The 72,089-nt window shown below is 42.3% G+C and overlaps 2 protein-coding genes across 5 annotated transcripts in view; both read left to right on the top strand.

Moving 5' to 3' along the window:
• fndc3a (fibronectin type III domain containing 3A) overlaps nucleotides 1-3,386 on the top strand; it is a 202,931-nt gene extending 199,545 nt beyond the window's left edge. For all 4 annotated transcript variants that reach the window (XM_078232183.1, XM_078232186.1, XM_078232188.1 and 1 more), the window contains one exon: nucleotides 577-3,386. In XM_078232183.1, the coding sequence (XP_078088309.1) occupies nucleotides 577-891 (315 nt within the window). In that variant the 3' untranslated portion in view covers nucleotides 892-3,386. The remainder of the gene's footprint in view (nucleotides 1-576) is intronic.
• Nucleotides 3,387-18,567: 15,181 nt separating this feature from the next.
• Nucleotides 18,568-71,414, top strand: mlnr (motilin receptor). The gene is made up of 2 exons (XM_078232104.1): nucleotides 18,568-19,312; nucleotides 71,119-71,414. The coding sequence occupies exons 1-2, from the start codon at nucleotides 18,568-18,570 to the stop codon at nucleotides 71,412-71,414; spliced, it is 1,041 nt and encodes a 346-aa protein (XP_078088230.1).
• Nucleotides 71,415-72,089: the final 675 nt, after the last annotated feature.

Below are 72,089 nucleotides of genomic sequence, written 5' to 3'. Positions count from 1 at the left end.
TTGGAAAAGTGTAGCTAACATTAAATATTCCAGTGATTCATTGTGTCAGGTGGAAGGTTATCACAGACCACTGCGAACATTTTCACAGAATTGCTGTCAAGCAAATCCATAACCTAGATGGCAGGAATCCTGCCTCCCAGTTTCATGGCTCTAAGTTTGAATCCCAGATCATCCTGTCACCCTGGATTGCCTGGCAACAAATATGAGTTCTAACAATTCTCAGGCCTGTGTGCAGCACCTTTATGATGAATTGGCATTCCAACTTTGTGCAACAGAACAGTGACATGGCTGATCAGAATGGACAAATAGCTCAAATCATCCATTTATACAGATAACCAAAGATCCTGCCTGTTTCCTGTTGATGGGTAAAGGAAAGTTACATGGAGAAAACATTCTCTCCCAGCTCAGGGTAGGTTTGGGAGTGTATATTTCATGGCAACGCAAATAAGTGCAAAAGATCTGTGGGTCTTTTCTGTTCTGCTGGTTTCATCTGTATGTTTTGAAATTCCTTAATTCCATTGATAAGGCAGTAATAGTTTGATCATTTTACTTAGGTGTATGTGTTTATTTTTTCAGATTTATAAAGGTCCAGAAACAACATTCCAAGTTTCAAACCTCCAGTTAAACTGTGAATATCGATTTCGAGTGTGTGCCATTCGCCAGTGCCAAGGCACTCAAGGGTTTCACGATCTGATGGGCCCTTATAGTGCTACTGTAATATTATACTCTCAGAGGAATGAAACACCAGCCAGCAACAGCAAAAACACTACAGAAGTCACAAAGACCACACAGACATTTAGTGATGAGCAGTGTGCTGCACTCATCCTTGCATTGTTTGCTATAGTCTCCATTTTGATTGCTTTCATTGTTCAATACTTTGTCATCAAGTAAGAAAAGTTTAGTATTTCAATATCTCTCTGCCATGTATTACTTGTGTTGTAATATCAAATTATTGTGGTTAATTATGCTTTTAAACTGATGGTGATATCCAGTCGTGCATAGAGGCTCTTTGCCAACATCTCAGCTATTGTTGCTTCCCATAATTCATGCTTGTTGCTGAAAGGCTGACTATGTAGAGAAAGCATTCCATCAGAGCTGTGTTGATGTACCAACAGTCATACTAGAAGTGACTACTGGTTTAAGTCCAGCGGCACTTTACAAAAGACCCCTTTAAGCAGCTTTCTTGAGTGTTGACATGGCATGTGTAAAGTTAAAGCATTGTACCAGAGCTTTGTTTTTTTTAAAAAAATAAGCTTTACAATGATGGATCATGGAAGGAAGAGAAAATAGGTGCACTTTAGTGCAGTTTATTAAATATACTGCAATAATAGAAATTGGGGGTATTAAATTCTGTGTAGCAAGTCAGGTAAAATGCGTAACAGTTGAAAGTAGTGAACCCAAACTGTGAAACTTTGAATCTTTAGTAGTTGTGCAATTCCTACCTCTTCTAAAAATGTAGCCTAAAAATTGAAGAGGGCCACTTTGTACTAAATTGCCAGTAAGCATGACAGAATATGATTGTGTGGATAAAAATGTGAGAGTTGAATATTCCAGTGCCAGGGTCTTTGCAGCACTGAAACAAACTAAAATTATCACATTTTTCAAATTTCCATAATGAATGCAATGCTGTCCTACACACAAGTTGTTATGGATCTTTTTATTCACTGCTTCACAGATTATATCTCAGGCACTTTAATTTTAGCAGCTTTTTATAAGCAAAGAAATGCTTCACATTTGAAAATCACTATTAAGAATTCAGCTTAAAGGCATGTCAAATTTAACAATTACTTCACAGGCCTACATGAGGTAAAGCCTAATCCATAAGTGTGCAACACTGATGCATTTAAAAAAAGAACACTTAATAGCACCGCATATCTCAAGAACAGCAAAGTTTTGTTTTGCAAGTGTCCCCAGAAAGAAAATAGTGGCTGTGCTGCATTGTTGATTTATATTTTAAATAATTCCATCTCAACAGTGCTTTGTAGTTGTTGTGAGCCACAGTTGTCATCTGGAGCAGTGCACCATTGGATGGGGGCCTGTTGTTGATCTTACAGTTATGCTTGTTAGAACTTTATAAACTTTCTCCTTAATTGCACATAATAGATTTTGTTGAAGAAAACCTGGATATGTTAGAATATCATTTATCCATCAATTGTTGTTTTATTCATTCACTTAGTGCAGTTCATTCCATTTTATTTTGTTGAAGTTGGTCTCCTATTTATTACAATTATAGTCATAAAATGCTAGTTTACTAACACTTTTCATGGTTTATGTTGTCAGTTACATTGGGCTGCAAATCACTTTGGGTTTTTTTAAGTGCCACTTTATTTGAAGGAGGGAGTGGGGAATGTGAAAGTTTGATAATTACATACAAGCCCTGTTCAATTTGCATTGTAAAGTATGTTTACATTTCCCTTATGATTTTTAATTTGAGCAATGTGTTGCACTTCAATGTTGGCGAATATCACCCAAAGAAAGTGTACTGTGCATCCCAGTTTGGATGATTGCAAACACTGAGTGTTTTCTGACTGATTCTTTCCCCTGGCCCCCACCTGCTGAAATATGTATGGATTTTGTTTTTTAAAAAAACAGATCTGTTGGCAACCAGAGAAAATCTTCAGCAAATTGGGAGAGGCACCATTTGTCTTTCTAAGCTTCCCTTGGCTGTATTTTAGTCAGAAATCAAATGTCCTTAACATATAATCCCTTTAAAGCTACAGCCTTAATTGCATATATGTACTTTGCTGAAATTATTTGCTTCAGTGGGATGTCTTTTCCATACACCCACACACAGATAGGTGGTTTCTATCGTACACTATCTTTTTTAAATATGAAGCATATTGGTCAGCTGGATTCTGTAAGAGGATGTATAATTCTTTGATTTTTGATGGCTCTATTTCATTGCCAGTGTGGGCCCCTGAATTTGTTGTTGTTGAAAAGCTGGAAGAATTTATTTTGACAGTCAAAATTCAAATCCATTCCTATTTTTGATAGTTGCATATGATCAGTCATTTATAAACGTAATTGTATTTTCCATAATCTCTCATTGCAGTTTACTGTATTGAGGGTCGGTGGTTTTTAAATGTAACTAAGCTTCACGGTTACCTCATTGATTGTACATTCCAAAAACTATTGAAACTTTTGGAACCATTCCAAATATACAACATATCACTTGTATTATGTCAGACTGAGTACTGATGATGTAAAGTTGACATAACATGTTTAAGCTCTTAAATATGTATCTAAATCCAAACTTTAACTCAATAGGTAAAACATAAAGCAAAATCCATGCACAATAAACAATGTATGATTCTTTGCACTGTCTACTGTTTCCTTGATAATCTGACCATTGACCTAGGAATTAAAGGCTTCAGCTTGATTTCATTAAAATGCTCTTGCTTAATTTTATGCTGTTCACTTGCAGGAATTGAGCTGGATGTTCACCATTGGTCACGCCTCTCTAGCTCGCCCTGAAGAAGGGGTTAGGCTTTCAAAATAATTTTTTACCAATGGTTGCAAGAATAATCAAAAGTGTAAAAATGTGAGGACAGTTTCAGTTTTCTAGATGACACTAAGGCCTTTCAGATCATGCTAATTGCATTATTTGATCCAAAAATTTAATGAACCAAAGTATGAATAGCAATTACAAGGTGTAGTCTGTTTTTCCTTAAGGGTCTGAAGAAGGAAATAGCCAGGAAAAAAATATGCACTGCTGCCCCATTCACTACTTCTAATGTGAGCAATCAGAATACTAATCCTGAAGCTGCAGAAGTATTGATTAAAGTGCGAGAAAAGTTTTGGTCTAAAACAAATCTGCCCCGTTCCCGTGTTCAAATACACAATTCTATTTTTACATTCAATACTTGTTTATCTTAATTTTAAAGGGAATATCTCCATATAAAAAGTGGATCTTTTCCTGATCAATTGGAAAGTTCTAATGTGAATGCATTTTTAGATTAGATACCTTATTGCGTTGACAAACTAAAGAACGGATTGCTTTGGATGAAGCGATGAAAGGATTTCATTCCATTTATTTTGTGCTCCCTAAATAAATGAGATAATTCAACTTCACTCTGGATTTAACAAATTGAACAAGCTTGTTGTGAAAGGGCAAGTTCAAGATGACAACACTTCCAGATGCTAACAACCACAGACATCTTGAATCTGTCTGTTAACCGAACCTGAAAAGGCTACAATGAAAGTACTTACGGTTCAGGTTCAAACAAGAGTTGCAATTGAAATTTTCTTCTCTTAAACTCTCATGGTGTTTGTCAAATGTTTAATTGCATGGTTTATATGGCTGTGAAGTATTTTGGTGTCTGCGATTGTAAAGTTTCTGGGTCACAAGTCTTGTTCGTTAGTGCACCCCTCTACAGTCTTGACAAATCCTGGCCTCTCGAGAAATTTAGGATTCTGGTATATTTGATAGGGATCTAATCAAACTTTACAATATCAATCCAAGATTAAAAATAACAATTCCATTTCTACACAGTCTCATCAAAAATGAAATCCATACATTTGGGTCCACGATGAATGCAGTTTTTATATGCTCTGCTCAGCATAATAGCAGTATGGGTGTATCTACACCCATAGATACCCACTGCATCGGTTCAAGAACAGTAAGAAGTCTCACACCACCAGGTTAAAGTCCAACAGGTTTATTTGGCACAAGCTTTCAGAGTCTCGCTTCTTCATCAGGTAAGTGAGGACTTGTGTTCACAAACAGGGCATATACAGACACAAGATAATGGTTGGAATGTGAGTATAGGTAATCAAGTCTTAAAGGTACAGACAATGTGAGTGGAGAGAGGGCCAAGAAGGCAGCTCACCACCACCACCTTGCCGAGGACAATTGGGGATGGGCAAATAATGCTTAAGGTTCAAACAATAGAGTTGCAATCAAAACTTTCTTCTCAAGCTCACAGGGTGATTGACCTCCAACAATCGCAACCATCTTCCTTTGTGCTGGATATGACTCCAACCAATGGAACGCTTTTCCTCTGATTCCCATTTGTTAGGAAAACAAAGGTAGTTTTAAGGGATTTATATTTGTATTGGTAATCTTTAGAAATAGGGTATAGTTTTCAAGTGATTTTAATTTAATGTTTCTGTGGAAAGAAGGGTAAAACTAATAGATTCATGCTGGACAAAGGTGTTTATATGTGTGGGAATTGGTTTCAATTCCAACTGTGGTCTAGAAAGATTAGACACTTTGACTATATCAAACTCTTACAAGATGAACCAAAGGACAAGACTCGGTTCATGGTTCACCCCAATTTTATGAACAAGTTCAATAAATATTAACACAGTTACTTTTTCCAAATTATCTTAAATCTATTTGCCTAAGATTCTAATTCTACCCATGTCAATGAACTTGACTGAGCTGGGGTCCAATTCTCTGAGCCTCTGCCATCTCAGGCTTCTCGTCTGCGAAGGTGATTCTCATATGTCCTCTTCCGTTTGTCACTGGGTTGCCGCTGAGTCTTATCTGTAATCTTCTTCGCTGTGGGTCAGGCCAAGTCTTTGCTGGGGATGAACTCCAGGTGTCTCTTATCCCTCTCCACGCCATTCCAGAAGGTTCTCTGGCTTCCAGCCATTGAGATTACCAGGCAAAGGTTACAGCACCCAATGAGGTTGCAAATTCCTTATTTGGAGGACGCACCCTAGGTGTCCAATACCAGGTATGCATATTCCATGTAAGGTTGTGGCGGGAACTCCAGGCATCAGAGTCCAGCTGAAAGCAGGGAATGCATAATTATCTGCCAGATATGGTCAGGATCAAGTCCTTCCGATTTCTGCTGCTGGGGCATTCCCTGGCTTGACCTGACCTGTATTGTTTTTGGCCTTTGCCTGTCTGGGTTCACAGCAAACTTTACTGTTTGCTGCAGCAGTTTAATGTGTCCAATTGTCTGTTGAGCCTATGATCCAGGCCATTAGCCATCTGGCCGCACAATGTGATTCTCTTGTGCTTGTTATGGTGTAAAGAGTAAATCAAAGTTGCAGTGGTTGCTTAGCAATTGAAGGCCCTTTTAGGGGAGGAAGACTTTCTGTTCTTAGTTTAGCTGAATTTGTTGGCAGTTGAAGAAAGACACCAGCGAGTGAACATCTCCCAACTCTGCCAGAAGAAAGACTGGGCAGAATGGGAACTGCAAAGAGGCAAGCATCCCAAAGAACTAGTTACTGTCCAGATAACCAGGGAATTGGGACAGGAAGAATGTCTTAAGATGACTGAAGAGACCAAGGTATGGTTCAGAAGAATTCAAGGAAGAGTAAACAAAAAGTGATCTGAGTTAGAAACAATTGCAGTAACCAGATTAAAAGTGTGAAAGCAGACTTCAGAGGTAAATCAAAAGTTTGATGCCATTTTAATAGAGTCTGGGAATCGAGCAAATTGACTGGGAATAAAGCTATTGTGGATAGTTTGTGCAGCAATCAAGAAAAATAAATGTTAAAGGATGGTGTTACAAACCTGGATACTAGATCCACTTTTTAAAATGTAGCAGATCTAGGTTTCAGGGAATCATTTGGAAAATCTGGGCTGGATTTCAGAATGCAAACCTCTAATAGGAAGCAAAGAAGATTTTAAAGCATGTTTTGGTTTTGGGAGTGGAGTTTGAAAACTCTCATGTGCCAATCATTTGAGAAATCCTGAGGAGAAATCCATAGTCACTAACTTGGGTTCAGAACAGGGAGTGAGTATTTGACCACAACAAATCTGTGTGCTTAAAGGGATTTTATGTTAATGAGCCCTTTGCAGTTTAAGATATACTTTGTAATTGGTGTGTAAATTTTAAATCAAGGGGGGAAATAAAGGACTATTGTAATGACCGAAGCCCAATCCATCACACAAACCAGCCTTCCATCATTAACTCCATCTGCACTTCCCACTGCCTCGACAAAGCAGCCAGCCTAATCAAACGTCCACACCCCGGGCATTCTCTCTTCCACCTTCTGTCGGGGAAAAAGATACAAAAGTCTGAGGTCACGTACCAACCAACTCATGAACAGCTTCTTCCCTTTAGTCAGACTTTTGAATGGACCTACCTTATATTAAGTTGATCTTTCTCTACACGCTAGCTATGACTGTAACACTGCAGTCTGCACTCTCTCCTTCTCTGTGAACGGTATGCTTTGTCTATATAGTGTGCAAGAAACAATGTTTTTCATTGTATACATGTGACAAATCAAATCATCGATTTTGTTTAGCATTTTGAACAAAAACAATGCATACTAGTAGGCAAAGATTTGCATTAGGATGACATGATTGGCAGATTAATCTAATTTCTCAAAGATTTATAAAGTATGTAATCCGGTTCAGTTAGTTTTGTCAAATGGTTGTTGTTTACACATCTCCCTATTGTCCAGATTTATAAGAGCACCTAGTTAAATGAGACCTCTCATTACAAACAAAAGTAGTAAGTACACATAGCAAATCAATCAACAATTTAAAGAGAAATGTGACATTAAAATTTCATGGAGATTGTACTAAACATGTCTTTTTACAATGTTGGCCATGTACATAAAATATATTTACATCCAAGATTCATAATTCTTTTTCTTTTTATTTGTGACATTTATCACAATGTTGGCCCTTGCAATTTATTAATTTTGGGACTATAATTTACAAGGTTTTTAATATGGAAAACAACTACTCTTTCACATTAGAGCCAAAGACTCAATAGTGTCCTTTCATCATTAATCAGCCAGTTACATCCAGCATAGCAACAGAACAGGGTTGTCCTTTAGTTCAATGTATTTACTTGAGGTTGATACCAGTTGAGGTAAAAATCTGCGAATATGCTTAGATACAATGATTGAATATAGGTTTGCATCCTAGAATGGAAATATTCTCATTGCATTCCTGAAAATCATGTTTATTGTATTTAATAAATACAAATAGATTGAAGATTAAGCTACAGTAATTCTAAAATCCTGAAACATACTGCTATTTGTAGAGCAGTATTTATGTCGTGGATGTGGTGTCTGTCTCTTTAAGACAGTAAGAAGTCTCACAACACCAGGTTAAAGTCCAACAGGTTTATTTGGTAGCAAATACCATAAGCTTTCGGAGCGCTGCTCCTTCGTCAGATGGAGTGGAAATGTGCTCTCCATTTCCACTCCATCTGACAAAGGAGCAGCGCTCCGAAAGCTTATGGTATTTGCTACCAAATAAACCTGTTGGACTTTAACCTGGTGTTGTGAGACTTCTTACTGTGTTCACCCTAGTCCAACGCCGGCATCTCCACATCTTTAAGACAGCACAGCAGAAGAGAGTCACCTGACTTGAGGGACCAATGAGAACTGAGTGTGAGTGATCACCCCAAAGGGTAAGATCCTCTCTTGGGCAGAATCATATAGCACCCATGTACATCATAAAAACTGGAACCCAATTCCAAGGAGGGCTGCAAATTCCTGTACCAAGTTTCTCTTTATTAACAAACTCCTTCTTGCTCCTAAAAATAAAAGTCTGAAGTTTCTTGACAATGCCAGTTGTGCCACTACATAACAGTTTACTATTCCCCAACTTAAACATTTCCCTAGTGGATGAACAAAAGGATGGTCCTGAAAAATAGAATAGAAACTTTTTCAGGAAAAGCAAATAACTATTGTTTCCTGTTTTTAGGTCAACCTCACCATTGGCTTCTGATTGTATCCCACAATCACTTCTCCATAAAAGAGACCCATGAAGTTGCTTCTTGAATCCCTTCACGTTTTTCCTTTTGGTATTCTGCAACTCTACCATCCTTTGGGTGAAGAATTAACCCTCTTTATTCCTAACTTCCTATTTTTAATTGGATGGGACGATATTAAATATTGCAACAGAGCCACCCTGATGCTATCTTGTTTATAATGTAATCATCACCACAGCCCTTTGTCTTTCCTCACAGTTCAGGTGTACAATGACAACACTGTTGTCCAGGACTTCACGCTGTAGTACAATCCCAGAACTGTACACCGAAGGAGTTCGAAGCTGTACCTTCTCTCTGGTCTTTTCATCACTGCTGCACATGGTGTTGATAGATTGAAGGTTTTTGCACCAAGTTTAATATGCTTGTATTAGCATTTGGCTTTGGAAATGGTTCAACCATGGTGTACAAATACAACTATTTTCTTAACATTATTTTATTGACTTTCTTTTGCTTACCACCAGCACCATTCAAAAAGCATGAGTAAAGGTCAATGCCAATTCCCTTCACTTGGCCCCAACCTCAGAAAGTGCACTGTTCTAGTTCTGATGCCTGTCTGATTAAGATTGCCAATTAGTTTTGTCCTGGAGATCTATGCTACCAGCATATGCTTACCAGAAATCGAATTGAGATTGTCCAAATTCATTAAATGTAGACCCTTGTAGGCAGCTGGTAGAGACTTCCTCATTGTCACTCTGGGCTGGATTTGAACTTGGACCATAGAGATGAAAGGCCAGTGTTTGCTCTACTATACAACCCAGTTCCTCTATGCTATTGTTTAAAGCTAACAATTTTGCTTTCAAAATAACTTGTATTCATAACAAACTTCTACATGATCATTCTTTGAATTGAGCAGTCATACTGATGAAAACATTATTCGCAGTTTTTTGTATTGACTAATCTGACTTAGTTTAGTTGCTGTAATGAATGCACAATTCACTTTATGAGCCATAAATATCCCATGTTTTAAAAAAAAGTTCTGAACTTTTCAAGAATTGAATGCGGGTTGTTAAGTCTGATCCAGATAGATAAACTGAATCTGAGAATATTAACCCAAGCTCTGAGCCACGTGGATTCAAGTTAAGATAAGAAAATGTTATAAAATAATGTTTTTGTGCTGAGAATTCCAAAGTAGGAAAACAATGAATGTGAAGATACTATAATCTTTCAGAGATAATGGATATTTTCTTGGCAGAGAGAACATGTTGAGTGTTACAAGAGAATTTGATTTGATTTATTATTGTCACATGTATTAGCATACAGTGAAAAGTATTGTTTCTTGCGCGCTATACAGACAAAGCATACCATACATAGAGAAGGAAAGGAGAGAGTGCAGAATGTGGTGTTACAGTCATAGTTAGGGTGGAGAGAAAGATCAACTTAATGCGAGGTGGACCCATTCAAAAGTCTGATGGCAGCAGGGAAGGAGCTGTTCTTGAGTCGGTTGGTGCGTGTCCTCAGACTTTTGTATCTTTTTCTCAATGGAGCAAGGCGGAAGAGAGAATGTCCATGGTGTGTGGGGTCCTTAATTATGCTGGCGCTTTTCCGAGACAGCGGGAAGTGACAGAGTCAATGGGTGGGAGGCTGGTTTGAGTGATAGACTGGGCTTCATTCACAACCCTTTGTAATTTCATGCGGCCTTGGGCAGAGCAGGAGTCATACTAAGCTGTGATACAACCAGAAAGAATGCTTCCTATGTGCATCTGTAAATGTTGGTGAAAGTCATAGTGAATATATTAAATTTCCTTAGTCTTCTGAGAAAGCAGAGGCGTTGGTCGACTTTCTTAATTATAGTGTCGGCATGGGGGGGACCAGGACTGGTTGTTGGTGATCTGGACACCTAAAAACCTGAAGCTCTTGACCATTTCTTCATCCCCATTGATGTAGACAGGGGCATGTCCTTCACTATGCTTCCTGAAGTCAATGACTAAGACATTCATTTTGTTGACATTGAGGGAGAGATTATTGTTGCCGCACCAGTTCACTAGATTCTCTATCTCATTCCTGTACTCCGTATCGTCATTGTTTGAGATCAGACCCACTACAGTGGTGTCGTCAGCAAACTTGAAAATCAAGTTGGAGGGGAATTTGGCCACACAGTCATAGGTGTATAATGAGTATAGTAAAGGGCTGAGGACGCAGCTTTGTGGGACACCAGTGTTGAGGATGATCGTGGAGGAGGTGTTGTTGCCTATCGTGAAGATCGTGATGTAGGAAATCTGCAACCTTTGGTACTGGCAAAATGGATGGAGATGGTCATTTCTGATTCTTGTTCATTTTAGGAAACTGGGAGACCATTTGTTTCAGTACGTTTGAAGGTGCATTGTGGTTCCCAAGATTGAAATTCCCAGAATGTTTCCTGAAATTGGCCATAAGTTCTTTGCCTTTTCTTTTTGTTTTATCTACCCTGGCATTGTAACGGTAATTGGGGAGGGTGGGGCATCTGATCATGTGAATAATGATGAGTCTGTTCACAGACTTTTTAATCTAATATTCATAGCAATGACTGTATGTGAAGCATTCTTAATATAACTTTTGCAGAGAACTAGCTACCATAACCAAATCAAAGTTAGACACATTATAAACTATCTTGGTTCATAAAATAAAAATGAATCTGATTTCAATTGGTGCAGTATAATTGTATCATCGCAATGGGAAATCAATACTTTGATATTAAAACTGGGAAGAGACATCTATTGAAAACATGCGTATATCTTCATTAATATCTTCAAAAGTAAAATATTTAGGCTGTAAATTGAATAAAACAATATTTATTTTAGCCCATTGGTTTCAACCTTCATTTACAAATCAATTTATAAAGGTAGAGTTGGTGACCAAGTTTCTCTGCAGTTTATTAGTGATATTCGCAGATGTTATGGTCTCAGTAGAGACCAGTAAATTTAAAATCAATCTAAAATCCCAGTTACTTACCAAAAGACTGAAGTCACAAGATTCCACAGTTTAAAACAGAAAATAAATTACTATGCAAAAGTCTAACAAAGCAAAACACTAAATACTGTATTAGCTCAGATAACCTCCTATACTCTTAACATCCAGAATCAACGTAAGTCAAAGATGAACAAGTAAGTTGTGGTTAATTATAAACTATATGAATTACACATTAAATGACCAATACAACTAATACAGATCTTGTGCATTAATTCAGCAGTCCACATACCACATCAAACTCTGTCACAAAGTCCTCCAAAACGCTGCCTTCCTCACAAAGAATCTCAGCTCTTCTCTTTCTAGGATGTATTCTGACCCCGAGCCATTGCACAACCAAACCAAGTTCCATGAGTATGGACGGTCTTCACCACAAATGGCACATATCTGGAGAACTTCCTCAACTCAGTTGGATGGCATAGATCGATCAATGTTATCTTCAAGTATCAGAAACAACTTATCCTCAGTTTCTGGATCTGGATGTTGTTTTCTTCAGCTTGCCTGTACTGCACCATTGTACTCATCAACTGCTACTACCCAGCTTGGGCGGCTCTGCATCACTTCATATAACCGCAGCCAGTTTCAGTCTGCCCTGAAGCTTTGGTTTCCAAATCTGTTTCAATATTGGTTTCCTCAGAAGCTGGGAGAGTCAATTCCTTTCTTCCCTTTTTGTTTTGGCTTCCCTTTGCAGTTTCTGTTTTCAATTTCTGTTTTCAGATCTACCTCAAAAAACATAAGCTTTGGCAGCCACAGATACCATGACACAGATCAGTTACTATCAGAACGCTCCTGTTACATTTGTCTAATTATTGGTTATGTTCAACTGGGAACATTGAAATTTAGCTGAGAATGTTTCTATCTGACATACTGAAATAAACCCAGGCAAAGAAACATAAATTAGGCTGTTAACTCATTCCCATCAGTGTTTGCAATATTACTGCAGGGCCTGGGTGGGATTGTGGTTGGTGCAGACTTGATGGACTGAACGGCCTCCTTCTGCACTTTAGGGATTCTATGATATGATTCTATGAAAAGTGACCCTGCCTGTCAATACTTTTGTGATGTGTATACCCACTTATGTCTGTTAAATTTCCTCTGCACCCTCTCCAATGACTCTATATGGGCGGCACGGTGACACAGTGGTTAGCACTGCTGCCTCATAGCGCCAGGGACCCGGGTTCAATTCTAGCCTCGGGTCACTGTCTGTGTGGAGTTTGTACATTCTTCCCTGCATGAGTTTCCTCCCACAGTCCAAAGATGTGTGGATTAGGTGGATTGGCCATGCTAAATTGACCCTAGTCTCAGGGGGATGAGCAGGGTAAATATGTGGGGTTATGGGGATAAAGCCTGTGTGGGATTGTGGTCTGAAGTGGGGAAAAACATAAAGATGGGTACATAACACATAAAATGGCTGCCTGGCACATAAACAGTCACCTGGGAAAGAGACATTAAACAGGCACTGACTTTTAGTGCAGACAGCTACTTGAAATTAAAACATGAAGGACAGACAGTTATTTAAAGTTAAACATGCAGGAATCAGATACTGCAGGAAGCCAGCCAGGGTTTGGGGCACTTTAGGATAAGGACAATAGGGTCGGATAAAGATAGGAACGAGAATACATAAATGCAGGAAAACCAATTACTGTATGTATAGACCGAAACTAAAGTCATTGATAAATCACTGAAAGAGAAAATGTAGGCATTCTATGAAACAATGCGATGTTAAAAGCCAATGTCTGTATATGTCTGGCTGTAACGATATGTTAAACTATCGATCCTACTCAGCTATAACGATGTGTTAAATGGCTAATGTCCGGACTATCTATTGTCTGAAAAGTATAAAAATGAACCACTCCCATTGTATCATTGAGAGAAGGTAGCTGCCTAAAGTACTGCGGAGTGCCAGTGCCTTTTCTCCACGAAGCTTCATCAAATAAAACTGTATTGTTGAACCTCCAGTCTGACTCCAGTGGTTTTCCCACAACATGGGTGGTGCAGACTCAATGGGGCAAATGGCCTCCTCCTGCACTGTAGGGAGTCTATGTCTATGTAACTATGTACTGGTGTGTGATATTACTTGGCATCTCCATCCAACAAAAATCCAAGGCAGCTGTAGCCACTCAAACTCCAGTAATTGAAGAGTTCACAATGTGCTGTAAGTGCACTTTAACATGTTCTACCCGTCCTTGCTCACCCAGCCAGCCTCATTGTTCTTTTAAATAAAATATGAAATCTATAAACTGTCCATTTGTGGAATCATTTAAGGCTGTACATATATTGAGATCCACTACAGGACGCCAATGTAATGAAGATTGAACCAGAGCAACTGAGGTGAGCACAACAGCCTATGGAGCCTATTAACAGATGTTGAAGGGGGAGGGGGAGAACTATGTAACATGCCAAATGTTAAGTAGTCGGAGTACTTTGGGTAAAGCTATACCTAAGTAATCACAAATTAAATTATATGTAGGAATGATCCCGATGAAACAGTTATACAATAATATTTACCACATTTTCAAGGATTTGGTACTGTGTGGCAGTTGTCCAGATGCTGCTGGAGTTATGCTGATCAGAGATGGCATCTCCCAGACTGCTGTAGCGTATATTGTAGTGATAATTGAAAGTTATTGCATGCTCCTTATAACTCCATCCATCATATTAAACCTCAGCAAATTTCCATCAAAACTTTTTGATTATAATGTCACATTTAATATGCTTTGAAAGTAAGTTCTGGATTGTAATGAGATACTTCCTTGCATGAGATAAATACATTATAATGAGAAAAAAATCATGAAAAATCAATTCATGCTAAAACTGGCAAGCCCCTCTTTAGATCAATTCCACCAAGTCATTATTGATTTTAAATAGCTGCATAAAATTGAAAAGCACACTTTGTACCTTGGGCACATTTTTTAAAAATTCATTCATAGGATGTGACCGTCACTGATAAAGCCAGCATCATCCCTAACTGCCTTTGTCAATAACAGATTTTGTCATGCCTGAATGTTCCTGGCATTTAAATAGTTTTTTTTAAGAAAAGATCAAAATAACGCCATCCATTTTTCAACAATCAAACCAATTGGTTAGCCTTTTTACCTAATCTTTCAATAACTTCTCCCAGAAATGTATCTATTTGCCTTCTGAATCCAGTCTACTTTCTGATTTAATTACCTTCCTCTGTAAATTTTCCCAGGGAAATCTTTGGATTCCTTTCCTATTCCTAACTTCTTCATTTTTAACTTATGTTCCCTGGTATGTGACTCTGTGTGACAAAGGTGAACTCTTCCTCCTTGTGTTATGACCATGTGAGGTGGGTGAAATGACTCCCCCATTCTCCCAATCTAGGTCTGATTATATTAGGTTTTTTGTGAATTTCAAACGGATGTGTTTTGCCAGTGCTGCAGGAGCCCACTATTTATGCTTTGGTATTGTAAAGAATTAGTCAGACAGGGTGGTTCGGTGGCACAGTGGTTAGCACTGCTGCCTCACAACCCCAGGGACCCGGGCCCAATTCTGGCCTGGGTCACTGTCTGTGTGGAGTTTACACGTTCTTCCCGTGTCTGCATCAGTTTCCTCCAGGTGCTCCAGTTTCCTCTCACAGCCCAAAGATGTGCAGATTAGATAGATTGGTCACACTAAATTGTCCCAAAATGTGTAGATTATGTGGATTAGCCAGAGTAAATGTGTGGGGTTACAGGGATAGGGCAGAGAAGAGGGCCTGGGTAAAATACACTGTCACAGAATTGATGCAGACTTGACAGGCTGAATGGCCTCTTCTGCGCTGTAGGGATTCTATGATTTTATGATTCTAGGTTTTTTTAGGTTAAACTTTGTTGAAACTATTTGCTAAATCTTAAATAAAACCTAGGTAAATCACAACCACCATTTATACATCACACACACTCATGCGGTCCACATACAGACAACAGTACAAATGGCAGAATAAAACATAGGCTTAGGTTTTTTTCCAGTTCAGGAAGAAGATGAAACAAAGGCTTATACAGTTAGCTGTCCTATGGCTGGTCTCTATGTGGTGATTCCAAGTTGCAGCCTTTTTGTTCAGTTGCCTTCCTGAGTGTACGTAATTGTACTGAACAGATTAGCAGATTTCTGCATTTTATTCCCAAAAGATCTTAGCTTGAGATAGATTTCTTTTCTCAGGGTGGTTACTGTAATGACTTTAACAACACCCACGATGTGGACCTCATAGACTACGAGCTCCCAGATTAAGGCAGTAATGACTTGTCCAATCAGGGAGCCCTGCCTGTGTTTATAATGTGGCGTCTCGGGATTACAGGCACTTTGCGTTTATACTCTGCATGAGGAGCTATCTGGCAGAGTATGGCTGACTATGTAAATAAATCTAAGTTTGGTGAAAGGACACTGGCCTCAGAGAAGTTATTTCAGTGGCGACGAGCCTGAAGGAACTTGCTCGCGACAGTTGGCCTAAGTTGGGGTAAGCCATTCTTATGCATCATGCCTTTGTTTGGCAAGCTAGACTCATTCGACCCTGCCATCAAGGACTGAGCCCAATATGTGGAATGCATGTGTTACTTTTTTCGGAAAAACAGCATTATGGCAGATGAAAAACAATGGGTAATTCTCCTGACTGCCTGTGGCACTTCAGAATTTGCAGTCATTCAGAGTTTAATTTTCCCTCAGGCACCAGATACTGAAACCTTCACTGAACTAGTTAGAGAATGCTACGACCCCAAGCCACCTTTAATTCTGAGACATGATCATTTTTACTTGGCAATCCGAGAGCGAGGGAAATTTGTTGCGGGTTTTCTAATTAGGTTAAGATGACTGATGGAAGCATGTGATTTGCTTGGAGGCCGTCTGGTACATGAGATTAATAATGTAACTACTCAGAAATGCCTGTTGGCTGAAGCCTAACTGGACTTTAAACAGGTGCTACAGCTGGCCTTATCGTTGGAAAATGCTGCCGGTGGAGTATATGAGTTGCAAGGTATCCCAATGGAAACGGACGCCCATGTCAGTTCGACTGAGTTCGGGGACCACCACTTGAGCACAGGTGATTACATAGCCTCCCTTAGGAAGTATCCGGATAAAAGTAAACCCAGATCTGCCCACAGTACAAACCCAAACCCAAGCTTCCAGCAAACAGTTACAAGTCCATTCTGAATCATGCCCAGTAGTGCATGGTTGGTGTGCGGAGTCAAACAGCAAAGGACTCTTACAAGACCTAGATTTAGAAAACCAACTCGTAGGCCGGTATCCAAGAGCATTCTGGAAGGTCCACCTATATCTGATTTAGAACAATTTAACTGCATATCAATGTCCAAATCAGACTCAATCAAGTTAAACGTATGGTTAAATGGACATCCAGTACTAATGGAGGTTAATACCTGTGTGGCCATATTAGTGGTCGGAGAATCACTCTTCCATAAAATTTGCTCTGGACTCCAGCCCTTAACTTTACTTAAAACCTCAGCGAGACTGAGAACCTACACAGGGTTTAAGAGGAATTTTCCATGGTGACCCTCTGGGGCGTTCTCTGTGTGGGTTTCCTCCAGGTGCTCTGGTTTTCTGAAAGATGTGCTGGTTAGATGCATTGACCTGAAAGGCACTGGAATGTGGGGACTAGGGGATTTTCACAGTAATTTCGTTGCAGTATTATTGTAAACCTTACTTGTGATTAATAAATAAACTTTTACTTTATTGTTGGAGCTCCTCTCATCCAGATAAGTGAGGAGTATTCCATCACACTCCTGACTTGAGCCTTGTAGATGGTGGACAGGCTTTGAGGAGTCAGGAGCGGTCTAACTGGCCGCAAAGTTCCTGGCTTCTGACCTGCTCTTGTAGCCAGAGGTCCAGTTCAGTTCCTGGTCAATGGTAACCCCCCAAGATGTTGATAATGGGGGGGTTCAGCGATAGAAATGTTGTTGACTGTGCAGGGAGATGGTTGGATTCTCTCTTGTTGGAGTTGCCCGGTACACGTGCCGTTCAAATGTTACTGTGTGTTTTCAGCATGTTGTATTTTTATTTCGGATTCACAGCATCTACATTTTTTTTGCGTTCGTGTCAGATTAAAGCACTTTGAATTTATTCGGTATTTTTCAATTGAACTGCCACCTTTAAATCGCGGGTTTGGGAAAGAGCTGCTGGGAATTTCAGGGAAATTGTTAAGTCTGCAGTTATGTTTCGGCAAACTATAGCACTCGGCAACTCTCCCTGGAGGAAGGAACATTCCTCTCGCTTTTGATTCATGTTTGATGTATCCCTGAGTTCAAACTCTGGACTTTCTATATCGAAACTTCCAGTATTTTATTTCAAAGTCTCTGTCAGAATCCTTGCAATTTGCCCTCAATAGACAACCAGTTACACAAAGTGATGCTCCCAATTGTATTTTTATTATTCTCCCAGTTTCATCCAGTGCTGAGGCTGGACAAATCTGACAATTAGAGGGGAAAATGCACCTTGAGAAGTGAGAGACGGAGTCAGTTTGGAATTGCAACCAAGTAACTGTTCAGAGAGTTCCACCTCCCCCTTCATGTGTCTTTTCAGGCGGCCTCTGATGTATTCAGTGTACTATCAGGGGGATGCTCACTGTGCCGTGGTCCCTCCCTCTCCATAACCCAGGTCACAAGTGAGTGGAGCTTTGCAGGTGCAGCATCTTCGGGCTCTGCTTTCAGCTCCGAGTCAGATGGGAACAGTGTGAAACTTTGCATCGGCTTCAATGCAGGGCGAGTCAGGAATTGGATCGCCTCTGTCCCGGCGGGGGACCAGCTACCTCGCTAGGGAGTGTGCACAGCTTCACTTCAATCCCAGCAACTCCTCAGTGTTACCCCAGGGACTTCAGGAAGTAGCTGCACCCCACCACCGTTAATCTGGGGCATTGCTGTAAGATAGTGAAATTCTCCAGGCAATCCATACGGTTTAACTATCTGAATGGACCGATTTCCCTTGCAGGATGCAGAATATTACCGATGATGATATATATGATAATAATGATACTTTGCCACTGTTTCTTCACTGTGACAACGAGTCATGTCCTCTCTTCCCCATTTCCATCTTGATCCCAGTGACAATTGTCTGTATTGTCCTGTTCGTCACTGGACTCATTGGCAACATCTTAACTATCCTGATTATAAGGAGGTACAAGGATATGAAGACCACCACCAATCTGTACCTGTCCAGCATGGCGGTGTCCGATCTGCTGATCTTCCTCTGTTTGCCTTTTGACCTGTATCGCCTGTGGAAGTACAAACCCTGGCTCTTTGGGGACTTTCTGTGCAGGTTTTACCAGTACATCAACGAAGGATGCACCTACGCTACCATCCTGCATATCACAGCCCTTAGCATCGAGAGGTACCTTGCCATCTGTTTCCCTCTCAAAGCCAAGGTCTTTATCACCAAGGGGAAGGTAAGGTCGGTCATTGCCTTGCTGTGGACTATAGCCCTGTTGTCTGCTGCACCCTTCTTGTTTCTGCTTGGAGTGGAACGTGATATGTGCAAACACTCCGAATACGCCGTCAGCTCGGGTATCCTGAACATCATGATTTGGTTTTCCACCCTCTATTTCTTCTTCCCCATGTTCTGCCTCACTTTCCTCTATGGGTTCATTGGAAGGAAACTGTGGAAGAGCAAGGACGAGATCAAGGGTCCGAATGCTGCAAACCGGCAGAAATATCACAAGCAGACAGTGAAGATCTTGGGTAAGTTCAGTTCTGCCCAATGTTGAGTTCAGAAGTGATAACATGTTTAGAGTTTACCCACAGTATGGATTCAGGTGAAAAGAATGTTTATTATTCCATCTCCCCTTCAAATTAGGCATCACCTAGCTCAGTACAATCTGATTCGTACTGTCTGATTCAGTACACTCTGGTTCAGAACAGTCTGCTTCAGTACAGTGGTTCAATACAGTCTGATTCAGTACAATCTGATTCAGTGCAGTCTGACACAGTACTGTCTGAGTACAGTCTAATTCAGTACAATTTGATTCAGTACAACCTGGTTCAGTACAGTTTAGTTCAGTACAGTCTGATTTAGTATAGTCTGGTTGAGTGCAGGCTGGTTCAATACAGTCTGATTCAGTACAGTCTGATTCAGTATTACCTGATTCAGTACAGTCTGATTCAGTACAGTCTGATTCAGTACTACCTGATTCAGTACAATCTGATTCCGTACAATCTGATTCAGTGCAGTCTGACACAGTACTGTCTGAGTACAGTCTAATTCAGTACAGTTTGATTCAGTACAATCTGATTCAGTGCAGTCTGACACAGTACTGTCTGAGTACAGTCTAATTCAGTACAGTTTGATTCAGTACAACCTGGTTCAATACAGTTTAGTTCAGTACAGTCTGATTTAGTATTGTCTGGTTGAGTGCAGGCTGGTTCAGTACAGTCTGATTCAGTAAAGTAGGGTTCAGAACAGTCTGGTTCAGTAGATTCTGATTCAGTACAGTCTGATTCAGTACAGTCTGGTTCAGTACAGATTGGTTCAGTACAGCTTGATTCAGAACGGTCAGGTTCAGTAGGGTCTGGTTCAGTACAGTCTGGTTCAGTGCAGTCTGATTCAGTACAGTCTGGTTCAGTACAGTTTACTTCAGTACAGTCTGATTTGGTACAGTGTGATTCAGTACACTCTGGTTCAGTACAGGCTGATTCAGTACAGTCTGATTCAGTACACTGTGGTTCAGTACAGGCTGATTCAGTACATAGAACATAGAACATTACAGCGCAGTACAGGCCCTTCGGCCCTCGATGTTGCGCCGGCCAGTGGTACCAATCTAAAGCCCCTCTAATCTACACTATTCCAATATCATCCATATGTTTATCCAATAACCATTTGAATGCTCTTAATGTTGACGAGTCCACTACTGCTGCAGGCAGGGCATTCCACGCCCTTACTACTCTCTGAGTAAAGAACCTACCTCTAACATCTGTCCTATATCTCTCACCCCTCAATTTAAAGCTATGTCCCCTCATGCTAGCCAACACCATCCGAGGAAAAAGGCTCTCACTATCCACCCTATCTAATCCTCTGATCATCTTGTATGCCTCTATTAAGTCATCTCTTAACCTTCTTCTCTCTAACGAAAACAACCTCAAGCCCCTCAGTCTTTCCTCATACGATTTTCCCACCATACCAGGCAACATCCTGGTAAATCTCCTCTGCACCCTTTCCAACACTTCCACATTTTTCCGATAATACGACGACCAGAACTGTACGCAATACTCCAAATGCGGTCGCACCAGAGTTTTGTACAGTTGCAGCATTACCTCCTGGCTCCGAAACTCAATCCCTCCACCAATAAAAGCTAACACACCATACGCCTTCTTAACAACCCTATCAACCTGGGTGCCAACTTCAGGGATCTATGCACATGGACACCCAGATCCCTCTGTTCATCCACACAACCGAGTATCTTACCATTAGCCCAGTACTCTGTATTCCTGTTACTCCTTCCAAAGTGAATCACCTCACACTTTTCCGCATTAAACTCCATCTGCCACCTCTCAGCCCAGCTCTGCAGCTTATCTATGTCCCTCTGTAACCTGCCACTTCCCTCCACACTGTCTACAACTCCACCGACTTTAGTGTCATCCGCAAATTTACTAATCCATCCTTCCACGCCCTCATCCAGGTCATTAATAAAAATGACAAACAGCAGTGGCCCCAAAACAGATCCTTGCGGTACACCACTAGTAACTGAACTCCAGGATGAATATTTCCCATCAACCACCACCCTTTGTTTTCTTACAGCTAGCCAATTCCTGATCCAAACCACTAAATCACCCTCAATCCCATGTGTCCGTATTTTCTGCAAAAGCTTACCATGAGGAACCTTATCAAACACTTTGCTGAAATCCATATACACCACATCAACCGCTTTACCCTCATCCACCCCTTTGGTCACCTTCTCAAAGAACTCAATAAGGTTTGTGAGGCACGACCTACCCTTCACAAAACCGTGCTGACTATCCCTAATCAAATTATTCTTTTCTAGGTGATTATAAATCCTATCTCTTATAATCCTTTCCAAAACTTTGCCCACAACAGAAGTAAGGCTCACTGGTCTATAATTACCAGGGTTGTCCCTACTCCCCTTCTTGAACAAGGGGACAACATTTGCTATCCTCCAGTCTTCTGGCACTGTTCCTGTAGACAATGACGACACAAAGATCAAAGCCAAAGGCTCTGCAATCTCCTCTCTAGCCTCCCAGAGAATCCTAGGATAAATCCCATCCGGCCCAGGGGACTTATCTATTTTTACCCTTTCCAGAATTGCTAACACCTCCTCCTTATGAACATCAATCCCATCCAGTCCAACAGCCTGCATCTCAGTACTCCCCTCAACAACACTGTCCCTCTTCAGTGTGAATACCGACAAAAAATATTCATTTAGTGCCTCTCCTATCTCTTCAGACTCCACGCACAACTTCCCACTCCTGTCCTTGACTGGCCCTAATCTTACCCTAGTCATTCTTTTACACCTGACATACCTATAGAAAGCTTTAGGGTTTTCCTTGATCCTACCTGCCAAAGACTTCTCATGTCCCCTCCTGGCTCTTCTTAACTCTTTCTTTAGGTCCTTCCTGGCTAACTTGTAACTCTCAAGCGCCCTAACTGAGCCTTCACGTCTCATCTTAACATAAGTCTCCTTCTTCCTCTTCACAAGAGATTCAACCTCCTTAGTAAACCACGGTTCCCTCACACGTCTGCTTCCTCCCTGCCTGACAGGTACATATTTATCAAGGACGCGTAGTAGCTGTTCCTTGAACAAGTTCCACATTACAATTGTGCCCATCCCCTGCAGTTTCCTTGCCCAACCTATGCCAGCTAAATCTCGCCTAATCGCATCATAATTTCCTTTCCCCCAGCTATAACTCTTGCCCTTTGGTATATACCTATCCTTTTCCATTGCTAAAGTAAACGTAATTGAATTGTGGTTACTGTCACCAAAGTGCTCACCTACCTCCAAATCTAACACCTGGCCTGGTTCATTACCCAGTACCAAATCCAATGTGGCCTCACCTCTTGTTGGTCTATCTACATACTGCGTCAGGAAGCCTTCCTGCACACACTGGACAAAAACCGACCCCTCTAAAGTACTCGAACTGTAGCTTTTCCAGTCAATATTTGTAAAGTTAAAGTCCCCCAGTACAACTACCCTGTTACTTTCGCTCCTATCCAGAATCATCTTTGCAATCTTTTCCTCTACATCTCTGGAACTTTTCGGAGGTCTATAAAAAACTCCCAACAGGGTGACCTCTCCTTTCCTGTTTCTAACCTCAGCCCAAACTACCTCAGTAGACGAGTCCTCATCAAATGTCTTTTCTGCCACCGTAATACTGTCCTTGACTAACAATGCCACACCTCCCCCTCTTTTACCACCTTCCCCGCACTTACTGAAACATCTGAACCCCGGAACCTGCAACAACCATTCCTGTCCCTGCTCTATCCATGTCTCCGAGATGGCCACAACATCGAAATCCCAGGTACCAACCCATGCTGCAAGCTCACCCACCTTATTCCGGATGCTCCTGGCATTGAAGTATACACACTTCAAACCGCCTTCCTGCCTGCCAGTACACTCCTGCGACTCTGAAACCTCATCCATGACCTCACTACTCTCAACCTCCTGTACACTGGAGCTACAATTCAGGTACCAACCCCCTGCTGAATTGGTTTAGTCTCAGTACAATCTGGTTCAGTACAGTCTGATTCAGTACAGTCTGATTCAGTATAGTCTGGTTCAATACAGTAAAGTCTGGCTCAATACAGTCTGATTCAGTACAGTCTGATTTGGTACAGTGTGATTCAGTACAGTCTGATTCAGTACAGTCAGATTCAGTACACTCTGGTTCAGTTCAGGCTGATTCAGTACCGTCTGGTTCAGCATAGTCTGATTCAGTACAGTCTGATTCAGTACACTCTGGTTCAGTACAGTCTGGTTCAGTACAGTCTGATACAGTCCAGTCTGGTTCAGTACAGTTTGGTTCAGTACAGCTTGATTCAGTATGGTCAGATTCAGTACAGTCTGATTCAGTACAGTCTGGTTCAGTACAGCCTGGTTCAGTACAGTCTGGTTCAGTACAGTCTGATACAGTCCAGTCTGGTTCAGTACAGTTTGGTTCAGTACAGCTTGATTCAGTAGGGTCTGGTTCAGTACAGCCTGGTTCAGTACAGTCTGGTTCAGTACAGTCTGATACAGTCCAGTCTGGTTCAGTGCAGTTTGGTTCAGTACAGCTTGATTCAGTATGGTCAGATTCAGTACAGTCTGATTCAGTACAGTCTGGTTCAGTACAGCCTGGTTCAGTACAGTCTGGTTCAGTACAGTCTGATACAGTCCAGTCTGGTTCAGTACAGTTTGGTTCAGTACAGCTTGATTCAGTAGGGTCTGGTTCAGTACAGCCTGGTTCAGTACAGTCTGGTTCAGTACAGTCTGATACAGTCCAGTCTGGTTCAGTACAGTTTGGTTCAGTACAGCTTGATTCAGTATGGTCAGATTCAGTATGGTCTGATTCAGTACAGTCTGGTTCAGTACAGTCTGGTTCAGTACAGTCTGATTCAGTACAGTCTGGTTCAGTACAGTCTGGTTCAGTACAGTCTGATTCAGTACAGTCTGGTTCAGGACAGTCTGATTCAGCACAGTTTGGTTCAGTACAGTCTGATTCAGTACAGTCTGGTTCAGTACAGTCTGATTCAGTACAGTGTGATTCAATACAGTCTGATTCAGTACAGTCTTATTCAGTACAGCCTGGTTCAGTACAGTCTGCTTCAGTACAGTTTGGTTCAGTACAGTCTGATTCAGTACAGTGTGATTCAATACAGTCTGATTCAGTACAGTCTTATTCAGTATAGCCTGGTTCAGTACAGTCTGCTTCAGTACAGTTTGGTTCAGTACAGTCTGATTCAGTACAGTGTGATTCAATACAGTCTGATTCAGTACAGTCTTATTCAGTACAGCCTGGTTCAGTACAGTCTGCTTCAGTATAGTCATGTTCAGTATAGACTGATTCAGTACAGTCTGATTCAATACAGTATGATTCAGTATAGTCTGGTTCAGTACAGTCTGATTCAGTACAGTCTGATTTAGTACAGTCTGGTTCAGTACAGTCTGATTCAGTACAGTGTGATTCAATACAGTCTGGTTCAGGACAGTCTGATTCAGTACAGTTTGGTTCAGTACAGTCTGCTTCAGTACAGTTTGGTTCAGTACTGTCTGATTCAGTACAGTGTGATTCAATACAGTCTGATTCAGTACAGTCTTATTCAGTACAGTTTGGTTCAGTACAGTCTGATTCAGTACAGTGTGATTCAATACAGTCTGATTCAGTACAGTCTGATTCAGTACAGTCTTATTCAGTACAACCTGGTTCAGTATAGTCATGTTCAGTATAGACTGATTCAGTGCAGTCTGATTCAATACAGTATGATTCAGTATAGTCTGGTTCAGTACAGTCTGATGCAGTACAGTCTGGTTCAGTACAGTATGATTCAGTACAGTCTGATTCAGTACAGTCTGATTCAGTACACTCTGGTTCAATACAGTGTGTTTCAGCACAGTCTGGCTCAATAGAGTCTGGTTCAGTACAGTGTGATTCAGTACAGTCTGATTCAGTACAGTCTGATTCAGTACAGTCTGATTCAGTACAGTCTGATTCAGTACAGTCTGATTCAGTACACTCTGGTTCAGTACACTCTGATTCAGTACAGTCTGGTTCAGTACACTCTGATTCAGTACAGTCTGGTTCGGTACAGTTTGATTCACTACAGTCTGGTTCGGTACAGTTTGATTCAGTACAGTCTGATTCAGTACAGTCTGGTTCAGTACAGTCTGATTCACTACAGTCTGATTCACTACAGTCTGATTCAGTACAGTCTGATTCAGTACAGTCTGATTCAGTACAGTCTGATTCAGTACACTCTGGTTCAGTACACTCTGATTCAGTACAGTCTGATTCAGTACAGTCTGATTCAGTACACTCTGGTTCAGTACACTCTGATTCAGTACAGTCTGGTTCGGTACAGTTTGATTCACTACAGTCTGGTTCGGTACAGTTTGATTCACTACAGTCTGGTTCAGTACAGTTTGATTCAGTACAGTCTGATTCAGTACAGTCCGGTTCAGTACAGTCTGATTCACTACAGTCTGGTTCAGTACAGTCTGATTCAGTACAGTCTGGTTCAGGACAGTCTGATTCAGCACAGTTTGGTTCAGTACAGTCTGATTCAGTACAGTCTGGTTCAGTACAGTCTGATTCAGTACAGTGTGATTCAATACAGTCTGATTCAGTACAGTCTTATTCAGTACAGCCTGGTTCAGTACAGTCTGCTTCAGTACAGTTTGGTTCAGTACAGTCTGATTCAGTACAGTGTGATTCAATACAGTCTGATTCAGTACAGTCTTATTCAGTACAGCCTGGTTCAGTACAGTCTGCTTCAGTACAGTTTGGTTCAGTACAGTCTGATTCAGTACAGTGTGATTCAATACAGTCTGATTCAGTACAGTCTTATTCAGTACAGCCTGGTTCAGTACAGTCTGCTTCAGTATAGTCATGTTCAGTATAGACTGATTCGGGAAAGTCTGATTCAATACAGTATGATTCAGTATAGTCTGGTTCAGTACAGTCTGATTCAGTACTGTCTGATTTAGTACAGTCTGGTTCAGTACAGTCTGATTCAGTACAGTGTGATTCAATACAGTCTGGTTCAGGACAGTCTGATTCAGTACAGTTTGGTTCAGTACAGTCTGCTTCAGTACAGTTTGGTTCAGTACTGTCTGATTCAGTACAGTGTGATTCAATACAGTCTGATTCAGTACAGTCTTATTCAGTACAGTCTTATTCAGTACAGTCTGGTTCAGTACAGTCTGATTTAGTACAGTGTGATTCAGTACAGTCTGATTCAGTACAGTCTTATTCAGTACAACCTGGTTCAGTATAGTCATGTTCAGTATAGACTGATTCAGTGCAGTCTGATTCAATACAGTATGATTCAGTATAGTCTGGTTCAGTACAGTCTGATTCAGTACAGTCTGATTCAGTACAGTCTGATTCAGTACACTCTGGTTCAATACAGTGTGTTTCAGCACAGTCTGGCTCAATAGAGTCTGGTTCAGTACAGTGTGATTCAGTACAGTGTGATTCAGTACAGTCTGATTCAGTACAGTCTGATTCAGTACAGTCTGATTCAGTACAGTCTGATTCAGTACACTCTGATTCAGTACAGTCTGATTCAGTACACTCTGGTTCAGTACACTCTGATTCAGTACAGTCTGGTTCAGTACACTCTGATTCAGTACAGTCTGGTTCGGTACAGTTTGATTCACTACAGTCTGGTTCGGTACAGTCTGGTTCAGTACAGTCTGATTCAGTACAGTGTGATTCAATACAGTCTGATTCAGTACAGTCTGATTCAGTACAGTCTTATTCAGTACAGCCTGGTTCAGTACAGTCTGCTTCAGTACAGTTTGGTTCAGTACAGTCTGATTCAGTACAGTGTGATTCAATACAGTCTGATTCAGTACAGTCTGATTCAGTACAGTCTGATTCAGTACACTCTGGTTCAGTACACTCTGATTCAGTACAGTCTGGTTCAGTACACTCTGATTCAGTACAGTCTGGTTCGGTACAGTTTGATTCACTACAGTCTGGTTCGGTACAGTATGATTCAGTACAGTCTGATTCAGTACAGTCTGGTTCAGTACAGTCTGATTCACTACAGTCTGATTCACTACAGTCTGATTCAGTGCAGTCTGATTCAGTACAGTCTGATTCAGTACAGTCTGATTCAGTACAGTCTGATTCAGTACACTCTGGTTCAGTACACTCTGATTCAGTACAGTCTGATTCAGTACAGTCTGATTCAGTATACTCTGGTTCAGTACACTCTTATTCAGTACAGTCTGGTTCGGTACAGTTTGATTCACTACCGTCTGGTTCGGTACAGTTTGATTCACTACAGTCTGGTTCAGTACAGTTTGATTCAGTACAGTCTGATTCAGTACAGTCCGGTTCAGTACAGTCTGATTCACTACAGTCTGGTTCAGTACAGTCTGGTTCGGTACAGTCTAATTCAGTACAGTCTGGTTCAGGACAGTCTGATTCAGCACAGTTTGGTTCAGTACAGTCTGATTCAGTACAGTCTGGTTCAGTACAGTCTGATTCAGTACAGTGTGATTCAATACAGTCTGATTCAGTACAGTCTTATTCAGCACAGCCTGGTTCAGTACAGTCTGCTTCAGTACAGTTTTGTTCAGTACAGTCTGATTCAGTACAGTGTGATTCAATACAGTCTGATTCAGTACAGTCTTATTCAGTACAGCCTGGTTCAGTACAGTCTGCTTCAGTACAGTTTGGTTCAGGACAGTCTGATTCAGTACAGTGTGATTCAATACAGTCTGATTCAGTACAGTCTTATTCAGTACAGCCTGGTTCAGTACAGTCTGCTTCAGTATAGTCATGTTCAGTATAGACTGATTCGGGAAAGTCTGATTCAATACAGTATGATTCAGTATAGTCTGGTTCAGTACAGTCTGATTCAGTACTGTCTGATTTAGTACAGTCTGGTTCAGTACAGTCTGATTCAGTACAGTGTGATTCAATACAGTCTGGTTCAGGACAGTCTGATTCAGTACAGTTTGGTTCAGTACAGTCTGCTTCAGTACAGTTTGGTTTAGTACTGTCTGATTCAGTACAGTGTGATTCAATACAGTCTGATTCAGTACAGTCTTATTCAGTACAGTCTTATTCAGTACAGTCTGGTTCAGTACAGTCTGATTTAGTACAGTGTGATTCAGTACAGTCTGATTCAGTACAGTCTTATTCAGTACAACCTGGTTCAGTATAGTCATGTTCAGTATAGACTGATTCAGTGCAGTCTGATTCAATACAGTATGATTCAGTATAGTCTGGTTCAGTACAGTCTGATTCAGTACAGTCTGATTCAGTACAGTCTGATTCAGTACACTCTGGTTCAATACAGTGTGTTTCAGCACAGTCTGGCTCAATAGAGTCTGGTTCAGTACAGTGTGATTCAGTACAGTCTGATTCAGTACAGTCTGATTCAGTACAGTCTGATTCAGTACAGTCTGATTCAGTACAGTCTGATTCAGTACACTCTGATTCAGTACAGTCTGATTCAGTACACTCTGGTTCAGTACACTCTGATTCAGTACAGTCTGGTTCAGTACACTCTGATTCAGTACAGTCTGGTTCGGTACAGTTTGATTCACTACAGTCTGGTTCGGTACAGTCTGGTTCAGTACAGTCTGATTCAGTACAGTGTGATTCAATACAGTCTGATTCAGTACAGTCTTATTCAGTACAGCCTGGTTCAGTACAGTCTGCTTCAGTACAGTTTGGTTCAGTACAGTCTGATTCAGTACAGTGTGATTCAATACAGTCTGATTCAGTACAGTCTTATTCAGTACAGCCTGGTTCAGTACAGTCTGCTTCAGTACAGTTTGGTTCAGTACAGTCTGATTCAGTACAGTGTGATTCAATACAGTCTGATTCAGTACAGTCTTATTCAGTACAGCCTGGTTCAGTACAGTCTGCTTCAGTATAGTCATGTTCAGTATAGACTGATTCAGTACAGTCTGATTCAATACAGTATGATTCAGTATAGTCTGGTTCAGTACAGCCTGATTCAGTACAGTCTGATTTAGTACAGTCTGGTTCAGTACAGTCTGATTCAGTACAGTGTGATTCAATACAGTCTGGTTCAGGACAGTCTGATTCAGTACAGTTTGGTTCAGTACAGTCTGCTTCAGTACAGTTTGGTTCAGTACTGTCTGATTCAGTACAGTGTGATTCAATACAGTCTGATTCAGTACAGTCTTATTCAGTACAGTCTTATTCAGTACAGTCTGGTTCAGTACAGTCTGATTCAGTACAGTGTGATTCAGTACAGTCTGATTCAGTACAGTCTTATTCAGTACAACCTGGTTCAGTATAGTCATGTTCAGTATAGACTGATTCAGTGCAGTCTGATTCAATACAGTATGATTCAGTATAGTCTGGTTCAGTACAGTCTGATTCAGTACAGTCTGGTTCAGTACAGTATGATTCAGTACAGTCTGATTCAGTACAGTCTGATTCAGTACACTCTGGTTCAATACAGTGTGTTTCAGCACAGTCTGGCTCAATAGAGTCTGGTTCAGTAAAGTGTGATTCAGTACAGTGTGATTCAGTACAGTGTGATTCAGTACAGTCTGATTCAGTACAGTCTGATTCCGTACAGTCTGATTCAGTACAGTCTGATTCAGTACAGTCTGATTCAGTACAGTCTGATTCAGTACACTCTGATTCAGTACAGTCTGATTCAGTACACTCTGGTTCAGTACACTCTGATTCAGTACAGTCTGGTTCAGTACACTCTGATTCAGTACAGTCTGGTTCGGTACAGTTTGATTCACTACAGTCTGGTTCGGTACAGTTTGATTCAGTACAGTCTGATTCAGTACAGTCTGGTTCAGTACAGTCTGATTCAGTACAGTCTGATTCAGTACAGTCTGATTCAGTACAGTCTGAATCAGTACACTCTGGTTCAGTACACTCTGATTCAGTACAGTCTGATTCAGTACAGTCTGATTCAGTACACTCTGGTTCAGTACACTCTGATTCAGTACAGTCTGGTTCGGTACAGTTTGATTCACTACAGTCTGGTTCAGTACAGTTTGATTCAGTACAGTCTGATTCAGTACAGTCCGGTTCAGTACAGTCTGATTCACTACAGTCTGGTTCAGTACAGTCTGGTCCAGTACAGTCTGATTCAGTACAGTCTGGTTCAGTACACTCTGATTCAGTACAGTCTGATTCAGTACAGTCTGATTCAGTACACTCTGGTTCAGTACACTCTGATTCACTACAGTCTGGTTCGGTACAGTTTGATTCACTACAGTCTGGTTCAGTACAGTTTGATTCAGTACAGTCTGATTCAGTACAGTCCGGTTCAGTACAGTCTGATTCACTACAGTCTGGTTCAGTACAGTCTGGTCCAGTACAGTCTGATTCAGTACAGTCTGGTTCAGGACAGTCTGATTCAGCACAGTTTGGTTCAGTACAGTCTGATTCAGTACAGTCTGGTTCAGTACAGTCTGATTCAGTACAGCCTGGTTCAGTACAGTCTGCTTCAGTACAGTTTGGTTCAGTACAGTCTGATTCAGTACAGTGTGATTCAATACAGTCTGATTCAGTACAGTCTTATTCAGTACAGCCTGGTTCAGTACAGTCTGCTTCAGTACAGTTTGGTTCAGTACAGTCTGATTCAGTACAGTGTGATTCAATACAGTCTGATTCAGTACAGTCTTATTCAGTACAGCCTGGTTCAGTACAGTCTGCTTCAGTACAGTTTGGTTCAGTACAGTCTGATTCAGTACAGTGTGATTCAATACAGTCTGATTCAGTACAGTCTTATTCAGTACAGCCTGGTTCAGTACAGTCTGCTTCAGTATAGTCATGTTCAGTATAGACTGATTCAGTACAGTCTGATTCAATACAGTATGATTCAGTATAGTCTGGTTCAGTACAGTCTGATTCAGTACTGTCTGATTTAGTACAGTCTGGTTCAGTACAGTCTGATTCAGTACAGTGTTATTCAATACAGTCTGGTTCAGGACAGTCTGATTCAGTACAGTTTGGTTCAGTACAGTCTGCTTCAGTACAGTTTGGTTCAGTACTGTCTGATTCAGTACAGTGTGATTCAATACAGTCTGATTCAGTACAGTCTTATTCAGTACAGTCTTATTCAGTACAGTCTGGTTCAGTACAGTCTGATTCAGTACAGTGTGATTCAGTACAGTCTGATTCAGTACAGTCTTATTCAGTACAACCTGGTTCAGTATAGTCATGTTCAGTATAGACTGATTCAGTGCAGTCTTATTCAATACAGTATGATTCAGTATAGTCTGGTTCAGTACAGTCTGATTCAGTACAGTCTGGTTCAGTACAGTATGATTCAGTACAGTCTGATTCAGTACAGTCTGATTCAGTACACTCTGGTTCAATACAGTGTGTTTCAGCACAGTCTGGCTCAATAGAGTCTGGTTCAGTACAGTGTGATTCAGTACAGTGTGATTCAGTACAGTCTGATTCAGTACAGTCTGATTCAGTACAGTCTGATTCAGTACAGTCTGATTCAGTACACTCTGATTCAGTACAGTCTGATTCAGTACACTCTGGTTCAGTACACTCTGATTCAGTACAGTCTGGTTCAGTACACTCTGATTCAGTACAGTCTGGTTCGGTACAGTTTGATTCACTACAGTCTGGTTCGGTACAGTTTGATTCAGTACAGTCTGATTCAGTACAGTCTGGTTCAGTACAGTCTGATTCAGTACACTCTGGTTCAGTACACTCTGATTCAGTACAGTCTGGTTCGGTACAGTTTGATTCACTACAGTCTGGTTCGGTACAGTTTGATTCACTACAGTCTGGTTCAGTACAGTTTGATTCAGTACAGTTTGATTCAGTACAGTCCGGTTCAGTACAGTCTGATTCACTACAGTCTGGTTCAATACAGTGCAGTCTGATTCAGTACAGTCTGATTCATACAGTCTCGTTCAGTGCAGTCTGGGTCTGTACAGTCTAATACAGTGCAGTCTGGTTCAGTGCAATCTGATTCAGTACAGTCTGGTTCAGTACAGTCTGGTTCAGTACAGTCTGGTTCTGTACAGTCTGGTTCAGTACAGTCTGATTCAGTGCAGTCTGATTCAGTACAGTCTGACTCAATGCAGTCTGGTTCAGCACAGTCTGGTTCAGTACAGTCTGATTCAATACAGTCTGAGTACAGTCTAATTCGGTACAGTCTGGTTCAGTACAGTCTGATTCCGTACAGTGTGATTCAGTACGGTCTGATTCAGTACAGTCTGAGTACAGTCTAATTCGGTACAGTCTGGTTCAGTACAGTCTGATTCCGTACAGTCTGATTCAGTACAGTTTGGTTCAATACAGTCTGGTTGAGTACAGTCTGATTCAATGCAGTCCGGTTCAGTACAGTCTAATTCAGTACAGTCCGATTCAGTACAGTCTGGTTCAGTACAGTCTAATTCGGTACAGTCTGATTCAGTGCAGTCTGATTCAGTGCAGTCTGATTCAGTGCAGTCTGATTCAGTGCAGTCTGGTTCGGTACAGTGTGATTCAGTACAGTCTGGTTCGGTACAGTGTGATTCAGTGCAGTCTGGTTCAGTACAGTCTGATTCAGTGCAGTCTGGTTCAGTACAGTCTGATTCAGTATAGTCTGGTTCGGTACAGTGTGATTCAGTGCGCCCAGATTCTGTACGGTCTGTTTCAGTGCAGTCTGATTCAGTGCAGTCTGGTTCAATACAGTCTAATTTGGTACAGTCTGATTCAGTACAGTCTGATTCGGTGAAGTGTGATTCAGTGCGCTCAGATTCTGTACGGTCTGTTTCAGTACAGTCTGGTTCAGTACAGTCTGGTTCAGTACAGCCTGGTTCAGTACAGTCTGGTTCAGTACAGTCTGATACAGTCCAGTCTGGTTCAGTACAGTTTGGTTCAGTACAGCTTGATTCAGTAGGGTCTGGTTCAGTACAGCCTGGTTCAGTACAGTCTGGTTCAGTACAGTCTGATACAGTCCAGTCTGGTTCAGTACAGTTTGGTTCAGTACAGCTTGATTCAGTATGGTCAGATTCAGTATGGTCTGATTCAGTACAGTCTGGTTCAGTACAGCCTGGTTCAGTACAGTCTGGTTCAGTACAGTCTGGTTCAGTACAGTCTGGTTCAGTACAGTCTGATTCAGTACAGTCTGGTTCAGGACAGTCTGATTCAGCACAGTTTGGTTCAGTACAGTCTGATTCAGTACAGTCTGGTTCAGTACAGTCTGATTCAGTACAGTGTGATTCAATACAGTCTGATTCAGTACAGTCTTATTCAGTACAGCCTGGTTCAGTACAGTCTGCTTCAGTACAGTTTGGTTCAGTACAGTCTGATTCAGTACAGTGTGATTCAATACAGTCTGATTCAGTACAGTCTTATTCAGTACAGCCTGGTTCAGTACAGTCTGCTTCAGTACAGTTTGGTTCAGTACAGTCTGATTCAGTACAGTGTGATTCAATACAGTCTGATTCAGTACAGTCTTATTCAGTACAGCCTGGTTCAGTACAGTCTGCTTCAGTATAGTCATGTTCAGTATAGACTGATTCAGTACAGTCTGATTCAATACAGTATGATTCAGTATAGTCTGGTTCAGTACAGTCTGATTCAGTACAGTCTGATTTAGTACAGTCTGGTTCAGTACAGTCTGATTCAGTACAGTCTGATTCAGTACAGTCTGATTCAGTACAGTCTGATTCAGTACAGTCTGATTCAGTACAGTCTGATTCAGTACACTCTGATTCAGTACAGTCTGATTCAGTACACTCTGGTTCAGTACACTCTGATTCAGTACAGTCTGGTTCAGTACACTCTGATTCAGTACAGTCTGGTTCGGTACAGTTTGATTCACTACAGTCTGGTTCGGTACAGTTTGATTCAGTACAGTCTGATTCAGTACAGTCTGATTCAGTACAGTCTGATTCAGTACAGTCTGATTCAGTACAGTCTGATTCAGTACAGTCTGATTCAGTACAGTCTGATTCAGTACAGTCTGGTTCAGTACAGTCTGATTCAGTACAGTCTGATTCAGTACAGTCTGATTCAGTACACTCTGATTCAGTACAGTCTGATTCAGTACACTCTGGTTCAGTACACTCTGATTCAGTACAGTCTGGTTCAGTACACTCTGATTCAGTACAGTCTGGTTCGGTACAGTTTGATTCACTACAGTCTGGTTCGGTACAGTCTGGTTCAGTACAGTCTGATTCAGTACAGTGTGATTCAATACAGTCTGATTCAGTACAGTCTGATTCAGTACAGTCTTATTCAGTACAGCCTGGTTCAGTACAGTCTGCTTCAGTACAGTTTGGTTCAGTACAGTCTGATTCAGTACAGTGTGATTCAATACAGTCTGATTCAGTACAGTCTGATTCAGTACAGTCTGATTCAGTACACTCTGGTTCAGTACACTCTGATTCAGTACAGTCTGGTTCAGTACACTCTGATTCAGTACAGTCTGGTTCGGTACAGTTTGATTCACTACAGTCTGGTTCGGTACAGTATGATTCAGTACAGTCTGATTCAGTACAGTCTGGTTCAGTACAGTCTGATTCACTACAGTCTGATTCACTACAGTCTGATTCAGTGCAGTCTGATTCAGTACAGTCTGATTCAGTACAGTCTGATTCAGTACAGTCTGATTCAGTACACTCTGGTTCAGTACACTCTGATTCAGTACAGTCTGATTCAGTACAGTCTGATTCAGTACACTCTGGTTCAGTACACTCTTATTCAGTACAGTCTGGTTCGGTACAGTTTGATTCACTACCGTCTGGTTCGGTACAGTTTGATTCACTACAGTCTGGTTCAGTACAGTTTGATTCAGTACAGTCTAATTCAGTACAGTCCGGTTCAGTACAGTCTGATTCACTACAGTCTGGTTCAGTACAGTCTGGTTCGGTACAGTCTAATTCAGTACAGTCTGGTTCAGGACAGTCTGATTCAGCACAGTTTGGTTCAGTACAGTCTGATTCAGTACAGTCTGGTTCAGTACAGTCTGATTCAGTACAGTGTGATTCAATACAGTCTGATTCAGTACAGTCTTATTCAGCACAGCCTGGTTCAGTACAGTCTGCTTCAGTACAGTTTTGTTCAGTACAGTCTGATTCAGTACAGTGTGATTCAATACAGTCTGATTCAGTACAGTCTTATTCAGTACAGCCTGGTTCAGTACAGTCTGCTTCAGTACAGTTTGGTTCAGGACAGTCTGATTCAGTACAGTGTGATTCAATACAGTCTGATTCAGTACAGTCTTATTCAGTACAGCCTGGTTCAGTACAGTCTGCTTCAGTATAGTCATGTTCAGTATAGACTGATTCGGGAAAGTCTGATTCAATACAGTATGATTCAGTATAGTCTGGTTCAGTACAGTCTGATTCAGTACTGTCTGATTTAGTACAGTCTGGTTCAGTACAGTCTGATTCAGTACAGTGTGATTCAATACAGTCTGGTTCAGGACAGTCTGATTCAGTACAGTTTGGTTCAGTACAGTCTGCTTCAGTACAGTTTGGTTTAGTACTGTCTGATTCAGTACAGTGTGATTCAATACAGTCTGATTCAGTACAGTCTTATTCAGTACAGTCTTATTCAGTACAGTCTGGTTCAGTACAGTCTGATTTAGTACAGTGTGATTCAGTACAGTCTGATTCAGTACAGTCTTATTCAGTACAACCTGGTTCAGTATAGTCATGTTCAGTATAGACTGATTCAGTGCAGTCTGATTCAATACAGTATGATTCAGTATAGTCTGGTTCAGTACAGTCTGATTCAGTACAGTCTGATTCAGTACAGTCTGATTCAGTACACTCTGGTTCAATACAGTGTGTTTCAGCACAGTCTGGCTCAATAGAGTCTGGTTCAGTACAGTGTGATTCAGTACAGTCTGATTCAGTACAGTCTGATTCAGTACAGTCTGATTCAGTACAGTCTGATTCAGTACAGTCTGATTCAGTACACTCTGATTCAGTACAGTCTGATTCAGTACACTCTGGTTCAGTACACTCTGATTCAGTACAGTCTGGTTCAGTACACTCTGATTCAGTACAGTCTGGTTCGGTACAGTTTGATTCACTACAGTCTGGTTCGGTACAGTCTGGTTCAGTACAGTCTGATTCAGTACAGTGTGATTCAATACAGTCTGATTCAGTACAGTCTTATTCAGTACAGCCTGGTTCAGTACAGTCTGCTTCAGTACAGTTTGGTTCAGTACAGTCTGATTCAGTACAGTGTGATTCAATACAGTCTGATTCAGTACAGTCTTATTCAGTACAGCCTGGTTCAGTACAGTCTGCTTCAGTACAGTTTGGTTCAGTACAGTCTGATTCAGTACAGTGTGATTCAATACAGTCTGATTCAGTACAGTCTTATTCAGTACAGCCTGGTTCAGTACAGTCTGCTTCAGTATAGTCATGTTCAGTATAGACTGATTCAGTACAGTCTGATTCAATACAGTATGATTCAGTATAGTCTGGTTCAGTACAGCCTGATTCAGTACAGTCTGATTTAGTACAGTCTGGTTCAGTACAGTCTGATTCAGTACAGTGTGATTCAATACAGTCTGGTTCAGGACAGTCTGATTCAGTACAGTTTGGTTCAGTACAGTCTGCTTCAGTACAGTTTGGTTCAATACTGTCTGATTCAGTACAGTGTGATTCAATACAGTCTGATTCAGTACAGTCTTATTCAGTACAGTCTTATTCAGTACAGTCTGGTTCAGTACAGTCTGATTCAGTACAGTGTGATTCAGTACAGTCTGATTCAGTACAGTCTTATTCAGTACAACCTGGTTCAGTATAGTCATGTTCAGTATAGACTGATTCAGTGCAGTCTGATTCAATACAGTATGATTCAGTATAGTCTGGTTCAGTACAGTCTGATTCAGTACAGTCTGATTCAGTACAGTCTGATTCAGTACAGTCTGAATCAGTACACTCTGGTTCAGTACACTCTGATTCAGTACAGTCTGATTCAGTACAGTCTGATTCAGTACACTCTGGTTCAGTACACTCTGATTCAGTACAGTCTGGTTCGGTACAGTTTGATTCACTACAGTCTGGTTCAGTACAGTTTGATTCAGTACAGTCTGATTCAGTACAGTCCGGTTCAGTACAGTCTGATTCACTACAGTCTGGTTCAGTACAGTCTGGTCCAGTACAGTCTGATTCAGTACAGTCTGGTTCAGTACACTCTGATTCAGTACAGTCTGATTCAGTACAGTCTGATTCAGTACACTCTGGTTCAGTACACTCTGATTCACTACAGTCTGGTTCGGTACAGTTTGATTCACTACAGTCTGGTTCAGTACAGTTTGATTCAGTACAGTCTGATTCAGTACAGTCCGGTTCAGTACAGTCTGATTCACTACAGTCTGGTTCAGTACAGTCTGGTCCAGTACAGTCTGATTCAGTACAGTCTGGTTCAGGACAGTCTGATTCAGCACAGTTTGGTTCAGTACAGTCTGATTCAGTACAGTCTGGTTCAGTACAGTCTGATTCAGTACAGCCTGGTTCAGTACAGTCTGCTTCAGTACAGTTTGGTTCAGTACAGTCTGATTCAGTACAGTGTGATTCAATACAGTCTGATTCAGTACAGTCTTATTCAGTACAGCCTGGTTCAGTACAGTCTGCTTCAGTACAGTTTGGTTCAGTACAGTCTGATTCAGTACAGTGTGATTCAATACAGTCTGATTCAGTACAGTCTTATTCAGTACAGCCTGGTTCAGTACAGTCTGCTTCAGTACAGTTTGGTTCAGTACAGTCTGATTCAGTACAGTGTGATTCAATACAGTCTGATTCAGTACAGTCTTATTCAGTACAGCCTGGTTCAGTACAGTCTGCTTCAGTATAGTCATGTTCAGTATAGACTGATTCAGTACAGTCTGATTCAATACAGTATGATTCAGTATAGTCTGGTTCAGTACAGTCTGATTCAGTACTGTCTGATTTAGTACAGTCTGGTTCAGTACAGTCTGATTCAGTACAGTGTGATTCAATACAGTCTGGTTCAGGACAGTCTGATTCAGTACAGTTTGGTTCAGTACAGTCTGCTTCAGTACAGTTTGGTTCAGTACTGTCTGATTCAGTACAGTGTGATTCAATACAGTCTGATTCAGTACAGTCTTATTCAGTACAGTCTTATTCAGTACAGTCTGGTTCAGTACAGTCTGATTCAGTACAGTGTGATTCAGTACAGTCTGATTCAGTACAGTCTTATTCAGTACAACCTGGTTCAGTATAGTCATGTTCAGTATAGACTGATTCAGTGCAGTCTTATTCAATACAGTATGATTCAGTATAGTCTGGTTCAGTACAGTCTGATTCAGTACAGTCTGGTTCAGTACAGTATGATTCAGTACAGTCTGATTCAGTACAGTCTGATTCAGTACACTCTGGTTCAATACAGTGTGTTTCAGCACAGTCTGGCTCAATAGAGTCTGGTTCAGTACAGTGTGATTCAGTACAGTGTGATTCAGTACAGTGTGATTCAGTACAGTCTGATTCAGTACAGTCTGATTCAGTACAGTCTGATTCAGTACAGTCTGATTCAGTACACTCTGATTCAGTACAGTCTGATTCAGTACACTCTGGTTCAGTACACTCTGATTCAGTACAGTCTGGTTCAGTACACTCTGATTCAGTACAGTCTGGTTCGGTACAGTTTGATTCACTACAGTCTGGTTCGGTACAGTTTGATTCAGTACAGTCTGATTCAGTACAGTCTGGTTCAGTACAGTCTGATTCAGTACACTCTGGTTCAGTACACTCTGATTCAGTACAGTCTGGTTCGGTACAGTTTGATTCACTACAGTCTGGTTCGGTACAGTTTGATTCACTACAGTCTGGTTCAGTACAGTTTGATTCAGTACAGTTTGATTCAGTACAGTCCGGTTCAGTACAGTCTGATTCACTACAGTCTGGTTCAATACAGTGCAGTCTGATTCAGTACAGTCTGATTCATACAGTCTCGTTCAGTGCAGTCTGGGTCTGTACAGTCTAATACAGTGCAGTCTGGTTCAGTGCAATCTGATTCAGTACAGTCTGGTTCAGTACAGTCTGGTTCAGTACAGTCTGGTTCTGTACAGTCTGGTTCAGTACAGTCTGATTCAGTGCAGTCTGATTCAGTACAGTCTGACTCAATGCAGTCTGGTTCAGCACAGTCTGGTTCAGTACAGTCTGATTCAATACAGTCTGAGTACAGTCTAATTCGGTACAGTCTGGTTCAGTACAGTCTGATTCCGTACAGTGTGATTCAGTACGGTCTGATTCAGTACAGTCTGAGTACAGTCTAATTCGGTACAGTCTGGTTCAGTACAGTCTGATTCCGTACAGTCTGATTCAGTACAGTTTGGTTCAATACAGTCTGGTTGAGTACAGTCTGATTCAATGCAGTCCGGTTCAGTACAGTCTAATTCAGTACAGTCCGATTCAGTACAGTCTGGTTCAGTACAGTCTAATTCGGTACAGTCTGATTCAGTGCAGTCTGATTCAGTGCAGTCTGATTCAGTGCAGTCTGATTCAGTGCAGTCTGGTTCGGTACAGTGTGATTCAGTACAGTCTGGTTCGGTACAGTGTGATTCAGTGCAGTCTGGTTCAGTACAGTCTGATTCAGTGCAGTCTGGTTCAGTACAGTCTGATTCAGTATAGTCTGGTTCGGTACAGTGTGATTCAGTGCGCCCAGATTCTGTACGGTCTGTTTCAGTGCAGTCTGATTCAGTGCAGTCTGGTTCAATACAGTCTAATTTGGTACAGTCTGATTCAGTACAGTCTGATTCGGTGAAGTGTGATTCAGTGCGCTCAGATTCTGTACGGTCTGTTTCAGTACAGTCTGGTTCCGTACTGTCGGATTCAGTACAGTCTGATTCAGTACAGTCTGGTTCAGTACAGCCTGGTTCAGTACAGTCTGGTTCAGTACAGTCTGATACAGTCCAGTCTGGTTCAGTACAGTTTGGTTCAGTACAGCTTGATTCAGTAGGGTCTGGTTCAGTACAGCCTGGTTCAGTACAGTCTGGTTCAGTACAGTCTGATACAGTCCAGTCTGGTTCAGTACAGTTTGGTTCAGTACAGCTTGATTCAGTATGGTCAGATTCAGTATGGTCTGATTCAGTACAGTCTGGTTCAGTACAGTCTGGTTCAGTACAGTCTGATTCAGTACAGTCTGGTTCAGTACAGTCTGGTTCAGTACAGTCTGATTCAGTACAGTCTGGTTCAGGACAGTCTGATTCAGCACAGTTTGGTTCAGTACAGTCTGATTCAGTACAGTCTGGTTCAGTACAGTCTGATTCAGTACAGTGTGATTCAATACAGTCTGATTCAGTACAGTCTTATTCAGTACAGCCTGGTTCAGTACAGTCTGCTTCAGTACAGTTTGGTTCAGTACAGTCTGATTCAGTACAGTGTGATTCAATACAGTCTGATTCAGTACAGTCTTATTCAGTACAGCCTGGTTCAGTACAGTCTGCTTCAGTACAGTTTGGTTCAGTACAGTCTGATTCAGTACAGTGTGATTCAATACAGTCTGATTCAGTACAGTCTTATTCAGTACAGCCTGGTTCAGTACAGTCTGCTTCAGTATAGTCATGTTCAGTATAGACTGATTCAGTACAGTCTGATTCAATACAGTATGATTCAGTATAGTCTGGTTCAGTACAGTCTGATTCAGTACAGTCTGATTTAGTACAGTCTGGTTCAGTACAGTCTGATTCAGTACAGTCTGATTCAGTACAGTCTGATTCAGTACAGTCTGATTCAGTACAGTCTGATTCAGTACAGTCTGATTCAGTACACTCTGATTCAGTACAGTCTGATTCAGTACACTCTGGTTCAGTACACTCTGATTCAGTACAGTCTGGTTCAGTACACTCTGATTCAGTACAGTCTGGTTCGGTACAGTTTGATTCACTACAGTCTGGTTCGGTACAGTTTGATTCAGTACAGTCTGATTCAGTACAGTCTGGTTCAGTACAGTCTGATTCAGTACAGTCTGATTCAGTACAGTCTGATTCAGTACAGTCTGATTCAGTACAGTCTGATTCAGTACAGTCTGGTTCAGTACAGTCTGATTCAGTACAGTCTGATTCAATACACTCTGGTTCAGTACACTCTGATTCAGTACAGTCTGATTCAGTACAGTCTGATTCAGTACACTCTGGTTCAGTGCACTCTGATTCAGTACAGTCTGGTTCAGTACAGTTTGATTCACTACAGTCTGGTTCGGTACAGTTTGATTCACTACCGTCTGGTTCAGTACAGTTTGATTCAGTACAGTCTGATTCAGTACAGTCCGGTTCAGTACAGTCTGATTCACTACAGTCTGGTTCAGTACATTCTTGTTTCGTAAGGTCTGGTTCAGTACAGTCTGATTCAGTACAGCCTGGTTCAGTACTATCTCGTTCACTGCAGTCTGGTTCTGTACAGTTTGATTCAGTACAGTCTGATTCAGTACAGTCTCGTTCAGTTCAGTCTGATTCAGTACAATCTGTTTCAGTACATTCTGATTCAGTACAATCTGTTTCAGTACATTCTGATTCAGTACAGTCTGATTCAGTACATTCTGATTCAGTACAGTCTGGTTCAGTACAGTCTGGGTCTGTACAGTCTAATACAGTGCAGTCTGGTTCAGTGCAATCTGATTCAGTACAGTCTGGTTCAGTACAGTCTGGTTCAGTACAGTCTGGTTCAGTACAGTCTGGTTCAGTACAGTCTGATTCAGTGCAGTCTGATTCAATACAGTCTGACTCAATGCAGTCTGGTTCAGCACAGTCTGGTTCAGTACAGTCTGATTCAATACAGTCTGAGTACAGTCTAATTCGGTACAGTCTGGTTCAGTACAGTCTGATTCCGTACAGTGTGATTCAGTACGGTCTGATTCAGTACAGTCTGAGTACAGTCTAATTCGGTACAGTCTGGTTCAGTACAGTCTGATTCCGTACAGTCTGATTCAGTACAGTTTGGTTCAATACAGTCTGGTTGAGTACAGTCTGATTCAATGCAGTCCGGTTCAGTACAGTCTAATTCAGTACAGTCCGATTCAGTACAGTCTGGTTCAGTACAGTCTAATTCGGTACAGTCTGATTCAGTGCAGTCTGATTCAGTGCAGTCTGATTCAGTGCAGTCTGATTCAGTGCAGTCTGGTTCAGTACAGTCTGATTCAGTACAGTCTGGTTCGGTACAGTGTGAATCAGTGCGCCCAGATTCTGTACGGTCTGTTTCAGTGCAGTCTGATTCAGTGCAGTCTGGTTCAATACAGTCTAATTTGGTACAGTCTGATTCAGTGCAGTCTGATTCAGTGCAGTCTGATTCAGTGCAGTCTGATTCAGTGCAGTCTGGTTCGGTACAGTGTGATTCAGTACAGTCTGGTTCGGTACAGTGTGATTCAGTGCAGTCTGGTTCAGTACAGTCTGATTCAGTGCAGTCTGGTTCAGTACAGTCTGATTCAGTACAGTCTGGTTCGGTACAGTGTGAATCAGTGCGCCCAGATTCTGTACGGTCTGTTTCAGTGCAGTCTGATTCAGTGCAGTCTGGTTCAATACAGTCTAATTTGGTACAGTCTGATTCAGTACAGTCTGATTCGGTGAAGTGTGATTCAGTGCGCTCAGATTCTGTACGGTCTGTTTCAGTACAGTCTGGTTCCGTACTGTCGGATTCAGTACAGTCTGATTCAGTACAGTCTGATTCAGTGCAGTCTAATTCAGTTCAGTCTGATTCAGTAGAATCTGGTTCAATACAGTCTGATTCAGTACTGTCTGGTTCAGTACAGTCTGATTCAGTATAGTCTGGTTCAATACAGTAAAGTCTGGCTCAATACAGTCTGATTCAGTACAGTCTGATTTGGTACAGTGTGATTCAGTACAGTCTGATTCAGTACAGTCAGATTCAGTACACTCTGGTTCAGTTCAGGCTGATTCAGTACCGTCTGGTTCAGCATAGTCTGGTTCAGTACAGTCTGGTTCAGTACAGTCTGATACAGTCCAGTCTGGTTCAGTACAGTTTGGTTCAGTACAGCTTGATTCAGTACAGTCAGATTCAGTACACTCTGGTTCAGTTCAGGCTGATTCAGTACCGTCTGGTTCAGTATAGTCTGGTTCAGTACAGTCTGATTCAGTACTGTCTGATTTAGTACAGTCTGGTTCAGTACAGTCTGATTCAGTACAGTGTGATTCAATACAGTCTGGTTCAGGACAGTCTGATTCAGTACAGTTTGGTTCAGTACAGTCTGCTTCAGTACAGTTTGGTTCAGTACTGTCTGATTCAGTACAGTGTGATTCAATACAGTCTGATTCAGTACAGTCTTATTCAGTACAGTCTTATTCAGTACAGTCTGGTTCAGTACAGTCTGATTCAGTACAGTGTGATTCAGTACAGTCTGATTCAGTACAGTCTTATTCAGTACAACCTGGTTCAGTATAGTCATGTTCAGTATAGACTGATTCAGTGCAGTCTTATTCAATACAGTATGATTCAGTATAGTCTGGTTCAGTACAGTCTGATTCAGTACAGTCTGGTTCAGTACAGTATGATTCAGTACAGTCTGATTCAGTACAGTCTGATTCAGTACACTCTGGTTCAATACAGTGTGTTTCAGCACAGTCTGGCTCAATAGAGTCTGGTTCAGTACAGTGTGATTCAGTACAGTGTGATTCAGTACAGTGTGATTCAGTACAGTCTGATTCAGTACAGTCTGATTCAGTACAGTCTGATTCAGTACAGTCTGATTCAGTACACTCTGATTCAGTACAGTCTGATTCAGTACACTCTGGTTCAGTACACTCTGATTCAGTACAGTCTGGTTCAGTACACTCTGATTCAGTACAGTCTGGTTCGGTACAGTTTGATTCACTACAGTCTGGTTCGGTACAGTTTGATTCAGTACAGTCTGATTCAGTACAGTCTGGTTCAGTACAGTCTGATTCAGTACACTCTGGTTCAGTACACTCTGATTCAGTACAGTCTGGTTCGGTACAGTTTGATTCACTACAGTCTGGTTCGGTACAGTTTGATTCACTACAGTCTGGTTCAGTACAGTTTGATTCAGTACAGTTTGATTCAGTACAGTCCGGTTCAGTACAGTCTGATTCACTACAGTCTGGTTCAATACAGTGCAGTCTGATTCAGTACAGTCTGATTCATACAGTCTCGTTCAGTGCAGTCTGGGTCTGTACAGTCTAATACAGTGCAGTCTGGTTCAGTGCAATCTGATTCAGTACAGTCTGGTTCAGTACAGTCTGGTTCAGTACAGTCTGGTTCTGTACAGTCTGGTTCAGTACAGTCTGATTCAGTGCAGTCTGATTCAGTACAGTCTGACTCAATGCAGTCTGGTTCAGCACAGTCTGGTTCAGTACAGTCTGATTCAATACAGTCTGAGTACAGTCTAATTCGGTACAGTCTGGTTCAGTACAGTCTGATTCCGTACAGTGTGATTCAGTACGGTCTGATTCAGTACAGTCTGAGTACAGTCTAATTCGGTACAGTCTGGTTCAGTACAGTCTGATTCCGTACAGTCTGATTCAGTACAGTTTGGTTCAATACAGTCTGGTTGAGTACAGTCTGATTCAATGCAGTCCGGTTCAGTACAGTCTAATTCAGTACAGTCCGATTCAGTACAGTCTGGTTCAGTACAGTCTAATTCGGTACAGTCTGATTCAGTGCAGTCTGATTCAGTGCAGTCTGATTCAGTGCAGTCTGATTCAGTGCAGTCTGGTTCGGTACAGTGTGATTCAGTACAGTCTGGTTCGGTACAGTGTGATTCAGTGCAGTCTGGTTCAGTACAGTCTGATTCAGTGCAGTCTGGTTCAGTACAGTCTGATTCAGTATAGTCTGGTTCGGTACAGTGTGATTCAGTGCGCCCAGATTCTGTACGGTCTGTTTCAGTGCAGTCTGATTCAGTGCAGTCTGGTTCAATACAGTCTAATTTGGTACAGTCTGATTCAGTACAGTCTGATTCGGTGAAGTGTGATTCAGTGCGCTCAGATTCTGTACGGTCTGTTTCAGTACAGTCTGGTTCCGTACTGTCGGATTCAGTACAGTCTGATTCAGTACAGTCTGGTTCAGTACAGCCTGGTTCAGTACAGTCTGGTTCAGTACAGTCTGATACAGTCCAGTCTGGTTCAGTACAGTTTGGTTCAGTACAGCTTGATTCAGTAGGGTCTGGTTCAGTACAGCCTGGTTCAGTACAGTCTGGTTCAGTACAGTCTGATACAGTCCAGTCTGGTTCAGTACAGTTTGGTTCAGTACAGCTTGATTCAGTATGGTCAGATTCAGTATGGTCTGATTCAGTACAGTCTGGTTCAGTACAGTCTGGTTCAGTACAGTCTGATTCAGTACAGTCTGGTTCAGTACAGTCTGGTTCAGTACAGTCTGATTCAGTACAGTCTGGTTCAGGACAGTCTGATTCAGCACAGTTTGGTTCAGTACAGTCTGATTCAGTACAGTCTGGTTCAGTACAGTCTGATTCAGTACAGTGTGATTCAATACAGTCTGATTCAGTACAGTCTAATTCAGTACAGCCTGGTTCAGTACAGTCTGCTTCAGTACAGTTTGGTTCAGTACAGTCTGATTCAGTACAGTGTGATTCAATACAGTCTGATTCAGTACAGTCTTATTCAGTACAGCCTGGTTCAGTACAGTCTGCTTCAGTACAGTTTGGTTCAGTACAGTCTGATTCAGTACAGTGTGATTCAATACAGTCTGATTCAGTACAGTCTTATTCAGTACAGCCTGGTTCAGTACAGTCTGCTTCAGTATAGTCATGTTCAGTATAGACTGATTCAGTACAGTCTGATTCAATACAGTATGATTCAGTATAGTCTGGTTCAGTACAGTCTGATTCAGTACAGTCTGATTTAGTACAGTCTGGTTCAGTACAGTCTGATTCAGTACAGTCTGATTCAGTACAGTCTGATTCAGTACAGTCTGATTCAGTACAGTCTGATTCAGTACAGTCTGATTCAGTACACTCTGATTCAGTACAGTCTGATTCAGTACACTCTGGTTCAGTACACTCTGATTCAGTACAGTCTGGTTCAGTACACTCTGATTCAGTACAGTCTGGTTCGGTACAGTTTGATTCACTACAGTCTGGTTCGGTACAGTTTGATTCAGTACAGTCTGATTCAGTACAGTCTGGTTCAGTACAGTCTGATTCAGTACAGTCTGATTCAGTACAGTCTGATTCAGTACAGTCTGATTCAGTACAGTCTGATTCAGTACAGTCTGATTCAGTACAGTCTGGTTCAGTACAGTCTGATTCAGTACAGTCTGATTCAATACACTCTGGTTCAGTACACTCTGATTCAGTACAGTCTGATTCAGTACAGTCTGATTCAGTACACTCTGGTTCAGTGCACTCTGATTCAGTACAGTCTGGTTCAGTACAGTTTGATTCACTACAGTCTGGTTCGGTACAGTTTGATTCACTACAGTCTGGTTCAGTACAGTCTGATTCAGTACAGTGTGATTCAGTACAGTCTGATTCAGTACAGTCTTATTCAGTACAACCTGGTTCAGTATAGTCATGTTCAGTATAGACTGATTCAGTGCAGTCTTATTCAATACAGTATGATTCAGTATAGTCTGGTTCAGTACAGTCTGATTCAGTACAGTCTGGTTCAGTACAGTATGATTCAGTACAGTCTGATTCAGTACAGTCTGATTCAGTACACTCTGGTTCAATACAGTGTGTTTCAGCACAGTCTGGCTCAATAGAGTCTGGTTCAGTACAGTGTGATTCAGTACAGTGTGATTCAGTACAGTGTGATTCAGTACAGTCTGATTCAGTACAGTCTGATTCAGTACAGTCTGATTCAGTACAGTCTGATTCAGTACACTCTGATTCAGTACAGTCTGATTCAGTACACTCTGGTTCAGTACACTCTGATTCAGTACAGTCTGGTTCAGTACACTCTGATTCAGTACAGTCTGGTTCGGTACAGTTTGATTCACTACAGTCTGGTTCGGTACAGTTTGATTCAGTACAGTCTGATTCAGTACAGTCTGGTTCAGTACAGTCTGATTCAGTACACTCTGGTTCAGTACACTCTGATTCAGTACAGTCTGGTTCGGTACAGTTTGATTCACTACAGTCTGGTTCGGTACAGTTTGATTCACTACAGTCTGGTTCAGTACAGTTTGATTCAGTACAGTTTGATTCAGTACAGTCCGGTTCAGTACAGTCTGATTCACTACAGTCTGGTTCAATACAGTGCAGTCTGATTCAGTACAGTCTGATTCATACAGTCTCGTTCAGTGCAGTCTGGGTCTGTACAGTCTAATACAGTGCAGTCTGGTTCAGTGCAATCTGATTCAGTACAGTCTGGTTCAGTACAGTCTGGTTCAGTACAGTCTGGTTCAGTACAGTCTGATTCAATACAGTCTGAGTACAGTCTAATTCGGTACAGTCTGGTTCAGTACAGTCTGATTCCGTACAGTGTGATTCAGTACGGTCTGATTCAGTACAGTCTGAGTACAGTCTAATTCGGTACAGTCTGGTTCAGTACAGTCTGATTCCGTACAGTCTGATTCAGTACAGTTTGGTTCAATACAGTCTGGTTGAGTACAGTCTGATTCAATGCAGTCCGGTTCAGTACAGTCTAATTCAGTACAGTCCGATTCAGTACAGTCTGGTTCAGTACAGTCTAATTCGGTACAGTCTGATTCAGTGCAGTCTGATTCAGTGCAGTCTGATTCAGTGCAGTCTGATTCAGTGCAGTCTGGTTCAGTACAGTCTGATTCAGTACAGTCTGGTTCGGTACAGTGTGAATCAGTGCGCCCAGATTCTGTACGGTCTGTTTCAGTGCAGTCTGATTCAGTGCAGTCTGGTTCAATACAGTCTAATTTGGTACAGTCTGATTCAGTGCAGTCTGATTCAGTGCAGTCTGATTCAGTGCAGTCTGATTCAGTGCAGTCTGGTTCGGTACAGTGTGATTCAGTACAGTCTGGTTCGGTACAGTGTGATTCAGTGCAGTCTGGTTCAGTACAGTCTGATTCAGTGCAGTCTGGTTCAGTACAGTCTGATTCAGTACAGTCTGGTTCGGTACAGTGTGAATCAGTGCGCCCAGATTCTGTACGGTCTGTTTCAGTGCAGTCTGATTCAGTGCAGTCTGGTTCAATACAGTCTAATTTGGTACAGTCTGATTCAGTACAGTCTGATTCGGTGAAGTGTGATTCAGTGCGCTCAGATTCTGTACGGTCTGTTTCAGTACAGTCTGGTTCCGTACTGTCGGATTCAGTACAGTCTGATTCAGTACAGTCTGATTCAGTGCAGTCTAATTCAGTTCAGTCTGATTCAGTAGAATCTGGTTCAATACAGTCTGATTCAGTACTGTCTGGTTCAGTACAGTCTGATTCAGTATAGTCTGGTTCAATACAGTAAAGTCTGGCTCAATACAGTCTGATTCAGTACAGTCTGATTTGGTACAGTGTGATTCAGTACAGTCTGATTCAGTACAGTCAGATTCAGTACACTCTGGTTCAGTTCAGGCTGATTCAGTACCGTCTGGTTCAGCATAGTCTGGTTCAGTACAGTCTGGTTCAGTACAGTCTGATACAGTCCAGTCTGGTTCAGTACAGTTTGGTTCAGTACAGCTTGATTCAGTACAGTCAGATTCAGTACACTCTGGTTCAGTTCAGGCTGATTCAGTACCGTCTGGTTCAGTATAGTCTGGTTCAGTACAGTCTGATTCAGTACTGTCTGATTTAGTACAGTCTGGTTCAGTACAGTCTGATTCAGTACAGTGTGATTCAATACAGTCTGGTTCAGGACAGTCTGATTCAGTACAGTTTGGTTCAGTACAGTCTGCTTCAGTACAGTTTGGTTCAGTACTGTCTGATTCAGTACAGTGTGATTCAATACAGTCTGATTCAGTACAGTCTTATTCAGTACAGTCTTATTCAGTACAGTCTGGTTCAGTACAGTCTGATTCAGTACAGTGTGATTCAGTACAGTCTGATTCAGTACAGTCTTATTCAGTACAACCTGGTTCAGTATAGTCATGTTCAGTATAGACTGATTCAGTGCAGTCTTATTCAATACAGTATGATTCAGTATAGTCTGGTTCAGTACAGTCTGATTCAGTACAGTCTGGTTCAGTACAGTATGATTCAGTACAGTCTGATTCAGTACAGTCTGATTCAGTACACTCTGGTTCAATACAGTGTGTTTCAGCACAGTCTGGCTCAATAGAGTCTGGTTCAGTACAGTGTGATTCAGTACAGTGTGATTCAGTACAGTGTGATTCAGTACAGTCTGATTCAGTACAGTCTGATTCAGTACAGTCTGATTCAGTACAGTCTGATTCAGTACACTCTGATTCAGTACAGTCTGATTCAGTACACTCTGGTTCAGTACACTCTGATTCAGTACAGTCTGGTTCAGTACACTCTGATTCAGTACAGTCTGGTTCGGTACAGTTTGATTCACTACAGTCTGGTTCGGTACAGTTTGATTCAGTACAGTCTGATTCAGTACAGTCTGGTTCAGTACAGTCTGATTCAGTACACTCTGGTTCAGTACACTCTGATTCAGTACAGTCTGGTTCGGTACAGTTTGATTCACTACAGTCTGGTTCGGTACAGTTTGATTCACTACAGTCTGGTTCAGTACAGTTTGATTCAGTACAGTTTGATTCAGTACAGTCCGGTTCAGTACAGTCTGATTCACTACAGTCTGGTTCAATACAGTGCAGTCTGATTCAGTACAGTCTGATTCATACAGTCTCGTTCAGTGCAGTCTGGGTCTGTACAGTCTAATACAGTGCAGTCTGGTTCAGTGCAATCTGATTCAGTACAGTCTGGTTCAGTACAGTCTGGTTCAGTACAGTCTGGTTCTGTACAGTCTGGTTCAGTACAGTCTGATTCAGTGCAGTCTGATTCAGTACAGTCTGACTCAATGCAGTCTGGTTCAGCACAGTCTGGTTCAGTACAGTCTGATTCAATACAGTCTGAGTACAGTCTAATTCGGTACAGTCTGGTTCAGTACAGTCTGATTCCGTACAGTGTGATTCAGTACGGTCTGATTCAGTACAGTCTGAGTACAGTCTAATTCGGTACAGTCTGGTTCAGTACAGTCTGATTCCGTACAGTCTGATTCAGTACAGTTTGGTTCAATACAGTCTGGTTGAGTACAGTCTGATTCAATGCAGTCCGGTTCAGTACAGTCTAATTCAGTACAGTCCGATTCAGTACAGTCTGGTTCAGTACAGTCTAATTCGGTACAGTCTGATTCAGTGCAGTCTGATTCAGTGCAGTCTGATTCAGTGCAGTCTGATTCAGTGCAGTCTGGTTCGGTACAGTGTGATTCAGTACAGTCTGGTTCGGTACAGTGTGATTCAGTGCAGTCTGGTTCAGTACAGTCTGATTCAGTGCAGTCTGGTTCAGTACAGTCTGATTCAGTATAGTCTGGTTCGGTACAGTGTGATTCAGTGCGCCCAGATTCTGTACGGTCTGTTTCAGTGCAGTCTGATTCAGTGCAGTCTGGTTCAATACAGTCTAATTTGGTACAGTCTGATTCAGTACAGTCTGATTCGGTGAAGTGTGATTCAGTGCGCTCAGATTCTGTACGGTCTGTTTCAGTACAGTCTGGTTCCGTACTGTCGGATTCAGTACAGTCTGATTCAGTACAGTCTGGTTCAGTACAGCCTGGTTCAGTACAGTCTGGTTCAGTACAGTCTGATACAGTCCAGTCTGGTTCAGTACAGTTTGGTTCAGTACAGCTTGATTCAGTAGGGTCTGGTTCAGTACAGCCTGGTTCAGTACAGTCTGGTTCAGTACAGTCTGATACAGTCCAGTCTGGTTCAGTACAGTTTGGTTCAGTACAGCTTGATTCAGTATGGTCAGATTCAGTATGGTCTGATTCAGTACAGTCTGGTTCAGTACAGTCTGGTTCAGTACAGTCTGATTCAGTACAGTCTGGTTCAGTACAGTCTGGTTCAGTACAGTCTGATTCAGTACAGTCTGGTTCAGGACAGTCTGATTCAGCACAGTTTGGTTCAGTACAGTCTGATTCAGTACAGTCTGGTTCAGTACAGTCTGATTCAGTACAGTGTGATTCAATACAGTCTGATTCAGTACAGTCTAATTCAGTACAGCCTGGTTCAGTACAGTCTGCTTCAGTACAGTTTGGTTCAGTACAGTCTGATTCAGTACAGTGTGATTCAATACAGTCTGATTCAGTACAGTCTTATTCAGTACAGCCTGGTTCAGTACAGTCTGCTTCAGTACAGTTTGGTTCAGTACAGTCTGATTCAGTACAGTGTGATTCAATACAGTCTGATTCAGTACAGTCTTATTCAGTACAGCCTGGTTCAGTACAGTCTGCTTCAGTATAGTCATGTTCAGTATAGACTGATTCAGTACAGTCTGATTCAATACAGTATGATTCAGTATAGTCTGGTTCAGTACAGTCTGATTCAGTACAGTCTGATTTAGTACAGTCTGGTTCAGTACAGTCTGATTCAGTACAGTCTGATTCAGTACAGTCTGATTCAGTACAGTCTGATTCAGTACAGTCTGATTCAGTACAGTCTGATTCAGTACACTCTGATTCAGTACAGTCTGATTCAGTACACTCTGGTTCAGTACACTCTGATTCAGTACAGTCTGGTTCAGTACACTCTGATTCAGTACAGTCTGGTTCGGTACAGTTTGATTCACTACAGTCTGGTTCGGTACAGTTTGATTCAGTACAGTCTGATTCAGTACAGTCTGGTTCAGTACAGTCTGATTCAGTACAGTCTGATTCAGTACAGTCTGATTCAGTACAGTCTGATTCAGTACAGTCTGATTCAGTACAGTCTGATTCAGTACAGTCTGGTTCAGTACAGTCTGATTCAGTACAGTCTGATTCAATACACTCTGGTTCAGTACACTCTGATTCAGTACAGTCTGATTCAGTACAGTCTGATTCAGTACACTCTGGTTCAGTGCACTCTGATTCAGTACAGTCTGGTTCAGTACAGTTTGATTCACTACAGTCTGGTTCGGTACAGTTTGATTCACTACAGTCTGGTTCAGTACAGTCTGATTCAGTACAGTGTGATTCAGTACAGTCTGATTCAGTACAGTCTTATTCAGTACAACCTGGTTCAGTATAGTCATGTTCAGTATAGACTGATTCAGTGCAGTCTTATTCAATACAGTATGATTCAGTATAGTCTGGTTCAGTACAGTCTGATTCAGTACAGTCTGGTTCAGTACAGTATGATTCAGTACAGTCTGATTCAGTACAGTCTGATTCAGTACACTCTGGTTCAATACAGTGTGTTTCAGCACAGTCTGGCTCAATAGAGTCTGGTTCAGTACAGTGTGATTCAGTACAGTGTGATTCAGTACAGTGTGATTCAGTACAGTCTGATTCAGTACAGTCTGATTCAGTACAGTCTGATTCAGTACAGTCTGATTCAGTACACTCTGATTCAGTACAGTCTGATTCAGTACACTCTGGTTCAGTACACTCTGATTCAGTACAGTCTGGTTCAGTACACTCTGATTCAGTACAGTCTGGTTCGGTACAGTTTGATTCACTACAGTCTGGTTCGGTACAGTTTGATTCAGTACAGTCTGATTCAGTACAGTCTGGTTCAGTACAGTCTGATTCAGTACACTCTGGTTCAGTACACTCTGATTCAGTACAGTCTGGTTCGGTACAGTTTGATTCACTACAGTCTGGTTCGGTACAGTTTGATTCACTACAGTCTGGTTCAGTACAGTTTGATTCAGTACAGTTTGATTCAGTACAGTCCGGTTCAGTACAGTCTGATTCACTACAGTCTGGTTCAATACAGTGCAGTCTGATTCAGTACAGTCTGATTCATACAGTCTCGTTCAGTGCAGTCTGGGTCTGTACAGTCTAATACAGTGCAGTCTGGTTCAGTGCAATCTGATTCAGTACAGTCTGGTTCAGTACAGTCTGGTTCAGTACAGTCTGGTTCTGTACAGTCTGGTTCAGTACAGTCTGATTCAGTGCAGTCTGATTCAGTACAGTCTGACTCAATGCAGTCTGGTTCAGCACAGTCTGGTTCAGTACAGTCTGATTCAATACAGTCTGAGTACAGTCTAATTCGGTACAGTCTGGTTCAGTACAGTCTGATTCCGTACAGTGTGATTCAGTACGGTCTGATTCAGTACAGTCTGAGTACAGTCTAATTCGGTACAGTCTGGTTCAGTACAGTCTGATTCCGTACAGTCTGATTCAGTACAGTTTGGTTCAATACAGTCTGGTTGAGTACAGTCTGATTCAATGCAGTCCGGTTCAGTACAGTCTAATTCAGTACAGTCCGATTCAGTACAGTCTGGTTCAGTACAGTCTAATTCGGTACAGTCTGATTCAGTGCAGTCTGATTCAGTGCAGTCTGATTCAGTGCAGTCTGATTCAGTGCAGTCTGGTTCGGTACAGTGTGATTCAGTACAGTCTGGTTCGGTACAGTGTGATTCAGTGCAGTCTGGTTCAGTACAGTCTGATTCAGTGCAGTCTGGTTCAGTACAGTTTGGTTCAGTACAGCTTGATTCAGTATGGTCAGATTCAGTATGGTCTGATTCAGTACAGTCTGGTTCAGTACAGTCTGGTTCAGTACAGTCTGATTCAGTACAGTCTGGTTCAGTACAGTCTGGTTCAGTACAGTCTGATTCAGTACAGTCTGGTTCAGGACAGTCTGATTCAGCACAGTTTGGTTCAGTACAGTCTGATTCAGTACAGTCTGGTTCAGTACAGTCTGATTCAGTACAGTGTGATTCAATACAGTCTGATTCAGTACAGTCTTATTCAGTACAGCCTGGTTCAGTACAGTCTGCTTCAGTACAGTTTGGTTCAGTACAGTCTGATTCAGTACAGTGTGATTCAATACAGTCTGATTCAGTACAGTCTTATTCAGTACAGCCTGGTTCAGTACAGTCTGCTTCAGTACAGTTTGGTTCAGTACAGTCTGATTCAGTACAGTGTGATTCAATACAGTCTGATTCAGTACAGTCTTATTCAGTACAGCCTGGTTCAGTACAGTCTGCTTCAGTATAGTCATGTTCAGTATAGACTGATTCAGTACAGTCTGATTCAATACAGTATGATTCAGTATAGTCTGGTTCAGTACAGTCTGATTCAGTACAGTCTGATTTAGTACAGTCTGGTTCAGTACAGTCTGATTCAGTACAGTCTGATTCAGTACAGTCTGATTCAGTACAGTCTGATTCAGTACAGTCTGATTCAGTACAGTCTGATTCAGTACACTCTGATTCAGTACAGTCTGATTCAGTACACTCTGGTTCAGTACACTCTGATTCAGTACAGTCTGGTTCAGTACACTCTGATTCAGTACAGTCTGGTTCGGTACAGTTTGATTCACTACAGTCTGGTTCGGTACAGTTTGATTCAGTACAGTCTGATTCAGTACAGTCTGGTTCAGTACAGTCTGATTCAGTACAGTCTGATTCAGTACAGTCTGATTCAGTACAGTCTGATTCAGTACAGTCTGATTCAGTACAGTCTGATTCAGTACAGTCTGGTTCAGTACAGTCTGATTCAGTACAGTCTGATTCAATACACTCTGGTTCAGTACACTCTGATTCAGTACAGTCTGATTCAGTACAGTCTGATTCAGTACACTCTGGTTCAGTGCACTCTGATTCAGTACAGTCTGGTTCAGTACAGTTTGATTCACTACAGTCTGGTTCGGTACAGTTTGATTCACTACAGTCTGGTTCAGTACAGTTTGATTCAGTACAGTCTGATTCAGTACAGTCCGGTTCAGTACAGTCTGATTCACTACAGTCTGGTTCAGTACATTCTTGTTTCGTAAGGTCTGGTTCAGTACAGTCTGATTCAGTACAGCCTGGTTCAGTACTATCTCGTTCACTGCAGTCTGGTTCTGTACAGTTTGATTCAGTACAGTCTGATTCAGTACAGTCTCGTTCAGTTCAGTCTGATTCAGTACAATCTGTTTCAGTACATTCTGATTCAGTACAATCTGTTTCAGTACATTCTGATTCAGTACAGTCTGATTCAGTACATTCTGATTCAGTACAGTCTGGTTCAGTACAGTCTGGGTCTGTACAGTCTAATACAGTGCAGTCTGGTTCAGTGCAATCTGATTCAGTACAGTCTGGTTCAGTACAGTCTGGTTCAGTACAGTCTGGTTCAGTACAGTCTGGTTCAGTACAGTCTGATTCAGTGCAGTCTGATTCAATACAGTCTGACTCAATGCAGTCTGGTTCAGCACAGTCTGGTTCAGTACAGTCTGATTCAATACAGTCTGAGTACAGTCTAATTCGGTACAGTCTGGTTCAGTACAGTCTGATTCCGTACAGTGTGATTCAGTACGGTCTGATTCAGTACAGTCTGAGTACAGTCTAATTCGGTACAGTCTGGTTCAGTACAGTCTGATTCCGTACAGTCTGATTCAGTACAGTTTGGTTCAATACAGTCTGGTTGAGTACAGTCTGATTCAATGCAGTCCGGTTCAGTACAGTCTAATTCAGTACAGTCCGATTCAGTACAGTCTGGTTCAGTACAGTCTAATTCGGTACAGTCTGATTCAGTGCAGTCTGATTCAGTGCAGTCTGATTCAGTGCAGTCTGATTCAGTGCAGTCTGGTTCGGTACAGTGTGATTCAGTACAGTCTGGTTCGGTACAGTGTGATTCAGTGCAGTCTGGTTCAGTACAGTCTGATTCAGTGCAGTCTGGTTCAGTACAGTCTGATTCAGTACAGTCTGGTTCGGTACAGTGTGAATCAGTGCGCCCAGATTCTGTACGGTCTGTTTCAGTGCAGTCTGATTCAGTGCAGTCTGGTTCAATACAGTCTAATTTGGTACAGTCTGATTCAGTACAGTCTGATTCGGTGAAGTGTGATTCAGTGCGCTCAGATTCTGTACGGTCTGTTTCAGTACAGTCTGGTTCCGTACTGTCGGATTCAGTACAGTCTGATTCAGTACAGTCTGATTCAGTGCAGTCTAATTCAGTTCAGTCTGATTCAGTAGAATCTGGTTCAATACAGTCTGATTCAGTACTGTCTGGTTCAGTACAGTCTGATTCAGTATAGTCTGGTTCAATACAGTAAAGTCTGGCTCAATACAGTCTGATTCAGTACAGTCTGATTTGGTACAGTGTGATTCAGTACAGTCTGATTCAGTACAGTCAGATTCAGTACACTCTGGTTCAGTTCAGGCTGATTCAGTACCGTCTGGTTCAGCATAGTCGGGTTCAGTACAGTCTGGTTCAGTACAGTCTGATACAGTCCAGTCTGGTTCAGTACAGTTTGGTTCAGTACAGCTTGATTCAGTATGGTCAGATTCAGTACAGTCTGATTCAGTACAGTCTGGTTCAGTACAGCCTGGTTCAGTACAGTCTGGTTCAGTACAGTCTGATACAGTCCAGTCTGGTTCAGTACAGTTTGGTTCAGTACAGCTTGATTCAGTAGGGTCTGGTTCAGTACAGCCTGGTTCAGTACAGTCTGGTTCAGTACAGTCTGATACAGTCCAGTCTGGTTCAGTACAGTTTGGTTCAGTACAGCTTGATTCAGTCTGGTCAGATTCAGTACAGTCTGATTCAGTACAGTCTGGTTCAGTACAGCCTGGTTCAGTACAGTCTGGTTCAGTACAGTCTGATACAGTCCAGTCTGGTTCAGTACAGTTTGGTTCAGTACAGCTTGATTCAGTATGGTCAGATTCAGTATGGTCTGATTCAGTACAGTCTGGTTCAGTACAGTCTGGTTCAGTACAGTCTGATTCAGTACAATCTGGTTCAGTACAGTCTGGTTCAGTACAGTCTGATTCAGTACAGTCTGGTTCAGGACAGTCTGATTCAGCACAGTTTGGTTCAGTACAGTCTGATTCAGTACAGTCTGGTTCAGTACAGTCTGATTCAGTACAGTGTGATTCAATACAGTCTGATTCAGTACAGTCTTATTCAGTACAGCCTGGTTCAGTACAGTCTGCTTCAGTACAGTTTGGTTCAGTACTGTCTGATTCAGTACAGTGTGATTCAATACAGTCTGATTCAGTACAGTCTTATTCAGTACAGCCTGGTTCAGTACAGTCTGCTTCAGTACAGTTTGGTTCAGTACAGGCTGATTCAGTACAGTGTGATTCAATACAGTCTGATTCAGTACAGTCTTATTCAGTACAGCCTGGTTCAGTACAGTCTGCTTCAGTATAGTCATGTTCAGTATAGACTGATTCAGTACAGTCTGATTCAATACAGTATGATTCAGTATAGTCTGGTTCAGTACAGTCTGATTCAGTACAGTCTGATTTAGTACAGTCTGGTTCAGTACAGTCTGATTCAGTACAGTCTGATTCAGTACAGTCTGATTCAGTACAGTCTGATTCAGTACAGTCTGATTCAGCACAGTCTGATTCAGTACACTCTGATTCAGTACAGTCTGATTCAGTACACTCTGGTTCAGTACACTCTGATTCAGTACAGTCTGGTTCAGTACACTCTGATTCAGTACAGTCTGGTTCGGTACAGTTTGATTCACTACAGTCTGGTTCGGTACAGTTTGATTCAGTACAGTCTGATTCAGTACAGTCTGGTTCAGTACAGTCTGATTCAGTACAGTCTGATTCAGTACAGTCTGATTCAGTACAGTCTGATTCAGTACAGTCTGATTCAGTACAGTCTGAATCAGTACACTCTGGTTCAGTACACTCTGATTCAGTACAGTCTGATTCAGTACAGTCTGATTCAATACACTCTGGTTCAGTACACTCTGATTCAGTACAGTCTGATTCAGTACAGTCTGATTCAGTACACTCTGGTTCAGTACACTCTGATTCAGTACAGTCTGGTTCAGTACAGTTTTATTCACTACAGTCTGGTTCGGTACAGTTTGATTCACTACAGTCTGGTTCAGTACAGTTTGATTCAGTACAGTCTGATTCAGTACAGTCCGGTTCAGTACAGTCTGATTCACTACAGTCTGGTTCAGTACAGTCTGGTCCAGTACAGTCTGATTCAGTACAGTCTGGTTCAGGACAGTCTGATTCAGCACAGTTTGGTTCAGTACAGTCTGATTCAGTACAGTCTGGTTCAGTACAGTCTGATTCAGTACAGTGTGATTCAATACAGTCTGATTCAGTACAGTCTTATTCAGTACAGCCTGGTTCAGTACAGTCTGCTTCAGTACAGTTTGGTTCAGTACAGTCTGATTCAGTACAGTGTGATTCAATACAGTCTGATTCAGTACAGTCTTATTCAGTACAGCCTGGTTCAGTACAGTCTGCTTCAGTACAGTTTGGTTCAGTACAGTCTGATTCAGTACAGTGTGATTCAATACAGTCTGATTCAGTACAGTCTTATTCAGTACAGCCTGGTTCAGTACAGTCTGCTTCAGTATAGTCATGTTCAGTATAGACTGATTCAGTACAGTCTGATTCAATACAGTATGATTCAGTATAGTCTGGTTCAGTACAGTCTGATTCAGTACTGTCTGATTTAGTACAGTCTGGTTCGGTACAGTCTGATTCAGTACAGTGTGATTCAATACAGTCTGGTTCAGGACAGTCTGATTCAGTACAGTTTGGTTCAGTACAGTCTGCTTCAGTACAGTTTGGTTCAGTACTGTCTGATTCAGTACAGTGTGATTCAATACAGTCTGATTCAGTACAGTCTTATTCAGTACAGTCTTATTCAGTACAGTCTGGTTCAGTACAGTCTGATTCAGTACAGTGTGATTCAGTACAGTCTGATTCAGTACAGTCTTATTCAGTACAACCTGGTTCAGTATAGTCATGTTCAGTATAGACTGATTCAGTGCAGTCTTATTCAATACAGTATGATTCAGTATAGTCTGGTTCAGTACAGTCTGATTCAGTACAGTCTGGTTCAGTACAGTATGATTCAGTACAGTCTGATTCAGTACAGTCTGATTCAGTACACTCTGGTTCAATACAGTGTGTTTCAGCACAGTCTGGCTCAATAGAGTCTGGTTCAGTACAGTGTGATTCAGTACAGTGTGATTCAGTACAGTGTGATTCAGTACAGTCTGATTCAGTATAGTCTGGTTCAGTACAGTCTGATTCAGTACAGTCTGATTCAGTACAGTCTGATTCAGTACACTCTGGTTCAGTACACTCTGATTCAGTACAGTCTGGTTCAGTACACTCTGATTCAGTACAGTCTGGTTCGGTACAGTTTGATTCACTACAGTCTGGTTCGGTACAGTCTGGTTCAGTACAGTCTGATTCAGTACAGTCTGGTTCAGTACAGTCTGATTCACTACAGTCTGATTCACTACAGTCTGATTCAGTACAGTCTGATTCAGTACAGTCTGATTCAGTACAGTCTGATTCAGTACAGTCTGATTCAGTACAGTCTGATTCAGTACACTCTGGTTCAGTACACTCTGATTCAGTACAGTCTGATTCAGTACAGTCTGATTCAGTACACTCTGGTTCCGTACACTCTGATTCAGTACAGTCTGGTTCGGTACAGTTTGATTCACTACAGTCTGGTTCGGTACAGTTTGATTCACTACAGTCTGGTTCAGTACAGTTTGATTCAGTACAGTCTGATTCAGTACAGTCCGGTTCAGTACAGTCTGATTCACTACAGTCTGGTTCAGTACATTCTTGTTTCGTAAGGTCTGGTTCAGTACAGTCTGATTCAGTACAGCCTGGTTCAGTACTATCTCGTTCACTGCAGTCTGGTTCTGTACAGTTTGATTCAGTACAGTCTGATTCAGTACAGTCTGATTCAGTACAGTCTCGTTCAGTTCAGTCTGATTCAGTACAATCTGTTTCAGTACATTCTGATTCAGTACAGTCTGATTCAGTACAGTCTGGTTCAGTACAGTCTGGGTCTGTACAGTCTAATACAGTGCAGTCTGGTTCAGTGCAATCTGATTCAGTACAGTCTGGTTCAGTACAGTCTGGTTCAGTACAGTCTGGTTCTGTACAGTCTGGTTCAGTACAGTCTGATTCAGTACAGTCTGATTCTGTACAGTCTGGTTCAGTACAGTCTGATTCAGTGCAGTCTGATTCAATACAGTCTGACTCAATGCAGTCTGGTTCAGCACAGTCTGGTTCAGTACAGTCTGATTCAATACAGTCTGAGTACAGTCTAATTCAGTACAGTCTGGTTCAGTACAGTCTGATTCCGTACAGTGTGATTCAGTACAGTCTGGTTCAGTACAGTCTGGTTCTGTACAGTCTGGTTCAGTACAGTCTGGTTCTGTACAGTCTGGTTCAGTACAGTCTGATTCAGTGCAGTCTGATTCAATACAGTCTGACTCAATGCAGTCTGGTTCAGCACAGTCTGGTTCAGTACAGTCTGATTCAATACAGTCTGAGTACAGTCTAATTCGGCACAGTCTGGTTCAGTACAGTCTGATTCCGTACAGTGTGATTCAGTACGGTCTGATTCAGTACAGTCTGAGTACAGTCTAATTCGGTACAGTCTGGTTCAGTACAGTCTGATTCCGTACAGTCTGATTCAGTACAGTTTGGTTCAATACAGTCTGGTTGAGTACAGTCTGATTCAATGCAGTCCGGTTCAGTACAGTCTAATTCAGTACAGTCCGATTCAGTACAGTCTGGTTCAGTACAGTCTAATTCGGTACAGTCTGATTCAGTGCAGTCTGATTCAGTGCAGTCTGATTCAGTGCAGTCTGATTCAGTGCAGTCTGGTTCGGTACAGTGTGATTCAGTACAGTCTGGTTTGGTACAGTGTGATTCAGTGCAGTCTGGTTCAGTACAGTCTGATTCAGTGCAGTCTGGTTCAGTACAGTCTGATTCAGTACAGTCTGGTTCGGTACAGTGTGATTCAGTGCGCCCAGATTCTGTACGGTCTGGTTCAGTGCAGTCTGATTCAGTGCAGTCTGGTTCAGTACTGTCTAATTTGGTACAGTCTGATTCAATACAGTCTGATTCGGTGAAGTGTGATTCAGTGCGCTCAGATTCTGTACGGTCTGTTTCAGTACAGTCTGGTTCCGTACTGTCGGATTCAGTACAGTCTGATTCAGTACAGTCTGATTCAGTGCAGTCTAATTCAGTTCAGTCTGATTCAGTAGAATCTGGTTCAATACAGTCTGATTCAGTACTGTCTGGTTCAGTACAGTCTCGTTCAGTGCAGTCTGGTTCTGTACAGTTTGATTCAGTACAGCCTGATTCAGTACAGTCTGGTTCAGTTCTGCCTAATTCGGTACAGTCTGATTCAGTACAGTCTGATTCAGTGCAGTGTGATTCAATACAATCTGATTCAGTGCAGTCTCATTCAGTATGGTCTGATTCAGTACAGTCTGATTCAGTACAGTCTGATTCAATTGTTCAATAGCTCGTTGTTCCACAGGAGCAGGCTGAGGGTAAGGGAGTGTGTTTCTGCATTTGATTTATTTATTTATTTTTCAGTTAAATTTGTGTACAAAATCGGAGGGGTTTTTTTCCAAAACAGGAAGTAGGCCCAGGAGAAGCCTGGGAAGGTTTTTTGGAGGGTTTAAAAGCAGGCGGCACTTTTGAGCGGGCAGCGTCGGGAGCGGGCAGTGGAGTGAGTGGGAAGCAGAGTGAGAGCTGTAAGGGCTTTGGCTCACAGGGCTTCGGGGAAAGGGTGAACCGGGTAGGTTTTTTTTCCCATTCCTATAAAGGAAAAGGGTAGCTATGAGTGATAGGCCAGTTTGTTGCTTTCGGTGTGGGATGTGGGAGTTCCTGGAAACGCCTAGCCGCCCGGAGGTTCACATTTGTGCCAGATGCGTGGAACGGCAGCTCCTGAGGGACCGCGTCAGGTAACTGGAGCAGCGACTTGATGACCTTAGGCTAGTCAGGGAGAATGAGAGACAAATAGACATGAGTTATAGGCAAGTAGTTACACCGGGGCCTCAGGGGGAAGACACGTGGGTCACAGTTAGGAGGAATAAAGGTCATAAGGGTAACGTACCAGAGAGTATTCCAGTATTCCATGCTAATAGAAAGGGCTCGGCGACAGGTGTGAGAGGGGAGGGGAGTGAGCAATTAGTGGTGGGGTCACCTGTGGTTGTCCCCCTCCAAAACAAGTTTTGGATAGTGTGGAGGAGGATGACTCTCCAGGAGTAAGCCACAGTGACCAGGTCACTGGCACACAGTCAGGCTCTGTGGCCCGGAAAGGAAAGAGAGGGATTAGGAGAGCAATAGTGGTGGGGGACGCGTTGGTTAGAGGCACGGACAGGCGATTCTGTGGGTGCGAACAGGACTCCAGGATGGTAGTCTGCCTACCTGGTGCTGGGGTACTGGATGTCTCCGAGTGGATAGGAGGCATATTAAAAGGGGAGGATAAAGAAACGGATGTCATTGTACACATTGGTGCAAATGACGTAGATAGGAAGAGCCGGGGGATCCTACGAGAGCAATTCAGGGAGTTGGGAAATAGGCTAAAAAGTAGGGCCTCCAGGGTGGCAATCTCTGGGCTGCTCCCAATACCTAGGGCCAGTGAGGCTAGGAATAGGGAGATAGTACAATTGAACGCTTGGCTAAAGGACTGGTCCAGGAGGGAGGGCTTCATATTCCTGGATCACTGGGAAGTTTTCAAGAGAGGAGGGCACATATACAAGAAGGATGGGTCACAACTAAATTGGAAGGGCACGAATATCCTGGCTGGGAGTTTTGCTAGTGCAGTTCGGGTGGGTTTAAACTAATATGGCAGGGGGGTGGGGATCAAAAAATTATGTCTACAAGTGTAGAGGCTGGGGACGAGCTTGGGGCTGGGACAAGGCTGGCAAAGAAGAAGAGTACTCTGGGGAGGATGACCTCACTGGGCCTGGAGGTCTGGAGTGCTTATACTTCAATGCAAGGAGCGTAGCAGGTAAGACAGACGAACTTAGGGCCTTAATGCTTACGAGGAATTTGGATGTGGTTGCGGTGACAGAGACGTGGTTGAAAGAGGGACAGGACTGGCAACTGAATATTCCGGGGTACAAGTGTTTTAGGCGAGACAGAGGAGGGGGCCAAAAGAGGTGGAGGAGTAGCAGTATTAGTTAGAGAGCATATTACAGCAGTGCAGAGGGAGGACAATTCAGAGGAGTCGGGCGCAGTCACTATGTTGGGGGTATACTACAGGCCCCCCAACAGCCCAAGGGAAGTGGAAGAACGGATATGTCAGGAGATAATGGATAGGTGCAGGAAAAATAGGGTTGTTGTAGTGGGAGACTTCAATTTCCCTGGTATAGACTGGAAATCGCGTAGGGCTGGGAGTCTGAATGGGGAGGAATTTGTCAAATGCGTACAGAAAGGTTCTTTGGAACAATATGTAGATAGCCCGACTAGAGAGGGGGCTATACTGGACCTAGTACTGGGGAATGAGCCCGGTCAGGTCTTTAAAGTTTCGGTAGGGGAACATGTGGCAAATAGTGACCACAATTCTGTTAGCTTTAGGATAGTGATGGAAAAGGATGAGTGGTGTCCCAAGGGTAAGGTGTTGGATTGGGGCAAGGCTAATTTTAGTGGGATTAGGCAGAAATTGGCAGCTGTTGATTGGGAGAGGCTATTTGAGGGTAAATCCACATCTGGCATGTGGGAGTCTTTTAAGGAACAGTTGTTAGGGCTGCAGGATAGGCATGTGCCTGTAAAAAAGAAGGATAGGAAGGGTAGGATTCGAGAACCGTGGATAACCAGGGAAATTGAGGGATTGGTCAAAAAGAAAAGAGAGGCGTACGTTAAGTCCAGGCAGCTAAAAACGGAGGGAGCTCTGGAGGAATACAAAGAAAGTAGGAAAGAACTCAAACGAGGAATTAGAAGGGCAAAAAGCGGTCACGAAATGTCCTTGGCAGACAGGATTAAGGAGAATCCCAAGGCATTTTATTCGTATGTTAGGAACAAGAGGGTTGTCAGGGAAAAAATCGGACCTCTCAGGGACAAAAGTGGGGAATTATGCTTGGAGCCCAAAGAAGTAGGGGAGATCCTAAATGAATACTTTGCGTCAGTATTCATTGACTGGGAGTGTCTCGGAGGGGAGTGTTGACCCGTTAGAGAAAATTTCCATTACAAGGGAGGAAGTGTTAGGTTTTTTAGGGAATATAAAGACTGACAAATCCCCAGGCCTGATGGAATCTATCCAAGGCTGCTCAGGGAGACGAGAGATGAAATCGCTGGGCCTCTGACGCAAGTCTTTGTCTCGTCACTGGACACAGGTGAGGTCCCAGAGGATTGGAGGATAGCTAATGTGGTCCTGTTATTTAAGAAGGGTAGGAAGGATAACCCAGGAAATTATAGGCCGGTGAGCTTGACGTCTGTGACAGGGAAGTTGTTGGAGAGGATTCTTAGAGATAGGATGTATGCGCATTTAGAAAGGAATAAACTCATTAACGATAGTCAGCATGGTTTTGTGAGAGGGAGGTCATGCCTCACTAACCTGGTGGAGTTTTTTGAAGAAGTGACTAGAATGGTTGACGAGGGAAGGGCCGTGGATGTCGTCTATATGGATTTTAGTAAGGCGTTTGATAAAGTCCCTCATGGTAGGTTGGTGAAAAAGGTTGGATCTCATGGGATAAAGGGGGAGGTGGCTAGATGGGTGGAGAACTGGCTTGGTCACAGAAGACAGAGGGTGGTAGTGGAAGGGTCTTTTTCCGGCTGGAGGCCTGTGACTAGTGGTGTTCCGCAGGGCTCTGTATTGGGCCCTCTGCTGTTTGTGATTTATATAAACGATCTGGAAGAAGGTGTAACTGGGGTGATCAGTAAGTTTGCAGACGACACAAAAATGGCTGGACTTGCAGATAGTGAGGAACATTGTCAGAGGCCACAGAAGGATATAGATAGGCTGGAAATTTGGGCAAGGAAATGGCAGATGGAGTTCAATCCAGATAAATGCGAAGTGATGCATTTTGGTAGAAATAATGTAGGGAGGAGCTATACGATAAATGGCAGAACCATAAAGGGTGTAGATACGCAGAGGGACCTGGGTGTGCAAGTCCACAGATCCTTGAAGGTGACGTCACAGGTGGAGAAGGTAGTGAAGAAGGCATATGGCATGCTTGCCTTTATAGGACAGGGCATAGAGTATAAAAGTTGGGGTCTGATGTTGCGGTTGTATAGAACATTGGTTCGGCCGCATTTGGAATACTGCGCCCAGTTCTGGTCGCCACACTACCAGAAGGACGTGGAGGCTTTAGAGAGAGTACAGAGGAGGTTTACCAGGATGTTGCCTGGTATGGAGGGGCTTAGTTATGAGGAGAGATTGGGTAAACTGGGGTTGTTCTCATTGGAAAGACGGAGGATGAGGGGTGACCTCATAGAGGTGTATAAAATTATGAAAGGCATAGATAGGGTGAACGGTGGGAAGCTTTTTCCCAGGTCGGTGGTGACGTTCACGAGGGGTCATAGGTTCAAGGTGAGGGGGAGGAGGTTTAACACGGATATCAGAAGGACGTATTTTACGCAGAGGGTGGCGGGGGCCTGGAATGCGCTGCCGGGCAAGGTGGTGGAGGCGGACACACTGGGAACGTTTAAGACTTATCTAGATAGCCACATGAACGGAGTGGGAATGGAGGGATACAAAAGAATGGTCTAGTTCGGACCAGGGAGCGGCACGGGCTTGGAGGGCCAAAGGGCCTGTTCCTGTGCTGTATTGTTCTTTGTTCTTTGTTCAATGCAGTCTGATTCAGTACAGTCATGTTCAGTACAGTCTGATTCAGTACACTCTGGTTCATTATAGTCTGATTGAGTACAGTCTGGTTCAGTACAGTCTCGTTCAGTGCAGTCTGGTTCTGTACAGTTTGACTCAGTACAGTCTGATTCAGTACAGTCGGGTTGAGTACAGTCTGGTTCAGTACAGTCTGATTCAGTACAGTCTGGTTCAGTACAGTCTAATTTGGTACAGTCTGATTCAGTACAGTCTGATTCAGTGCAGTGTGATTCAGTACAGTCTGATTCAGTGCAGTGTGATTCAATACAGTCTGATTCAACGCAGCAGGATTCAGTACAGTCTGATTCAACGCAGCATGATTCAGTAAGGTCTGATTCAGTACAGTCTGATTCGGCACAGTCTTTTGCTACCAAATAAACCTGTTGGACTTTAACCTGGTGTTGTTAAACTTCTTACTGGTTGAGTATAGTCATGTTCAGTGCAGACTGATTCAGTACAGTCTGATTCAGTACGGTCTGGTTCAGTACAGTCTGATTCAGTACAGTCTGATTCAGTACAGTCTGATTCAGTACAATCTGATTCAGTACAGTCTGATTCAGTACAGTCTGATTCAGTACAGTCTGATTCAGTACAATCTGATTCAGTACAGTCTGGTTCAGTACAGTCTGATTCAGTACAGTCTGATTCAGTACAATCTGATTCAGTACAATCTGATTCAGTACAGTCTGGTTCAGTACAGTCTGATTCAGTACAGTCTGATTCAGTACAATCTGATTCAGTACAATCTGATTCAGTACAGTCTGATTCTGTACAGTCTGATTCAGTACAGTCTGATTCAGTACAGTGTGATTCAGTACAGTCTGATTCAGTACACTCTGGTTCAATACAGTGTGTTTCAGCACAGTCTGGCTCAATAGAGTCTGATTCAGTACAGTCTGATTCTGTACAGTCCGATTCAGTACAGTCTGATTCAGTGCAGTCCGATTCAGTACAGTCTGAGTCAGTATAGTCTGGTTCAGCACAGTCTTTTTCAGTACAGTCTGGTTCATACAGTCTCGTTCAGTGCAGTCTGGGTCTGTAGAGTCTGATACAGTGCTGTCTGATTCAGTATAGTCTGATTCAGTACAGTTTGGTTCAGTACAGTCTGATTCAGTACAGTCTGAGTACAGTCTAATTCGGTACAGTCTGGTTCAGTACAGTCTGATTCCGTACAGTGTTATTCAGTACAGTCTGGTTCAGTACAGTCTGATTCCGTACAGTGTGATTCAGTACAGTCTGATTCAATACAGTCTGGTTGAGTACACTCTGATTCAATGCAGTCTGGTTTAGTACTGTCTGGTTCAATAAAGTCTTATTCAGTACAGTCTGATCCAGTACAGTCTAATTTGGTACATTCTGATTCAGTACAGTCTGATTCGGTACAGTGTGATTCAGTGCGTCCAGATTCTGTACGGTCTGGTTCAGTACAGTCTGCTTCCGTACAGATTGATTCAGTACAGTCTCGTTCAGTACAGTCTGATTCAGTACAGTCTGATTCAGTACAGTCTGATTCAGTACAGTCTGGTTCAGTACAGTCTGGTTCAGTACAGTCTGATTCAGTACAGTCTGGTTCAGTACAGTCTGGTTCAGTACAGTCTGATTCAGTACAGTCTGGTTCAGTACAGTCTGGTTCAGTACAGTCTGATTCAGTACCGTCTGGTTCAGTACAGTCTGATTCAGTACAGTCTGGTTCAGTACAGTCTAATTCGATACAGTCCGATTCAGTACAGTCTAATTCGGTACAGTCTGATTCAGTGCAGTCTCATTCAGTACAGTCTGATTCAGTACAGTCTGATTCAGTACAGTCTGATTCAGTACAGTCTGGTTCAATACAGTCTGGTTCAGTACAGTCTGATTCAGTACAGTTTGATTCAGTACAGTCTGATTCAGTACAGTCTGGTTCAGTACAGTCTGATTCAGTACAGTCTGGTTCAGTGCAGTCTGGTTCAGTATAGTCTGATTCAGTACAGTCTGGTTCAATACAATCTGGTTCAGTACAGTCTGATTCAGTACAGTCTGGTTCAGTGCAGTCTGGTTCAGTATAGTCTGATTCAGTATAGTCTGGTTCAGTATAGTCTGATTCAGTACAGTGTGATTCAGTACAGTCTGATTCAGTACAGTCTGGTTCAGTACAGTCTGCTTCTGTACAGATTGATTCAGTACAGTCTCGTTCAGTACAGTCTGATTCAGTACAGTCTAATTCAGTACAGTCTGATTCAGTACAGTCTGGTTCAGTACAGTCTGGTTCATACAGTCTGGTTCAGTACAGTCTGATTCAGTACAGTCTGGTTCAGTACAGTCTGGTTCAGTACAGTCAGATTCAGTACAGTCTGGTTCAGTACAGTCTGATTCAGTACAGTCTGGTTCAGTACAGTCTGGTTCATACAGTATGGTTCCGTACAGTCTGGTTCAGTACAGTCAGATTCAGTACAGTCTGGTTCAGTACAGTCTGATTCAGTACAGTCTAATTCGGTACAGTCTGATTCAGTGCAGTCTCATTCAGTACAGTCTGGTTCAGTACAGTCTGGTTCAATACAGTCTGGTTCAGTACAGTCTGGTTCAGTACAGTCTGGTTCAGTACAGTCTCGTTCAGTATAGTCTGATTCAGTACAGTCTGATTCAGTACAGTCTGGTTCAATACAGTCTGGTTCAGTACAGTCTGATTCAGTATAGTCTGGTTCAGTACAGTCTGATTCAGTACAGTCTGATTCAGTACAGTCTGATTCAGTGCAGTCTGGTTCAGTATAGTCTGATTCAGTATAGTCTGGTTCAGTACAGTCTGATTCTGTCCAGTCTGTTTTCCAGCAGATTCCTTCCGTGATCCAGAAGTGAAAAATTTAAAAATCCGCAGGAGATTTAAACTGTTTGAGATAAATTTGAAGTTCCTACACATACAAAACAAAGTATTTTGTGTATGATAAATAATAATTGTCAGTTGTGGCTCAGTTGGTAGCAAAAGAACAAGAACAATACAGCACAGGAACAGGCCCTTCGGCCCTCCAAGCCCGCGCCACTCCCTGGTCCAAACTAGACCATTCTTTTGTATCCCTCCATTCCCACTCCATTCATGTGGCTATCTAGATAAGTCTTAAATGTTCCCAGTGTGTCCGCCTCCACCACCTTGCCCGGCAGCGCATTCCAGGCCCCCACCACCCTCTGCGTAAAATACGTCCTTCTGATATCCGTGTTAAACCTCCCCCCCCTCACCTTGAACCTATGACCCCTCATGAACGTCACCACCGACCTGGGAAAAAGCTTCCCACTGTTCACCCTATCTATGCCTTTCATAATTTTATACACCTCTATGAGGTCACCCCTCATCCTCTGTCTTTCCAGTGAGAACAACCCCAGTTTACCCAATCTCTCCTCATAACTAAGCCCCTCCATACCAGGCAACATCCTGGTAAACCTCCTCTGCACTCTCTCTAAAGCCTCCACGTCCTTCTGGTAGTGTGGCGACCAGAACTGGGCGCAGTATTCCAAATGCGGCCGAACCAACCTTCTATACAACTGCAACATCAGACCCCAACTTTTATACTCTATGCCCCGTCCTATAAAGGCAAGCATGCCATATGCCTTATTCACTACCTTCTCCACCTGTGACGTCACCTTCAAGGATCTGTGGACTTGCACACCCAGGTCCCTCTGCGTATCTACACCCTTTATGGTTCTGCCATTTATCGTATAGCTCCCCCCTACGTTAGTTCTACCAAAATGCATCACTTCTGAGTCACAAAGTTCCAGGTACAAGTTCCATTCCAGCGCTTGGAGCAGCAAAAGGCCACCTTCAGTGCAGCACTGAGGTAGTGCAGCGGTAGGTGAGATGTTAAACGGGGCCCCAATCAATCTGCTCGGGGAAATATAAAAGCTCCCATGGCACTATTTCGAAGAAGGGCAGAAAATTTTCCCCGGTAGCCTGGCCAATATTTACCGCTTAAATAACGTCAAAAAAAAGATTAACCCGTCACTAGCACGTTATTTCATTGTTAGTGGGAGTTTGCTATGTGTAAATTGGCTGTCCCGTTTCCGATATCACAAGTGACTACACTTTAAAACTACTTAATTGACTGTAAAACTCAAGAAAAGCACCTGTAAATACAAATCTTTATCATACTTCACATTCATCTGACAACCAAATTAAGACGTGAAGCTAGTTGCTGAGTGGTTTAGCATTTTGTTCGTTTTTTAAAAATGACAATGTTAGCAACTCAACCATTCCAGCGCCTGCTTGAATCCTTCAATCTTCGTGTTGTTGATCCATTTCAAAATAGTTGGGGTTGGATATTGCAGGAAAATAGACTGCTGAGAACGGAGCAGAGGACATAAAACTGTGGGTTAAACAAAAGTGTTGCAAATACTCGGCAGATCTGGCAGCGTCTGTGAGGTGGGAAATTGAGTTAACGGTTCAATTATCTTCAGTACAAAGCTGTGGGGTGGCATTGCAACTGGATTAAGAACAGAAAACAAATCTGTGTGTAAATCCTGTGTAATGATTGAAACGTCCAGTGACTGTTTATAAAAGGACTATGAATATAGGCGGCACGGTAGCACAGTGGTTAGCACTGCTGCTTCACAGCTCCAGGGACCTGGGTTCGATTCCCGGCTTGGGTCACTGTCTGTGTGGAGTTTGCACATTCTCCTCGTGCCTGCGTGGGTTTCCTCCGGGTGCTCCGGTTTCCTCCCACAGTCCAAAGATGTGCGGGTTAGGTTGATTGGCCATGCTAAAATTGACCCTTAGTGTCCTGAGATGCGTAGGTTAGAGGGATTAGCGGGTAAATATGTAGGGATAAGGGGGTAGGGCCGGGGTGGGATTGTGGTCGGTGCAGACTCGATGGGCCAAATGGCCTCTTTCTGCCCTGTAGGGCTTCTATGATGATTCTATGAATATATTACTTTTATCCCCATATTGAGCGGATTAATCGTTATGATTTATTTTGCTCACGAGAAACATTTTAATCCAATCGTCCATTTTTCTCTGTATAAGTCTGCCTGAATTATTGAAAAGTTTAATTTGTACATATTATCAGAAATGTGTTCAGTAGCGGGTAAGTTTCCTATATTTGTTTTGTTTCCCGGCCTGCACTGTATTGCAACAGATGTTTCTCAAAAAAGATTTAGCTATTGAATGAACCAAAACATGCGTGCATTAGTATAATAGGGCTGGTGTTGTAACTCTTATATACACATTACAAATTAATGCATGCTTTGTTTGTCATCAATAATCCTCACGTCCGTAGATGTGGTGTCATATTTCTGGGCCGATTCTAAAGTAGGGATTCCACAGTACATAAAATTGTGTTGGAACAACGGTCATGTTTCTATTCTGTCTTTTTCAGCTGTGGTGGTCCTGGCGTTTGCTATCTGTTGGTTGCCTTTCCACATCGGCCGGAATCTCTTCTCCAACTCCTCGAAGAGTGGGGGCATCGATATGTACTTTTTCAGCCAGTATTTCAATGTGGTCTGTATGCTGCTATTCTACCTCAGCGCCTCCATCAATCCTGTCCTCTACAACGTCATGTCCAAAAAGTACAGAGCAGCAGCCCACAAGCTGCTGTTCACTCGCCAGGCCCGTCCCTTTAACACCAGGGATACCAGGGATGACACCTTAGGCTGTACGGAGACAAGCACTTAGCGTCCGAAACAACCGTAGACAGTGAAACATAAACTCTACAAAATGTTACATTTCTAAACAGGCACGGTGTTTTTCTGAGTTCTGTGTAAATGTTTATATTGTATCTTGTTTGACCAAAGTTTGCTCTATCAGCATCATATGCAAATGTGCTCTGTGCCTGTTAAACTGTGGGGTTTCTCACTTTTGAACAATTGCTAATTGGCATGAATTGGGTTGCGTTAGTCTGTAAGATGTGAAGAGAAATTAACTGATTATATAATCAAAACTAGTTAATAAAAGCATTGTCATCGAGTCATAGAATCCCTACAGTGCAGAAGGAGGCCATTTGGCCCATCGAGTCTGCATCGACCACAATCCCACCCAGACCCTATTCCCGTAGCCCCATGTATTTACCCTGCTAATCCCCCTGACACTAAGGGGCAATTTAGCACAGCCAATTCACCTAACCCACACATCTTTGGACTGCGGGAGCAAACCAGAGCGCCTGGAGGAAACCCATGCAGACACGGGGAGAATGTACAAACTCCACACAGACAGTGATCGAGCATTGAACGTGGGCCCCTGGCACTGTGAGGCAGCAGTGCTTACCACTGTGCCCCCGTGCCACCATTAACATTGTGTTCAGTAGTTTGCAGACAGCGCCATGTAAAGATGCACATTGAAGTAACTCCAGCT

This window comes from Mustelus asterias, chromosome 17 (genome assembly GCF_964213995.1).
Source record: "Mustelus asterias chromosome 17, sMusAst1.hap1.1, whole genome shotgun sequence".
Classification (NCBI taxonomy): Eukaryota; Metazoa; Chordata; class Chondrichthyes; order Carcharhiniformes; family Triakidae; genus Mustelus; species Mustelus asterias.
This window is presented reverse-complemented; position numbering and strand designations above follow the sequence as displayed.

Excerpts from the sequence above, each read along its gene's own strand:
- mlnr (XM_078232104.1), top strand. The coding sequence starts at position 18,568 with ATGCAGAATATTACCGATGATGATATATATGATAATAATGATACTTTG. Across the intron at positions 19,313-71,118 it reads GCAGACAGTGAAGATCTTGG|CTGTGGTGGTCCTGGCGTTT; the intron begins GTAAGTTCAGTT and ends TGTCTTTTTCAG.